Source organism: Natrix helvetica, assembly GCF_964273705.1.
Source record: "Natrix helvetica genome assembly, chromosome: 3".
Classification (NCBI taxonomy): domain Eukaryota; kingdom Metazoa; phylum Chordata; class Lepidosauria; order Squamata; family Natricidae; genus Natrix; species Natrix helvetica.
This window is the reverse complement of record NC_138549.1, coordinates 156,425,961-156,498,049: the sequence shown is the minus strand read 5'-3', so window position 1 is coordinate 156,498,049 and position 72,089 is coordinate 156,425,961. Positions and strand designations below refer to the sequence as shown.

The 72,089-nt window shown below is 42.8% G+C and overlaps 1 protein-coding gene and 1 long non-coding RNA gene across 6 annotated transcripts; both read right to left on the bottom strand.

Annotated features, from left to right (window-relative positions):
- Positions 1-21,092: 21,092 nt before the first annotated feature.
- Positions 21,093-55,002, bottom strand: LOC309389325 (uncharacterized protein). 5 transcript variants are annotated; one of them, XR_014174931.1, is made up of 7 exons: positions 54,304-55,002; positions 51,071-51,142; positions 49,021-49,254; positions 46,921-47,154; positions 44,821-45,054; positions 33,534-33,762; positions 21,093-21,919 (listed from the first exon to the last, which is right to left on the bottom strand). XR_014174931.1 is itself a non-coding variant. In XM_081947558.1 (6 exons), the coding sequence occupies exons 1-6, from the start codon at positions 54,359-54,361 to the stop codon at positions 21,906-21,908; spliced, it is 846 nt and encodes a 281-aa protein (XP_081803684.1). In that variant the 5' UTR covers positions 54,362-55,002; the 3' UTR covers positions 21,093-21,905. The 5 variants fall into 5 exon arrangements, 3 of the variants coding, with proteins under 3 accessions (XP_081803684.1, XP_081803683.1, XP_081803685.1); XR_014174932.1 differs by lacking the exon at positions 51,071-51,142; XM_081947558.1 differs by lacking the exon at positions 33,534-33,762.
- Positions 40,555-42,939, bottom strand: LOC309389326. The gene is made up of 2 exons (XR_014174933.1): positions 42,753-42,939; positions 40,555-40,734 (listed from the first exon to the last, which is right to left on the bottom strand). It is a non-coding gene; the product is annotated as an uncharacterized lncRNA (long non-coding RNA).
- Positions 55,003-72,089: the final 17,087 nt, after the last annotated feature.

Genomic DNA, 72,089 nt, shown 5'->3' with positions numbered 1-72,089 from the left:
TTGAGTCATTGTTGACAACTGGCAATTGCCTGGATTAGTCCATGCTGTTTACTTGGCAAGATTCTCAAAAAAAAAAAAATAGTTTGTCTTTGGCTTCTTGCAAGAGCTGAGAGACATTTATAGGCTCCAGGTTCTGAAAAACTGAAGAAGCTTCTTGGATGAGAAGCGAAACGTCTTCCAGGAAAAACAAAGAAAGTCCAGCTGCGTCTCGAAAAAGCACCTTTGGGAGAACCATGACCTGGATGACTGAGAATCTCCACAGATGTTTCTTGCCTAAGACAGGACTAGAACTCACTGTCTCCTAGTGTCTTGTCTAGTCTAGCTTTAATCTCTGCACCAAACTGGTTGTCTGTCTGTCTGTCTGTCTGTCTGTATGTATGTATGTATGTATGTATGTATGTATGTAGAGAGATAGAGAGAGAAAGAGAGAGAGAGAGGGAGGGAGGGAGAGAGAGGGGGAGGTGTGTTTGTGTGTGGTATTAAAAATACGAATTAAAACATCTTTTTATTGAAAAGGCAAGAAAAAATTGCAGATATAAACATTTGAATGCTAATTAAAAAAAAGGTTTACTGTATGAGATTGGAAAGTTTCAGCCATCCTTCCCCCCCCCCCATTATCAACAAAACAGATAACAAAATCTCATTACTCAGGTTCATTGCAAGAAAAAATGAGTTAGGTTAATTTTATGTTATCAGCAAGTACATTAAGGCAGCTCTGCCTTGACTTATCGATAGTAAGAGCCAAGATTGTATTTCTACAGGGCTTTATTATGTTTTGCCTGACATACCACACTTCTACTTTTTTATGAGTTGAGAAAACATCCTCTACTACAACAACAACAATAACCGGTGGATGGCTATTGGGTGCAGTCCCTGTGGTTATAGGATTGCCAGTCTGGATCGTCATTTGGAGCACAACACGCCAGTTATCACGGTTGTAGAGGGCCGAAGTGTACAGTTTATTGATATTGCTGTTCCTGGAGATGCCAGAGTCAAAGAAAAAGAATTAGAAAAAATCATGAAATATCGCGACCTGGCCATCGAAACTACACAGCTATGGATGAAGCATGTAACAGTGATACCCATTGTCATCGGGGCACTTGGCACCATGTCCAAGAATTTTACAAGATACATCAACAAATTGCAGCTTCCTGCAATAACACCAGCGGAACTGCAAAAAACTGCGCTACTCGGAACATCTTAGATGGTACTTGGCTGATACCTAGGATGCTGGCAGCAAACCGTATCAACCATTAGCACCAGTCACTGGTATTTGTAATGCATTTTTAAATGTTAAGTTGGCTGAGTTTCATGTTTAATGAATAAAGTATATAATAATAGCTTTATTATAAATGTACTATAAGTGCTAAGCAACTGACTTATATTTATGATGGTTTTAGTGTCCTGGGGTCATGTGATCACCTTTTGCGACTTTCTTCAAAGCAAAGTCGATGGGGAAGCCACATCCACTTAACAACTAGATTACTAAACTTAACAACTGCAGTGATTTAATTAAAAAATGTGGCAAGAAAGGTCGTAGAAGGGGGCAAAATTCACTTAACAACTGTCTCTCTTAGCAACAGGAATTTTGGTTAGTTGAGAATTGCTGTACATGCAACTGCTTTTCTTAATAGCTGCATATTCTTTGGTTGCTTACAATCAATAATAAAAAAATTATATTAAAAGCATTTTAATCCTTCATCTATTAATGAACATAATTGCTAATTTATTCATGATAGCAGTTGAAAAGAGTTAGAAGACTGCTGATCTATCTTTAGAGAAAGAGAGCCGTTCCTGGAATATTGTTGTTTCTGAAAAGACTTGTAAATCTGGTTCAGGAAGTAAGACAAGAATGTGAAATATTACTGGGGGGAAATTGTACTGGGAGAACAACCTTGGTCCTTATATTTAGTTGACATTTTTATGACTTAAACACTGCAAGGTTTTCTAAGTTTTATAGTGATGTCATTATGACCAAAATAACTGCCTTGAATTCAGCCCTATAGTGACCTGATGATTAATGAAGCATCTAGTGATGTGAGAGTCAGTAATAAAATTCATTTTTAACATGAATATTTAATTTTAATTATATTTAAGTTCCCTCCCATGGGAGGAAACAGAATTCCCAAGTTTGGTCAAAAGTATTTAGCAAGTAAGTTTTTCCCATGGACACAATCAAAGACTATCTCTAGAGCAATGTAATTTCAGGAGTAAGTTTTTAAATGCATCAAATAAGTAAACTAAATTAAATAAGTTGAAAGTAATTAACTGATTAAAAGACAATGCCTCCTACTTTTTCTGGATTTTAGAGATTTTACCTGCATAGACCCCTCCTGTTAATTCCTTCTAGGGATTACACATTAACATAGACATGTTTCCTTCTAGTGTTAGAGGATTTAATATCCTTTTTACATACAAAAATGAGCCTATTATTAAAGGGGGAAATACAGTGGTACCTTGGTACTCATCATTAATTGGAGGGATGATGAGTACCAAAAAGGATGAGTACCAAACACATTTTTCCTATAAGGGATAATATAGTGAGCCGCAAGACAGCCGACACCAACAAGTTGTAGCTTGTGTGTTTACCAAACAAATGATGCGTATTTGGACAAAATTTCGTATCAAGGTGCATTGGGTACCAAATTTGATGAGTTTCAAAGCATTTGAGTACCAAGGTACCACTGTATTGTACATAAGCTGAATTGAGCTGCTGGAGGAAAGGGGTGGGAATATAAATCAAACAAATAAAATTTACTATTATGCTTTATAAATTTTTAATATACACTACATTAGACATTCAAGACTATAGAAAGCATGGAGTAAGGAATCAAGTATCCATTGAAGGCTGGCTGTTTGATAAAAGTATAAAACTTTTCCTTTTCCCACCAGTTAGTTAGAACTGAAGAAACTTCTTGGTGAGAAGTGAAACATTTTCAAGATACATCATGAAAGTTCAGTTGTGGTTTGGAGAAAAACACATTTTGTCTGTCTTTCTTCTCATGAAATGGCCCACTGATGTTTCCCACAAAATCTCTCTTAATTCAACACTATGGGGCTGTGTCTACCCTTATCCCTCTTGGGATTGATTAGCCTTGCCCTTCATTCTTAGCCAAAGAGAAGTTTCTGTATCTCCAATTAATCTAATCAACCAGATCTGCGATTGAAATACATGTAGTCCTTGACTTATAACCATTCATTTAATAACTGAAGTTACAACAGTGCTGAAAAAAGTAACCTATAAACAGTCCTCACACATGATCAGTGTTTCCATGGTCACATGAACAAAATTTGGGGAGCTTGGCCTGTATTAAAGATGGTTGCAGTGTCCTGGGGTCATTTGTGATGTTTCTAGCCAGTTTCTGACAGGCAAAGTCAATGTTTAATAACTATGTCATCATCATGTTTTAACGACCCGATAATACCTTGCGGGCAGGGTTGGGTTCCAGCAGTCACTACTATTTTGCTCATGGCCACGCTGTGCGCGCTTGATGCAGGCTGTGTAGTACAATGAAAACTGCTCCGCGCATGTGCATAAGCAAAAAGCAAGATAGTAGCACCTATAGCGCTGCCCGGAGAACCAGTTCAGAGACATGGCAGGCCTGGGTCTCTGCTGGTTCCAGTGACCCAGGCAGCCAAAACATTACCAGTTCAGCCGAACAGGTAGGAACCCACCACTGCTTGCGGGATGGAGTCTGGGCAACAGAATAGAGCTAGAAGTGTGTTTAATGGCCAGATGCCCTTCCTGTTGCCGATGCAGAATTTTGTTCAGTACATATATTCTCATTGTGCTCAGAGAGAGAAATATCTGCCTTTACCTAGGATCGAACTCACAGCCTCCTGATTGTGAGGCTGATTGTGAGGCGAGAGCTCCACCTCTAGGCCACCGCACCACCCCAAATGTTTAATAAGTATGTGATTTGTTTCATTTGTTTAAAGTAAAAAAATGTTGTAAAATTATCTGTAACTGACCACCATCTTGCTTAGCAATGAACATTCTGGGTCCCAAATGTGATTCTATGTCAAAGACTACCTCTACTGATCAGCTAGATCTCTTAGGGGTCAGCCCTAGATAACCACCCATATATATCAATTCCTGGCTCATAGTAGAGCAGGGGTGTCCAAACTTGGGAACTTTAAGACTTGTGGACCTCAACTCCCAGAATTCCCCAGCCAGCCATGCTGGCTGGGGAATTCTGGGAGTTGAAGTCCACAAGTCTTAAAGTTCCCAAGTTTGGACACCCCTGTAGTAGAGGCTCTGACATCCCAACATTCACTAGTGTCTGGTTGGTGGGGGTCACCCTCCATCTTTCAATTGGCAGGGCCACCTAAATTCCCTGCCTTTATAAATCTTTTGCTCTCTAAAGGAAACTGGAGACACACAGATCTAAGTAATGTATGATTACCCTTTCATTCAATCTAATGCATGAATGAACTTTACAGAAGTCTTGGTAGAATTTACAAGGTTACTTCCTTGTCATAGTATTTAATTAATGGCAAGATAGGTTTTTAAGAAACCTGGTTTTAATGCCCTCTGGCTTTTATTATGCAGGGAAAATTGCAAAAAAGAAAAAGAAAAAAGGAGCAAACATATTCCTTGAGTCATACCATAAAACTTCCTGAAGTTGTTTTCTTTCTTTGTCCCCTGGGGCATATGCTGTTCATTTTACGTCCATCCTTTGCATTTTAATCAAATGCAAAAACGAGTAGTCCCCATCTTAAAAAAAAAATCACCAAATATTTTTTCATTCCATACTGCACATTTTATAAAAATTATATGGCACAAGAATAATTATACCTAAAGGCAAAGAGAAATTGAAAAATTGATTTTTTCCCCACCGATTATATCATATTTTATAGGAAGATTGCAAAAAGTAAACAGAGTACAAAAATGCAGGCGATAAACAATGAAACAAACAGCTTCTTAGAGATCTCCAGAGAAATGGACCCCTTCAAAAATCAGAAAACATACAGAACCTCTGAGTTAGGTCTACAACCTATGGAAGCTTCGGACTAGCTTATACAGGCTCATAATTAATCACACTTGCTTTTCAATAGTTTCATCTACCTGGATTTTACCAAGGAAAGCAAGTTTATCTTACCTTGGAATGCTTTGCCCTTCTGGCAAGAATATACCGTATTTTTCGGAGTATAAGACGCACTGGAGTATAAGACGCACCAAGGTTTTGAAGAAGCAAATTTTTTAAAAAAGGTTTTGTACTCCTCAGACCTCCCAAAAACGGCTCGTTTTTCATGAAAAGGGCTAGGTTTTTTTTCAAAGAAAGGCATGAATAGCCTGTAGGAGGCTTATAGAGTGCTCCTGGGGGGTGCACCCCCCCAAAAAATGAGCAAAAAATGGCCGGTTTTGTCGTGAAAACAGGCCCATTCTTTGTTTAAAAAATTGCATGCATAGCCTTTAGGAGGCTTATATGAAAGGCCCGTTTTTTTGCTCATTTCTGCCCTCTCCAGCCCCCAAGAGCACTCTGAAAAACTCCTAAAGGCTGCACAGCCATTTTGGTGAAGGGGGTGGGGTTTCGGGAGGCCAAAAATCCTGTATTCAATAATACAATAGTAGAGTTGGAAGGGACCTTGGAGGTCTTCTAGTCCAACCCCCTGCCTAGGCAGGAAACCCTATACCGTTTCAGACAGATGGCTATCCAACATCTTCTTAAAGACTTCCAGTGTTGGGCATTCACAACTTCTGGAGGCAAGCTGTTCCACTGATTAATTGTTCTGTCAGGAATTTTCTCCTCAGTTCTAAGTTGCTTCTCTCCTTGATTAGTTTCCACCCATTGCTTCTTGTTCTACCCTCAGGTGCCTTGGAGAATAGTTTGACTCCCTCTTCTTTGTGGCAACCCCTGAGATATTGGAACACTGCTATCATGTCTCCCCTAGTCCTTCTTTCTCTTAAGCTGAACATACCCAGTTCCTGCAACTGTTCTTCATATGTTTTAGTCTCCAGTCCCCTAATCATCTTTGTTGCTCTTCTCTGCACTCTTTCTAGAGTCTCCACATCTTTTCTACATCGTGGTGACCAAAACTGAATGCAGTATTCCAAGTGTGGCCTTACCAAGACATTATAAAGCGGCATCAACACTTCACATGATCTTGATTCTATCCCTCTGTTGATGCAGCCTAGAACTGTGTTGGCTTTTTTGGCAGCTGCTGCACACTGCTGGTTCATATTTAAATGTGTATAAGATGTACCCAGATTTTCATCCTCTTTTTTGAGGGAAAAAGGTGCATCTTATACTTCGAAAAATACAGTAATCATCGAGGTTCAAGACTTAAAAGCCCTGCCAAGAATCAGATCATCAGGGTTAAGGAGTTTTGCTTATAGCAGGCGATGATGAGGCCGCTTCAGCATTAAGACCTATTTCTTTCCAAAGCACATGAGGGCAGGACAAGAAGCAATGGATGGAAACTAATCAAGGAGAGAAACAACCTAGAATTGAGGAGAAATTTCCTGACAGTTAGGACAATTAATGGAATTAATTAGTGGAACAACTTGTCCCCAGAAGTTTTGAGTGCTCCAATATTGGAGGTTTTTAAGAAGAGTTTGAACAACCGTTTGTCCCGGGGTGTGATCCTACCGGTTTAACAACTGGTTCACTGAGCAAATGCGTGGACAGTTTAGAGAAAACTTACTTTCTGGATTACTGCTTAGGAAGGAAAACAGCTGAGGTGCAGCAATCTACTCTGCCATACGACTCAGCTGAGAAGCTAAAGGTAGGTAAAGTACAGAGGTGGGCGGCCGGGTCCACTTGCAAGTGGAAGCAAACCGATTTGCTCCCAGCTGATCTTTGGAGCTACCGGTTTGCCCGAACTGGTCTGAACTGGTAGAAGCCCACCCTTGCGTTTGTCTGAAATGCAAAGAGTTTGAGACGCCTGCAAAGTGCTCCTGGGGGGTGGGGGGTGGGCAAAAACGAGCAAAAAACGGCCTGGTTTTTGTCAAAAAAAGGGCATGCATAAACTTTAGGAGGCTTGTCGAGTGCTCCTGGGAGCTGGGGTGGGGGGGCAATAATAAGCAAAGAGCGGCCTGTTTTTCACAAAAATAGGCTCATTTTTTGCACCCCAAAAAGGCATGCATAGCCTTTAGCAGGCTTGTGGAGTGCTCCTGGGGGCTGGGGGGGGGGGCAAAACAGGCCTGTTTTTTGCCAAAAAAGGACATGCATAGTCTTTTGGAGGCTTGTAGAGTGCTCCTGGGGGTTGGGGGGCAAAAACAGGCAAAAAATGGCCCGTTTTTCCACTTGTTTTTGCCTTTCCCAGCCCCCAGGAGCACTTTGCAGGCCTCCCCAACCTTCTGCACATCCATTTTTGTGAAGGGGCGGGCCAAAAATGCTGTATTCAGTGTATCAGACACACATAGATTTTTCACCCTCTTTTGGGAGTGGGGAGAAGGTGTGTCTTATACTCCATAACATACAGTAATTGATTGGAGTTGAGAAAAATCATGCTTTACCACACAGGTGTCCTACCAAAGACAAAGCAGAACAATGAGTATCCCAAAGAGATACTTTTAGTGATTGAAATAGGTGCTTAATTCTGCCCTACAACCATTACTGCAGCTATAAAATCATACAGAGTTGTGTGTACCATGCATATGAAGGAAAGAAGGTACATCCCGGGATTTAGTTTCTCCTCATTCATCTTCCAATAACCGTGACCTTTATTCTGATAGAACTCTTTACTGAACTTTTTTCAGCATCAGAGGAAATACACAAAAACATTTTAAGAACTCCAGAGAAGCATTAATCAGTAATGCATTATGAAGAGTGATGGATAACTTCAGTGTGATAATACTGAGAGTTTTAAATCATATAACCTCTTGCTGTCTAATGATGGTATTAATTTTGAGTACAGGACAAAGCTGAAAGCTGATAAATGGAAAACACTGGCCTTCTAATGTGTGTGTGTGTGTGTGTGTGTGTGTGTGTGTGTGTATGTATGTATGTATGTATATTTACTAAGGTTCCTGTGAACTTTTTAAATAGCTCTTCTGTAGCTAAAGACAAGGTCGCAGTTAATGTGTGTGTGTGTGTGTGTGTGTGTGTGTGCGTGTATGTATATGTATGTAGGTTCGAATCCCAGTAAGGGTATGGCTAGCTGATGAGAGCTAAATAGCTTGAAATGGATCTATACTAGTCTCCCTTTATTTATTTATCAGCACAAATACAACACACACACACACACACACACACACATATATATATATATGACCTGACCTGATAGCAGTGTTCCAATATCTCAGAGGCTGCCACAAAGAAGGAGGAGTCAAACTATTCTCCAAAGCACCTGAGGGTAGAACAAGAAACAGTGGGTGGAAATTAATCAAGGAGAGAAGCCACCTAGAATTAAGGACAAATTTCCTGACTGTTAGAACAATTAATCAGTGGAACAACTTGCCTCCAGAAGTTGTGAATGCTCCACCACTGGAAGTTTTGGGGAAGAGATTGGATAACCATTTGTCTGAAGTGGTGTAGGGTTTTCTGCGTAGGCAGGGGGTTGGACTAGAAGACCTCTAAGTTCCCTTCCAACTCTGTTATTCTATTCTATTCTGATGCCAATTCAAATTGACCAGTCTGAAAGGGAACTTTGGAGCCATTTTTCCCATTATGCATGATAAGAAGCTCTTGTACCTGAGAGGAGATGAGAGGGGAATGGATGAGTTGAATCTGATCCTGAAACCCTTTAACTTGTGCTGACAATAGTGTTGAATCCTGGTTTCATATCCAATCCGATACGTTTCTGCTGCCTTAAAAATTTGCAGCAGCTTGTGTGGGCTCTTCTACAATTTATCCTTCCATTTGTCTCTCTATGCAGCATCTGGAACCAACTCTTATACCGCACAATGCCAGCAGTGTTATATAGCAAGCAGTGTTAAAATGCATTGATTTTCTGTCAGCACCAATGCATTAGGTCCATGATAAAATGTTCCAAGTGTAGCAATTCATTGGTCTCATAAATCAAACTCAACAAGAGATTTTTTTTTACAGGCCAAAATGAAAACTTCCATCAATTTAATTAGACGTAACTATTTCCACGTGTAGCGGAAAGCAAGAGGCTGCTGCACATTGTCCTACTCATAAATTCTTAACGCAATTTCTTTAAAATTTCCTGTAGTGAGAAGGATATGTTTTTCTGATAGTTACATTTTGGTCCCAGGTTTAGGTTTCATTTTAAGAATGTGTATAATATAAATGAATTTCAGAGCAATAAAATACAGCAAAAACATTCTAACTATATATAACTACATAACGTATAAAATTAGATATGGGTATATATTTACGTAAGGGATGTGGTGGCTCAGTGGCTAAGACACTGAGCTTGTTGATCAGAAAGGTTGGCAGTTCGGTGGTTCAAGTCCCTAGCGCTGCATAACGGAGTGCGCTCCCGTTACTTGTCCCAGCTCCTGCCAACCTAGCAGTTTGAAAGCACGTAAAAAATGCAAGTAGAAAAATAGGGACCACCTTTGGTGGGAAGGTAACAGTGTTGCGTGCACCTTCGGCATTTAGTTATGTTGGCCATATGACCACGGAGACTTCTTCAGACAGTGCTGGCTCTTTGTCTTAGAAATGGAGATGAGCACTGCCCCCTAGAGTTGGGAATGACTAGCATAATGTGCAAGGGGAACCTTTACCGTTACCATATATATGTATGTGTGTGCAATTCAGAGCAATAAAGTAGAACAAAAGTACTACAAGTACACAAACACACACCAACACAAATGCACAACATAAAATAAAGAAGCTGAAGCTCCTTTCATGTATTCCGTAATTTGATATTCATCAATATCAAATATAAGTATAGTGTAATATAATTATATTGCATTTATAATGTACATCTAAGAAATATTTATTTCTACATTAGTTTATTCACAGGACACATAGAGCATACCACTAAGGGCAAACTCAGTGTAAGCTGGGATAAAAACATAGTAACAGTAATTATCTACTATTTAGTCCAAGGAGAAGTCAAGGAATGTAATATTATGCTGTTGGAAAGTATGCTGATGTGATCCTTTATGCTACTTTTTCCACGTGAAAATTCTGATTGGTTTGAAAGCAGTTTGAGACCACAGTGCTTAATTTATTTCCAGTAAAGATGTAGAATAGCTGAAAGTACTGCAAAGACAAAGTGTATGTCTATTTGAGAATCAGTTTGCTTATCAGAGCTCTCCTCCCAGCTGTTGAGCTTCAGGTCCTTTAATGGAAATGTGAGTTTGAGGGTTTGGCAGCTACCCCTCACTAGAGGAAGGAACAGGTGCTAAACTGGTAAGAATTCAGTCCATATCCCTCTTTTCTTTTCTTCGTCCTGCTTTTAACACTACAGAAACTTGCTTGTGAAATTCAGTATTACTTGGTTTACTGTTGTAATTTTTTCCCCTTCTTTCCCTTTGGGATACAAGTAGGATGGGGATTTATTATTGCAAGGACCACAAATACTTTGTGGAGGGCTCTGATTCACTCCATTTAGCCTATCGAGTTGGTGGGGAAGACAATTAAGGATTGCCCTACATGGCTTCAGAAGATTAAGTTTATAAAAACAAGAGAAGTGGATAAGTGAAGACCATAGCAGAAATCTTTTTCTGTTGCATAAAACATTGATGCTTACCCTTGTAGGAAGTTAGCACTCACCCTTCTCCTAGAAAAATGAAATATTTTAGGAAATGTTAGAAAGAGCAGAATATTTCCCCTAAAAGGGAGGCAGAAACTCAGACCCCCCCCCTTCACCTTTGTCAATGGGCCATTAAGGCCTGAGCCAGTCTATTCCATATAACAAAGATCTACCTCCTTGAGGCAGAGCTATAGTAGGAATTCCCCAAAGCCCACATGGCATCTGGGAAGATTACATATCCAGCAAGGCTCAACCAAGCCTGAGACTACCTACAGCCTAGGACAGCCTAGAGAGTTGCCCCTGCATGACCCCATGGGAGTCTGACAACCAATCAGAATGCAAGCTCAAATTCAAAAGCCCAGAGAGGGTATAAAATCAAGGCACTGTCAACATCTCTTCTCTTTTCCCCCAGGATCTCAAACCATGTGGTCCTGTCCATTATCAATAAACCTTCTTTCCAAGCAATTTCCATGAATCCAGTGTCTTTTCCTTCACTTGGAACTGAACCCAGAAGGACATTTCTTCCAATACCCTAAAGGAAGCAGCAAATTAGCCTGAAGAATCCCAAGAATATTAAGATGATTTACACATACAAATATAAATACAATAGCAGAGTTGGAAGAGATCTTGGAGGTCTTCTAGTCCAACCCCCTGCCTAGACAGGAAACCCTATACCATTTCAGACAAATGGCTACCCAACATCATCTTAAAGACTTCCAGTGTTGGGACATTTACAACTTCTGGAGGCAAGCTGTTCCACTGATTAATTGTTCTAACTGTCAGGAAATTTCTCCTCAGTTCTAAGTTGCTTCTAAGTTGCTTCTCTCCTTGATTAGTTTCCACCCATTGCTTCTTGTTCTACCCTCAGGTGCCTTGGAAAATAGTTCGACTCCCTCTTCTTTGTGGCAACCCCTGAGATATTGGAACACTGCTATCATTTAAATTTCAATCTTTGATGGATTGGTGTTATTTTCTGTGCACAGTGATGAGAATAAATTCTTTAACACGGTCCTTCTTAAAGATAACTCTGAAGTGAAAAATACAGGGTTTTTTTTTAAAGAAAAAAAGATGGAAGCAGGAAGTGGCAGACCATTTCTAAACAAAGCAAAAGCAATTTATCTGGGGTGTTTTTTGTTTTTTTGCTAAAAATGTTCCCCTACTCCTTTCTCCTTAATACTCCAAAGCAGATCAGAAAGCAGCAATAAATGAACATTTCAACATGTCTAAGCTTGCCCTTTGTGCTAAGGGTTTATGGGGAATTGCAGCCAGGAAAATTATTTTGTTTTGGTGTAGATGTAAGGTTGAAAGATGTTTTGTGCTAATAAATAATTAAACTGCTATATGGTGCTTTACAATGAAACTTTGGATTTATTTGCTAGTATTATCAAAATGTTCCTTTGCAATACATTTTTTTACATCTGTCTGATAAAACAAGGAAAAATGTGATGCCTTTTATGAATAAAGCACCTCTTGTGGATCAAGGAAAAATTATAAGTATTGGTAAGAATTATAAAAAGAAAATTTGACATATCTTGACCGGAGGAAGCAAAATGTATGCATTTGATCCAGGCAAGTATGTTGGTGGAATGCCTATAATGTTATAAGTCGTTCTTTTTACCATTCAGATCACTTACATTTTGCTTTATGTTGCTACTGCATTGCACTTTCATTCACACTACATTTAGTAATAAAAGAAAATGGTTTCATAAATGAAGCTTGCATTTTGATTCAGTTTGTTGCCAGTTTGAATGACTACTTTAAAATAAACTGCTTTGCAGTATAATTCATTTTTCATAAAATGCCTTGGGGGGAATAATCTGTATATGTTCTGGTTTCTTGCTGCTTGTAAATATTTATTTCCTCGCAATTTAAGAGGGAGAGGCATGTAATGTAAGATGTGTTAGGAGGAGGAGATTAATTTCCTAACAGCAGGAAAAACACAAGAAGAACAGAACGAAACAAAAAATGCATGAAAAAATAACCAAAATAAGATTTTCATCGACAGCCTTCAAGATAGCAATGCATCTTTATGAATTTTCAAGAATGTCATGTTTTTTCCTCCGATTGTTTTCAAATAGATCTGGAGATCATTGTGAAGAAACACAAAAAGATTTTGGGAAAATATAGGAAAATATCTCCGTGTAAGCGTTTTACAAACTGCAGCATTGCAGTTTGCATAATACTGCAAAATGACTTTTCACTTGCTTTAGAAGTGAATTGAGTTTTCTGAAAATCAGTCAACCACATTACTGGCAATCAGGACCCAGCTTCTTCTGTCACAAAAGTGAGGTTTTGGGCAAGTAGGAAACATAAAACATCACCATTAAGGAGGAGGAAGTCAGGAACTGGTGTAATGGAAAGTTCCTAACCCCGTCATTAATAGATTATTAATGTCTAGCAATGTCCTATGATTTGATGCACATGTAACTCTTAAGCTGGTAATTATTTGCTATTGAACATAGAACATATAAACCCCAGTTGACTCGATTCACACAACATGCTAAACTATAAATCTTATCAGTCCTAAAGTACCAAAATGACATCTGGAGTTACTTCGGAATAGCTCTTTTCCGTTGTTCACCTATAAACAGAATCTTGCCAGACAAAAGCAACTATCTGCATAACTGTATATCCTGTGAACTGATAGGAAGTGGCCGTCTTAGCTCTCTTTCTACCTGCCAAATTTTCCAAGCTTTGTTGTCTCTCTTGCTCTCTGGGAAAAAGTTGCTCTCTCCATTCTGTTACCACCTTGGTTTATTTTAGGTTCACTCAAAATTCTGAGCAAAAATCAAATTGAACTGTGTTGAGGGCTCCCGTGATATGTAATGCTACAGATACACACATCTTTTGTCCTATGTGGGTTATGGAGATTGATTATAAGTAAAGAGAGAAAGAAATGGAATCAAGATAGCATTCCAGTGCAGGGCTCTTTGATACCAACGGTCGTGGGGAGGGGCAGGTGCGAGGACAGATCAAGAGCGCGTAGTCGGTTGGGAGACCAGGGTTTTTGGTCATACCCGGTCGTTTGTACCAACCCCTGCATACTAGGTGGTCAGGATCTACAGACCCAAGGCCTGAGACTGCTGTTATGCAATGCGAGGTCCGTTGTCAATAAGGCCCCCCTCATCCACGATCTAATTTTGGAGGGGGAGCCGGACCTCGCAGGAATAACTGAGACCTGGTTGGGCCACGAGGGAGGCCTACCCCTCGTGGAAATGTGCCCGCCAGGTTATCGAGCATTTCACCAGCCGCGGGCCCAGGGAAGGGGCGGTGGGGTAGCAGTGATTATCCGGGAAGACTTGGAGCTGAGAGAGTTCACTGTGCCGCAGACATCCGGGTGTGAGTCCCTTGTCGTGAGATGGGGCCCAGGGAGGCAGTTGGGCCTGCTGATAGTATACCTGGCTCCTCGCTATACATCAGCGGCCCTGCCTGAACTCCTCGAGCTGATCTCATCGGTGGCGGTTGAGACCCCCAAACTTTTAGTGATGGGGGATTTTAACCTGCCGTCGATGGGAGAAGCGTCTGAGGGGGTTCGGGAGTTCATGGCTTCCATGACAGCCATGGACCTGACCCAATTAATTCAGGGCCCTACCCACGAAGGGGGCCACACGCTGGATCTTGTTTTTGTCTCTGGCCAGTGGACGAGTGATCTGGGAATAGGGGATTCAACTATTATTCCCCTGTCATGGTCAGATCACTCACTTCTCCGACTTGACTTCCCTGGTGCTACCCCCCGCTGCGGGAGGCGGAACCGGAAGGTATTAGATGGTTCCGCCCCAAGCGCCTGATGGAACCAGATAAGTTCCAGACGGAGCTTGGGCCACCTCCTGTAGACCTGACCGGCCCCGGGTGGAGGACCTGGTAGACGCATGGAATAGTGCGACTGCCGGGGCCCTAGACCGAGTGGTGCCTTTGTGGCCTCTCCTGCGGCGACGAACCACCTTGGCCCCTTGGTTTACCGAGGAGCTAAGGGTGATGAAACGCCACAAGAGACGCCTAGAGAGTCGTTGGAGATCCTCCCGTTCCGAATTTGACCGAGCACAGGCACGAGCCTATTTGAGGACGTACCTTGTGGCATTAAGAGCGGCCAAACGTCAACATTGTGCCGCTCTTATTGCGTCCGCAGATAACCGCCCTGCTGCCCTGTTTCGGGTGACACGCTCCCTCTTGTTTGAGAGGCCGCGGGAAGCCCCTTTACAGGGCAGAGCAGAGGAGTTTGGGAAATATCTACAGGACAAAGTTGCTCAAATCCGGATGGGATGGGCCCCTTTCAGTGGTCCAGTGGAGGCGCCCGAGGCGAGTCTTGAGGGACCATTCTGGAAGGAGTTTGACTCGGTTGCCATCGAGGATTTGGACAGGTTGCGTGGACGCCTGCGACCTACCACATGTTTATTGGACCCGTGTCCCTCCTGGCTTGTACTGGCATCCTGGGAGGTTACGCGCGACTGGCTCCTGGGCCTAGTGAACGCTTCGTTGGGCGAGGGGTCTCTGCCGGCCGCCTTGAAAGAGGCGGTTGTGAGGCCCCTGCTCAAGAAGCCTTCCCTGGACCCAACGGAGCTAGTTAATTATCGTCCAGTCTCCAACCTTCCCTTTTTAGCGAAGGTTGTAGAGAGTGTGGTGGCACAACAGTTTCCACGTCACCTGGAGGAGAATGATTATCTAGACCCACGCCAGTCCGGCTTCCGACCCGGGCACAGCACGGAGACGGCCTTGGTCGCGTTGGTTGATGATCTCTGGAGGGCCAGAGATAGGGGGTGTTCCTCTATCCTGGTCCTATTAGATCTCTCGGCGGCGTTCGATACCATCGACCATGGTATCCTGTTGCACCGGCTAGAGGGGTTGGGAGTCAGGGGCACTGTTTTACGGTGGTTTGGCTCCTACCTCTCTGGCCGGACGCAACGTGTGTTGGCAGGGGAGCAGAGATCGACCCTGAGCCCCCTCACATGTGGGGTGCCACAGGGGTCGGTGCTCTCGCCTCTCCTGTTCAACACATACATGAAACCACTGGGCGAGATCATCCGTGGTTTTGTGGTGGGATATCATCTGTATGCTGATGATACTCGGCTATACATTTCCACCCCGAACGACCCCAACGAGGCCGTTGAAATGATGTCCTGGTGTTTGGAGGCCGTACGGGTCTGGATGGATGGCAACCGACTAAAACTCAACCCCTCCAAGACGGAGTGGCTGTGGCTTCCGGGCCCCAGGTTCAACCAGTTGCTTCCATCTCTGGCCATTGGGGGCGAGCAACTGGCCCCCGTGGAACGGGTGCGCAATTTGGGCATCCTCCTGGATGCCCGGCTGTCCATGGATGACCATGTAACAGCCATGGCAAGGGGGGCGTTCCATCAGGTTCGCCTGATGCGCCAATTGCGCCCCTTATTGGACCGGGATGCCCTACGCACAGTCACCCATGCGCTGGTGACGTCTCGCCTGGAGTACTGCAATGCTCTCTACATGTGGCTTCCCTTGAGATGCACTCGGAGACTGCAGTTGGTCCAGAATGCGGCCGCGCGGGTGATTATGGGGAGGACTAGATACTCCCCTGTAACAGCTCTCCTGCACGAGCTGCACTGGCTTCCTGTAGTCTGTCGAGTGCGTTTCAAGGTTTTGATTACGATCTTTAAAGCGCTTCATGGCACAGGACCTAGTTACATGCGGGATCGCATCCTGCCCCATACATCCCTACGACCAATCCGCTCACACAGAGAGGGACTTCTTCGGGTGCCGTCCACTAAACAGTGTTGGGGGGCGACACCCAGGAGCAGAGCCTTCTCTGTGATGGGCCCAGCCCTGTGGAATGACCTCCCCCGTGACATCAGGATTACTTCCGATCTCTGCTCCTTCCGTGTACAGCTGAAGACCCACCTCTTTCAATTATCTGGCCTGGCTCAACCGTAATTTTTTTTCTTATTCCTCCTGACAGTCCTTTTGAATTTTAAATTGTGTTATTATTAATGGGGTATTTTAATGGCTGATTTTTAACATTCTTAATGTGATGTAATTTGTTACCTCCTCCGTGCATGTATGTCTTTGTATATGTGTGTATTTGGATGTTTATGTGTTTGCACATATGTCTTTATGTTTTTATATGTTTTATTGTACGCCGCCCCGAGTCCTGTGTGGAGAGGGAGCGGCTAATAAATTCAAATTTATTTATTTATTATTATTTTATTATGTCTCCTTTATCTCACATTCTGAAAATAGCCAAGTGGATTAACTTCCAGATTTCTTTTTATATGAAACAAAATGTGATGGTATAATGGTGGTTCATAACTGGAATCTCCACTAGTTTTTTGGGGAGAGACAGAGAGAGACAGAGACAGAGACAGAGACAGAGACAGAGACAGAGACAGAGACAGAGACAGAGACAGAGAGAGAGAGAGAGAGAGAGAGAGAGAGAGAGAGTTGTGGCCTGCCAGAGTCGGACAGTGACGAGTTTGGGGAGGAAGATGGGCCAGTCCTGGAGGCAGGGGAAGGCTTGGACAAGGGCTCTGCATTGGAGACAGAGATGGAGCCAAGGCCATCTGGCAGTTCTCAGTTACCTACGGAACTAGACAGCAGTGAGGCAGAGGAACAGCTGGAGCCTGTTCCCAGTATGTGCATGCACAGAGCTGCCAGAAGAAAAGAACAGCTAAGAAATCAGAGTAAACTTGGGAGTAAAGCCATAGGTGGATGGTGAATGCTCCCTCCCACAGAGAAGTGAAAGGGGAGTTGGCTTTTGCAGGAAACAATTTGTTCATTTGTTTCAGGAATGTGAAGATCTGTCTGTGAATCTCAGAGACTCTGTGCCAAGTTTTTTCCTTGCACAGCACTGCATTTGGAAATATTTACATGGCAGCTTTCCAAGCTAGATAAGGTCTGTGCTCATAACTTCACCTTTGAAAGACTGTTTACCAGGCCTTTGCTGAATGGGAATGAGCAGTTTTTTGGGAAAGCCTAGGTCAGAACAGAGAGAGAGATTTTAGATAAAGCTTTCTAAATAACAACATCAATGAAAATAATAGGACCTTCTCAGAGAAGGATAAATCTTCATCTAACATTGAAGTTTAATGTGTTTTTTATTCATTTTTGTGCTCTGAGCAAAAATGAATATGCTCTTTGATCTTGATTTAGAAGAAGAGGAGTGTTGCTTTAATTCTTTTGCCTCCACCACATGACTATCTAATTTTAGGTATCTGTAATTTAAAGCATAACCACAACAATTTACTTTCAGGCTTCACAGAAAAAGCCAAAGCAGTTATTCAAGAACAAAAGGACTAGAATTATTCAGTGGGCTCTATAGAGGTAGTCCTCGCTTTATCAACTGCCTTGTTTTGTGACCATTTGACGTTAGGACGGTGTAAAACATTTTTCTAAGCAATCTTCACATTTATGACTGTCACAATGGCTCATGGTCATTTGATCACCATTTGGTCTCTTCACAACCAGACAACACTTACGACTATTGTGTCACTGCGTTAAATGTTTGCTAGCTGAACTGAAAGAGTTACTGCGCAGGTCATAAGGTCTTATCAGCAATGATGTACTGCGCCTGCTCATCACACATTCCAGAGACTTCTTTCCTTTTGATCTTTGTCCGTCTGCCAGGAAGCTGGTAGACAAACTGCTCTTGCCAAAATGTAACAATTAGATAGATTTGTTTATTTCTTTATTTTATTATTTTGTATTAAAAGTTTTGTTTCTCATTAGAATGTGTTTCCGGGATTTTATTTTATTTTTCGCACCTTAAAGAAAATGCTGTTTAGAAAAGCCGCGATCTAAGACCTCATCTAGTTCAGGGTGAAATATTTTTCCCCTGACATATTGTAGTGTCCCATGGTCACATGATTACCATTTATGTGCTTTACAACTGACTTGCAACAAGCAAAGACAATTGAGAAGGTAGAAGGAAAATTGTAAGTTGCAGCCACATGCAGCACAGTGCTTATCAACCAAAGAGGAAGTGAGGTCATAAACCCATTGCCACCTCATAATGTTTCTCTTTGAAATCACAGTGTTTAGTGACAGAGTTACCTGTCCCAATTGTGGTCATTAAACCACAGCTACCTGTACAGTATTCCATTAAACAGCTTGTTGTGGTGAGCCCAAATCATTTATGGATAATCAGGCATACCAATGTAGAGATAATCTTATTCCTAGTGAAAGGATTAGAGCATACACAGAGGGTACCTAACTCAACTTTTGATTCCCTGCTGAGCTGAGCTCCATTGTAACCTAATGTGCCAACTGCAAAGATAAAGGCAAATTGCCAAGTAGCCTAACTAAAGTAACTCGTTGTGAAATGCAAAATGTGAATTCTGCCGGTTTGTTGTTGTTGGAAGAAATGTCCATCTGGATTCACCTCCAAGTGGGGGGGAAAACCACTGGGAACATGGAGGCTGTTTGGAAAGATGATTTTAATGGTGGACAGGACCACATGGCTTGAGCTCCTGAACAGAAAAGGGGGATCGCATGCTTCCAAATGTTGGGTGAAGACAAAAAAAGAGACAGAGATGCTGAAAGTTCCTGGCTTTATGCCCTCTCTGGCCTTTGATCTTCATCTTGTATTCTGATTGGTTGTCAGACTCCCATGGGGCCATGCAGGGGCAACTCTCTAGGCTGTGTTTTGAGTCCACGTTTGGTTGAGCATTCCTTCTTCCCAGGTGCCCTGTGGTGAGATGGGTAAAGGGCTAATAGCATGCCTTAATCCCATCACCCTGGAGCTGAAAGCGGGAGATCTTTGTTATGTAGGATAGATTGACCCAGGCTTTTTAATGGCCCATTGACAAAGGTGGGGGCTATTAAGAGTGAATCTACTTCCTGCTTAAAAACATGTTTCTCCATTTGTGATCCAGGGAAATATAAAATTCTGCCTTTTCAATATTTCCCGGGATATTTCATTTCTCTAGGAGAGGGGTAGGTTTTAACTTCCTGCACTGTAACATAATGAGAGATAATAATGCTAACAAAGCTCTGGACTATATGCCAGAAAATGTATTCCTTTCCCCTTCTAAGGTCCTTTGTTTTCAGAGCGCTGAGACAATCATGAGGTTTGCATGAACCATGGATATGAAATAATGTTTCTAACACTATGACGATCTATGTCATAGTCTACATGTTTATAGTCTACAATAAGTGTAGACAATAAAAAGAAAAAAGTTTTAGTTAGTGCATGCACCTGCTTTTCTCTCTGCCGGCTCTGTTTAAGGTGGGTGATGAAAAGGTCGCCCACTTTTGCTTTCTGATCAGAAAAATAAACCTGATTATCTGTTGCCTCGTGTTCAGAGTTTCATTGGATTATGCTGCACTCAAAAACCTTACATTAGCAAATAGTTATTTCACACCTCCCAGAAAACCTCCAAATCACCAACCAAACTCCCTGAGTTCCAGACTTAAAACAAAGTACAAATACTGGAAGGGAATCCTGAACTTCTTCTGAAGCCTTAATGGAGGAAGCTTTGCAGAGATGCAGAGCGAAATATTTGCAAAAAGTCTGAGCTACAAAGATGTTGAAGATTTTGCTTGCATTACCGCTGTCGCTCAGAGGAGTTCTCTTCTGTGCATGAAGGGTTGCTGAATTTGGCAGGCAGCTCTTTCATTCCATCTCTTTAATGACCCAGGAGATTGCTTAAAACTGCAATCAGAAGTGCCAGTATTGTGGTCATTGAGTCAAGCAGTCATTGGGCATCTTGCTCAATAGACTTTGCTCAAGATTTTGCTCTCAGTTGTGGCTGTTGTTAAGGACTAGCCTGTGATTAATTCTCTCTGGCAAAGCTAAAGGATGGAAGCAAGTAAACCATACAGCCAAGGTTTCTGTTGGAAGCATGACAGGTGGAATACTTCTATCTTTTTACTTTTCAATATAGCTTAAAAAATTGAATCGTGGCGGGTTGTGGTTCCCAGACAAGTTCCTGTAGTTTTCTTGGAAAGGTTTATTGAAAGTGGTTTGCCCTTTCATCCTTCATAGGGCTGAGAGAGAATGACTGGCCCAAGGCCACCTATCTAGCTTTGTGCCTTTGGGATTGGGGCTAGAACTCACAGTCTCCTGGTTTCTACTAATCACTATACCAAACCAGCTCTGAGTTTGGTATCCAGGGGTGGGATTCTACCAGTTCGGACCGGTTCAGACAAACCGGTAGCTCTGACTATCAGCTGGGAGCAAACCGGTTCATTCCGACTTTGAAGTGCCTCCACCTACCTGCTCCTGAGCTATAATCACCTATATTTCCTTTTCTGAAGCTCAGCTGATCAGCACAGCAAAGTGGATTGCTGCACCTCAGTTGTTTTCCTTGCCAGCAGTAATGCGGATGGTGAGTTTTCAGTAAACTGTGCACGCACATGGATTGTGCATCAGGCGCATGTGTGAGCAAAGCAACAGCACTTGGGTAGAACATGCACTCAGCGAACTAGTGGTTAAACCAGTAGGATCCCAACCCTGTTGGTATCCCAACCAAGAAATTGTAGAATGAAGTCAAAGAAAACAGAGGAAGAGATTTTACAGCAGATCTTCACCCCTGAGAGAGCCTTTATTTTTCTTTTGGCCATCCAATTAAAGCTATTTCACAAGGAGAAAAAAATAAAAATCTCTTATTACTTATAATAAACTCATAGTATGAATGGTAACAATACAGATTTATTAAGAAATAAAAATAGCTTCCACGTCAACTTCTGAAATAATTTAGCCATATGGTCGTTTTTAATGGCTTGCAAGCAGTACACAATCTATTACGCTCATATCTTAATTGTATAAAGAAACAACCTCCAAAAGTCAATAATTATATACACACATTTCTTTGAGCAGTGTTAAAATCTGAGACAAATGGCTCATCTGAGCTTGTTTCTTCTTAGATAAAGAGACCACTGGAGACTTTTGGCAGGATCTTGAAGTCTGAATTTATCTATGGATTTATAGATCAAACACAGAAGAAAGCAGTTCTCTTAAACACTTGAAAAAACAAGTTCTCAGTTCTCAAGATGGTTGCTTTTTTCTCTGCACAATTCAGATGGTGAAAGTCTGTAGAGATTCTCAGTCATCCAGGTCATGGTTATCCCGAAGGTGCTTTTTCAGGAGACAACTGGATTTTCTTGTTTTTTCTTTTGAAGATGTTTCACTTCTCATCCAAAGATTCTTCAGCTCTGAGAGGATAGTGGGGAATTGAAGGATTTATATTCCTTGCAGGCAGCTGGTCATTTGCATCCTTTTAGAGGGTTGGTGAAGCACTTGGAGGTTTATCTGTGTCCTCAGGATCATCTGAGTAGTACTACTGCAATTTTTTTCTCTGGAAATCCATTGCAGAGATCAACTTTTACCATTGTCGACCTTTGAATAAATGACATTACATACAACCAGTTTAGTTTTAACATGTCTGCCTTCTCTGCTGTTCAGATAAATATCAGTATGTTCCCTCCACTTCAGTAAACAGATAAAGTTAATCATTTCTCTTTGTCACTTGTCCATTGGTCCTTCCATTGCCTCTGTGCGTGTGTTGTGTCCTAGAACTAATCACCCCATCCTTCCAGAAAGAAAAACCTTGTTAGCAGTTTGTTTCTTTACTTCAATTGAACCTTAAAGAGGGAGGGGTTGGTTGTCTGTGTGTTAACTCTTCAAGGTAGTCCAACAAAAAACACAACCAGGCATATTAGCATTGTCATAATTGTAAGTTTAGCAATAGCACTAAGACTTATACACCACTTTACAGTGCTTTTACAGCCCTCTCTAAGCCATTTACAGAATCAGCATATTGCCTCCAACAATCTGGGTCCTCACTTTACCCACCTTGGGAGGATGGAAGGCTGAGTCAACCTTGAGCTGGTGAGGCAGCTAACAATCAGCTGAAGTAGCCTGCAATACTGCACTCTAACCACTGCGCCGCCTTGGCTCATGAACAGAATCTTGCAAGACTAAAAGTATTTCTCCCCTCTTTTCCTTTTATTCTCCAATAACTAGGGAGGATGCCTTCTCACACCCTCCCTCCATATGTGAGCTGATTTATCTTTTGCATGCAAGTTGTCCTATCTGCAACTCTACCTTCTGTCTTCTAAGACAGGGGTCCCCAACCACTGGTCTCCAACCTGCAGCCAAGACATAGCCTATTGGGAACCAAGCTGTGCAAGCTGTACTTGTGCAAGCAGTGCACAGGTGTGCAAAATCATCCCCTCTCCCCCACCACCACTGCTGGTCCACAAAGTCAAAAAGATTGGGGACTGTTGTTCTAAGATAATTCTCATATATTTTAAGTGCATACACGTACATGAGAGAATATACTTCTTAAGAGTGAGAAACTAACCTGAACAATGATTATTGAAGCAGATTTGATAACTAGAACAGAAAATCATATATCTGATTTATTTGAAAGATATAGATGTAGGGATAAGCAAGGTCTAGCTTGTGGTGCGATGGCCTAGAGGTGGAGCTCTTCCCTCACAATCATAAGGTTGTGAGTTTGATCCTAAGTAGAGGCAGATATTTCACCCTCTAGGCCCGTGATGGTGAACCTGTGGCAGGCGTGCCACAGGTGGCAAGCAGAGCCATTTGTCAGGGCACGTGAGGTGTTGCCCTGTCAGCTGGCCAGCATGCACGTGCTGGCCAGCTGACTTCAGCCTTCTTTTGAGGCCATTTTTCACCCTCCGGAGGCTTCCCTGAAGACTCCAAAGCATGAAAAACCGGCCCTATGGGCAAACCGGAAGTTCAGGAACTGCCTTCCAGTTTGCTCGTAGGACCATTTTTCACCCTCCGGAGCCTTCAGGAAGCTTCCTTGGAGGCTCTGGAGGGCAAAAAATGGCACTACGGACAAACCAGAAGTCACCATTCCCAGCCTGGGGACGGTGAAAAAACCGTGGCAAAAGTGGGGGGGTCACTCATCGTACTCATGCGCGCGTGCTGGGGTGCGCATAGCATTATGGGTGTGACATGCTGGTGCATGACCCCCCCCTGTGCTCCCCCCACTTTCGGCACGGCAGCCAAAAAAGGTTTGCCATCACTGCTCTAGGCACACTGAGACTATATCTGCTGGAAAAAAAAACTCTGCATTGGCGACATGAAGGGCATCCGGCCAGTAAACACTCAGCTCCATTCAGTTGCCCTGCCTCCATCCCACAAGGGATTACGTGGTCATTAAAAGAGGATGATAAGCAAGATCCTTGCTAATTACTACAGGTAATCCTTGACTTACAACCGTCTATTTATGACATTTCTCTTTCTCCCTCTCTCTCTACACCCCCCCCCATCCCCCAGGTTATTTCTCTTATCAACTGCACATCACTTAGTTTAAAAAAATGATATATTCACCAATACTCTTCCACTCTAAAATTGAATATATGTTATTAGTGGAAGCTTGTGGCTTTGTTTTCTGCCCATATTCTACCACCTATGTCTCTAACCCCTTAATCACAGAGGGATGCCATTTTACTTGAAAACATTCTGAGAGCAATTGCTAATAGTTAACAAACAAAACATTTGTTGGGAAATTTGCATAGGACTAAACTCGGCAAAGGCGCACATGTAGAGCTGGTGGGCAGATCTTTCTAATTAATCAGTGCTATTATCCCCATCCATGTCATTATGAATAATGGCTGCTAAAGGATCCAACTCAACTTCCACAATGTCATATTGAGTTCTGATTCTGGATTTATATACGTCATTCAGTTCTGATCTCCTCCCACAGTCCCTTTTTTTCAGTATGCCTATTAGGAATCATTCTCATTAGCTTTAGTGGAATTTGTTTAGTCTTTGAACATTTTGTCCGTATTACAAAGGATTTATCATAACAGCCTAAGAACAGCTGTTCTGAATCAGACCAAAAGCCCATCTACTCCAACATTCAATGATCAACAGGATGCCAGCGAAAGTCCTATCACTGGGATAGCATCACTCATCCATCAGGTCTTTAACGATTTATTTGCCTTTATTACTAGAAATAAAGACAATTTTTTTCCTTTGTGGTGTTTTTCCTACCTGCTCTCATTCAATTTAGTGGCATTCTTTCAAAAGAGAATAAAACTTTAGAGAGATTTTCATGAGTAGAGCATGGCAATGAGATGGCCAAGAAATATATTTGGCTGGACATATTTCTGGAATTCACTGGACAAGTAAAACTTGTCACTGGGCAATTTTCTCTTCAGGAATTTTGGTTTGGTTCTGCAACCCAACAAGGCAGACACAGACTTCAGAGGATAATCAGAACTGCAGAAAAAAACAATTACTGCCAACCTGCCTTCCATTGAGGACCTGTACATTGCACAGGTCAAAAAGAGGGCTGTGAAAATATTTACAGACCTCTCGCATCCTGGACATAAATTGTTTCAACTCTTACTCTCAAAACGATGCTCTAGAGCACTGCACGCCAAGACAACTCGAGAACGCCATCACTCTGCTAAACAAATAATTCCCTCACTGCTGTCAAATTATTCACTAAGGCTGCATTACTATTAGTCTTCTCATCATTCCTATCACCCACCTCGTCCCACTTATGACTGCAGGAATGTAACTTTGTTGCTTGTATCCTTTATACATTTATATTGATATGGATTGTTTCCTGTTTGCTTATTTGTGCCCTATGGCTATCATTAAGTGTTGTACCTTATGATTCTTGATGAATGCATCTTGTCTTTTTACGTACACTGAGAGCATATGCACCAAAGACAAATTCCTTGTGTGTCCAATCACGCTTGGTCAATAAAGAATTCTATTCCATTCCATTCTGTTCTGTTCCATTCCGTTCTGTTCCATACCGTTCTATTCTATTCTATTCATTTTCAGTTTCCCTGTTTTCTCACCCAGGAAACAGAGAAAGTTTTCCCATGGATCCTTTAGGATGAAATTGCTCTTGTAACTGTTAGAGGAGTAGTCTTAGCCTTAAGAAAACATTACATTATTTTTTCTCTGGCTGGAAACATCAAGAGAAACAATCCATCCAATGTCTTTTGAATCTGGATGAGAATTTCTTACTAAGTGCATGGCTTCCATGTGATATAGCTTTTCTGAATCAACTTTTGAGGGCATATTTTCTGGCTTTGGTATTGTACATAAGTCAAAATGCTTTCCTAGCAAAACAGATGGCACGGCCTTCCACCCACAAATTCCATTTGCCCCATGGGGTCCTTTTCTAGCTGTGGGGGGGGGGAGACTATAATTGACGTTATAAAAAGTAAAGATGCTTTGCATCTCTGAGGTCAATTTCTTAATTTTTATTAAGTTGATTTTTTAAACAATTAAAAATTCATATAAGGGAGGAAGTCAAAGGGCACTAAAGACAGTAGTTTGCAGAAACATCTATTCACAGGGATGGACAGCAGTGCGTCTCCTCCTGTTCCTGCTCCATCTCCTGCTCCTTTTCCTCTTTCTGCTCCTCGTCCTCCTCCTTTTCCTCCTGCTCCTCTACCTCCTGCTCCTCCTCTTCCTCCAGCTCCTCCTTTTCCTGCTCCTCTTTCTCCTCCTTTTCCTCTTCCAGCTCCTCCTTCCCCTCATTTTCCTCCTCCTCCTCCTCCTCCTTTTCCTTCTCTTCTTCATCCTCCTCCTTCTACTCCTCCTCCTACTATCCTGCTACTCCTCCTCTTTTTCCTCTTCTTCTTCATCCTCCTCCTCCATCAGTCCTCTGCGGTAGACTAGATTTGAACACCAAAACTATCAATATTAAAAATTAATTTCATTATAGGGTTACAGTAATAGAATCTTGTGACTCTGAAGTTGCCTCCCTGCCTTTAAAGCAATTTAGGGAGGGTCAAGTTTGGGATATTTTCTCTGATTACAATCTGTTTTGGGCCCAGATTTCTTTTATCTGACCGTTTGTTTTGCCGTGGCTCTTCCTCCAATTCCTCGGAGTTATTCCTGCAGCCCATTACATTTTCTTCCTCCACACTGTGTTAGATTCACCAGCTAATAATGGATTCATAAAGTGTTGACTTCAATACTTGCCTTGGCCAAGGAACAATATATGTCCCTCATTTTTCCTCCACCTCTTTTCAGGGAAAAACAGCTCAACAAATTGATCCCCGATGGTTATTTAGTCTCTTGAATTCTATTAACATCTGACAACCAAATTGCCAAGAGGTTGCTTTCTAAAACACTTGTCAGAGATGCAATACATTTCAATGCATTTCTCCAACATTTGCTTTACCGCTTAACCTCTTATTAAGCTGCAGCAGATAGGAACAGACGGAGTATTTTGATGGGTAACCTGTCCCTTTTGCCACTGAAGGATGCCTGGATGTTTATGGACTTCCCCCACCACCACCACTTATTGAACAAAGTTTTGTTTTTAATGGCACTGAGGAGAAATACAGCCATTCTTCCTATCCCAAAGCTTACAATTACACAGCTGTGGAGTTTTTTTTTTTTTAAATCACCCATGTACTTTAATGACACCTCTGCCTTCCCACCACTTTGTGTGCGATATGTTATTTTAAAAGCTGTATGCCTGCTGGGCTTAGAACTTAATAACGGTGAGAGGCTGGCAAGGGTGTCAGAGAGGACAGCAGGAATTCTGCATAGTACTGACAAAAATTAGGCAAGCTTGCCAGGGACTTCCCCCCTCCTTAATTCCCTTTGCTTCTTGGTAGAAATTCTAATTTTCAAAAGATGGAACTGCAGGGGACCCATGAATCACACATGCTTTGCTACACCTAACAACTCTGTGTAAGGGGCCTGTTTAATTAAGCTCCAGAGCAGTATTGTCACTAGCTTAGTTCCATTGTATGCTTTGTTCTGCCTTTCAGGATGAAGAAAATGCCTGGTTCTTTGGCTTCCTTTGGTTGGAGCAGAAAATGTTATATATACTAATCTATAAAAAATGCAATGGCTCCCTAGGACACACCATCTACCGGAAAAAAACATACACCAATTGCTACTTAAATGCACAATCCCATGACCACCCTACACAGATCAACTCTGTAGCCAAGACCCTCATCTCCAGAAGCAAACGCCTAGCCGACAAAGACCACCTGAAAACTGAATTATACATTCTCACAAACGTATTCATCTCCAACGGATTCCAAAGAAAAACAATTACCAACCTAATCCAAAGGGAGACTCCTCCCCAAAACCAAGACACAGAACAGGACAATGGCATCGCCCTCCTCGCTTACATCAAAGGCACCACAGATAAAATCAGCAAAATTCTCCACAAACACAATATCAAGACAGCCTTCAACACTGACCAAAAAATGCACAACATCTTAAGAAATCCCAAAGACAAAATCCAGCTAGAAAACCAAGGAGTCTATGAAATACAATGCAAAATCTGCCCTGCAACATACATAGGACAAACGAACAGGAGAATAAATGCACACATCGCAGAACACAATAATGCAGTAAGAAAAAAAAGAAAAAACTTCCTCCCTTTTCCAGCACCTTAAAGCTACAGGACATGAAATTAATTTTGAAGGAACCAAATTAATCTCCAAAAACTGAACACTTCAACAAGAGAATAATTATGAAAACTATCGAAATAGAGAAACACCCCAACATGAATAAATGTGATGATACCTCCCGCTTACCAGACATCTGAAACCAGCCCTAGTCAACAAACGAGCACCACCCACCACCCAGGCCATTACAACACGAAACAATAATAGACACACAGCCAGCACCAATCAGCACCAATCTACCAATCATGATACAACCACACAACCAATCATTCCACTTACTGAAACAAAGCCAGCACTCCACACACCCCCACCAAGACTTATAGAAAGACAGCAACTCCGATCACACTTTAAGCTCAAAACCCAACCTGAAGATGGCGAGTGAGACCTTGCTGAAACGTTGCCAAGACAATCTCAATCTTACACAGGAAAAGACACGAATACAGGCTAAGAACTCACTAACATTCTATGCACCACAATGGTCAACTAAGTCAAAGCAGGACCAGAAAGTGGTGGACCCAGATGTTCTCTGGAGTCATTTCCCAGCAACTACTATTTAAAGTATGGTTCCCATCCAATGAAGGAAAACCAGGGGTGAAATCCTCCCAGTTTGGCTGAACCAGTAGGGATGATTGCCCTTGGTTCTGTGAACTGATAGTAAAAACAAAAAAAAAGCTTCCAAAAAAAGTGAACTGACAGGGAAAAAATGCTTTAAAAAGCAGGGGGTAAAGCTAGGCCAAAAATGGGGGGTAGAAGGTGCTGAGAAAGGAAGGAAGGAAGGAAGGAAGGAAGGAAGGAAGGAAGGAAGGAAGGAAGGAAGGAAGGAGAGGGAGAGAGGGAGGGAGGGAAAAAGGAGAGGGAGGAAGGACCACAAGCCTGGCACTAGATGCAGCTTCAGAGGATACATTGAAAGAGCACAGCAATCCAGGGCTGGAAGGGACCTGAAGGTCACCTAGTCCAACCCCCTGCTCCAGCAGGACATTATTAATGTGAATTTCTGTCTTTTGACCCCCCCCCCAGTCATATAACTACATAGCCACACCCACAGAACTGATAGGAAATTTTTTTAGATTTCACCACTGAGGAAAACCTATTGCTTTTCTTTGGCAGCGTTGCTTTTATTTTTAGGAAGATTTCTTAACATTTAACTGGCATCTCTCTTTAATTCAACAGTGTCCAATCTTGGCAACTTTAAGACATGTAGACTTCAGTTCCCATGCTGGCTGGAGAATTCTGGAAATTGAAGCCTGCAAGTCTTAAAGTTGCAAAGGTTGGACACCCCTGCTTTAATTATTTTGTTACATTATACATTACGGAAATGTTGTTGGGTCATACTGGGGTAGAAGTTTGATAAACATATAAATACATGTCTGCACAAGGGACAATATCTGCTTCTCAGGACTTAAATTGCTAGTCCTGCTTTTTGGCTCTTCTTCCTGAGAGACTTATTATCTGAAGGTAATAAAAATGCTTTTGCCATCACTGGCTGCTTTCCCTGCGGACGGGCACAGGGAAATATTGCTGTTAAATTGTTTTCGGTAATTGAGCATCACGACTCGAAATCCACCTTTATGGAAGGGCTTCATCAAAACATTGCGATGCTTTGCCCAATTATGCAAGGTATCTTTTTTAGAAACAATTTTCAACACTTGTTCTGAGATTAACGAGGTAAGCGTTACTGCAACATGCATTTTGAGCATCTGAATAATTAACTCAAAGGTAGTTTGTACTAAATTCAGGGATCTTAATCCCAAGTAAGAACATATTGCACCATAGCTCTCCCTTGAGTAAAAAGGAATGGATCAGCGTAATAGTCTTATCATCAGGCAAATGGGCCATCTGGCTCAATAATATCTAAACTGCCCCGCCTTAACTTGGTGCCCTTCAGAAGCAAATCCATATCCCCAGCTTCTTTTTATTCACAGTCCAAGCTGTATCCTCTGCCCTTGATGTTTCTGTGCAAATACACTTTACTTATTGGGAAGAAAAGCATTTTGTATGTTGTTAAGTAAGTAAGCTCCCTGTTAGGAAAGAGAGTGTGCAGAGAAGCGTAATGAGAGTGGTAGGCAAGAACACGCACAAACCAGCATACAGGGACACTGAATAGTATAAAATATAGTAGTTTACTATGTGGAAATATAGAGGTATTCAGAGTCCAGTTAACAGTCCAAGTCATACACGGTTCAGTCATTCAGTTATCAAATAGTCAGTCTAGCACACAAAACAGCTAACAGTAGCAAACCACAGTACCTCACAATACACCGATCAACTTCTAACAAACAGAGAGCTAACAGTCATTCTGGCTGCCTCTTATGGTTGCTTGAGGTAACAAACCAACTACATCCCTTTAGCATTTAAAGTAACAGATACATTTGTTACAATCATAGCTTATATACATTGCCAAGCCAAGCCTACGGTTATATCCCTAACATATGTGGGTACATAAAGGTAAAGGGTTCCCTTGTCCAGTCATGTCCAACTCTAAAGGTCAGTGCTCATCTCTGTCTCTTAGCTGAGGGAGCCAGCATTGTCCAACAACATTTCTAGGTTCATGTGGCTCGTATGTCTATCTGTCAAGGGACAAGGGGCGATGTTTCCTTCCCACTGATGTGGTACCTATTTATCTACTTGAGTTGACATGCTTTCGAACTGCTAGGTGGGCAGGAGCTGAAGCAAGTAATGAGAGCTCACTTTGCTACACAGCACTCAGGTCTTGAACCTGTGCTCAGCATCTTTAACCACTGAGCCATTGTGCCCCCACCATAGCACGTTAGTGCTTTGGTAATGCCTCAAGTTGCTAAACTCATTGCCTTCCAATCCAGCTTCTCAGAATATATATCCAACATATTAATTTAATAAATAAGGAGAGAAGATACATCCTTGTCTCCCTCCTTTACCAACCTGGAGTCAGTATTTTACCATGCTCTGTCTGTACTCTGATGTCCTGGCTTTCACATAGGCTTTGCATAAGGTCAATATGACATTCTGGGATTCCTATTGTTTTAAGCCTGTTCTACTGCTTTACCCAATCAAAGCCCTTTCTATATTCAGTGAAACACACCAACTTCTTTTTGATATTCCTAAATGGTCGCGTTTTCTGTGCCAGCACTGCTGATTTCAGGCCAACAAGATAGCAAGTTGGATACTTGCCGCTATCCAGAAATAGGCGTACGCAGGCAAAACTTTGAGAAGCAGAGAGTCCTTTCAAGCTATATCAACTGCAATGTAGTCAAGGCTTGGCATGGATCAAGACCAGGGATTTTGCAAGCAACAAATCCAAGGGAGAAGACGAGAGACACAGTGAGGTGGAATCCAGAGTTCCAGAGCTGTGCTTTAAAGATACAGTGGCAGAGCACTAATAGACCAGACAGAAAGATAAACATGACTAATCTATCCCAATGTTTTCTCTCAGGGAATGATCCCAATAAATAAGCCAAGCTGAGCCATGACCCCATTAAAGATCTGGAACACCTTACAGATTAGAGCCTGCTGGCCTGTTTTCTGGCCGGTCTATTAGTGCTCTGCCACTGTACCTTTAAAGCACAGCTCTGCTAAGGGCTGGGTGGCTGGACTTCAGAGCCCGAGGGCATGTCGGAGGGTGCAGGCAGGGTGTCCTCCTGAGGCCCTGCAGATCCACCTCAGTCATTGCTGGAATTCAACATTGCTGGAATTACTTCCTTCAGGATCATCATCCCTGGCTCCATGTCTGCACATTCTTTTGCTCATGGACAGATGCCTGCAATCAGATAACCACTTGTAGCAGGCAATCAAATATGTCAGAGCTCTGCACGTTTTCCTTTTCCTACCATCATCTTTGCATCAGATGAAAGTGCTTTGTGGCATGTTTTGTCTGTGCTTTGCTTCCCCATTGAAGAGACTAGATTCCCATCTGCCTCCAGAAAGAGGTCCACGAAGAACTTTGGATGAGATCCAATGAGTTATGTTAACTTTCCATGGGTAACAGATTGTAACATATTGCCAGTGCAATGCAAAATAGTGTAGCAGAGTTCAGTATGTGGCAGATGGATGGAGGGTCTTTGTTCAAAGGCAGTTTCCCTGATGCAGAAAGAAAAATGATATCATGAAAAACAGATTGTGTATTGGAAACAATTAAACTTAGATGGATTCGTAACTGGCTGACCAACCGCACTCAACATGCAGTCCTCAATGGAACTGCATCTACATAGAGGGAGGTATGCAGTGGAGTACCCCAAGGCTCTGTTTTGGGCCCAGTACTCTTCAACATCTTCATCAATGATTTGGATGAGGGAATAAATGGGGAACTCATCAAATTTGTAGATGACACCAAGCTGGCAGGAATAGCCAACACTCCAGAAGATAGGCTAAAAATACAGAAGGATCTTGACAAACTTAAACATTGGGCACTCTCTAATAAAATGAAATTCAATGGTGAAAAGAGTAAGGTTCTACATTTAGGCAACAAAAATGAAATGCACAGGTACAGTATAGGTGGCACCTTGCTCAACAGTAGTAACTGTGAAAGGGATCTTGGAGTCCTAGTAGACAACCATTTAAATATGAGCCAGCAGTGTGCAGCAGCTGCCAAAAAAGCCAACACAGTTCTAGGCTGCATCAACAGAGGGATAGAATCAAGATCATGTGAAGTGTTAATACCACTTTATAATGCCTTGGTAAGGCCACACTTGGAATACTACATTCAGTTTTGGTCACCACAATGTAGAAAAGATGTGGAGATTCTAGAAAGAGTGCAGAGAAGAGCAACAAAGATGATTAGGGGACTGGAGATTAAAACATATGAAGAACGGTTGCAGGAACTGGGTATGTCTAGTTTAAGAGAAAGAAGGACTAGGGGAGACATGATAGCAGTGTTCCAATATCTCAGGGGTTGCCACAAAGAAGAGGGAGTCAAACTATTTTCCAAAGCACCTGAGGGTAGAACAAGAAGCAATGGGTGGTAACTAATCAAGGAGAGAAGCAACTTAGAACTGAGGAGAAATTTCCTGACAGTTAGAACAATTAATCAGTGGAACAGCTTGCCTCCAGAAGTTGTGAATGCCCCAACACTGAAAGTCTTTAAAAAGATGTTGAATAGCCATTTGTCTGAAATGTTTTTTTGCCTAGGCAGGAGGTTGGACTAGAAGACCTCCAAGGTCCCTTCCGACTCTGCTACTGTATTGTATTGTATTGAATATCTGTCTTACTGATATTAACAATGCTGGTGATTCTGAAATTCTGCATATGAGAAGACTTTGTTCCTTTTGGAAACAGAAAAAAAAAAGATTTACTATGTTTTCCAAGTCATCTTAGATTCTCCTGCAACATAATTAGCAGCAAAGCTTAGCCTGCCTATCCAAAAACTAAGGCAGTCTCACTTACTGTATAGTGTATACCTTCACAATCTGCCGGTATGTTCATGGATTTTTAAATTATAAGCAGATGTCTCATGTTTGTTTCTTAATTGTTTCTTTGCTTGGTGAACTGGAACACTCTTGATGCTTCAACAATCAGCAGTAATTAGGAGAGGATAAGGGCAGAGAGTAAATACCAATAATTATATTTCATAGATCTTTGATGCATCCATGACTAATTACCTTTTAAAAGGATTGGGATGAAACCGCTATCATAAAAACAAAGGAAGCATAAATGGCTCTCCAGCTTCAAATAGGGAGAAAAGCTAGCTGATAAGTAATTTCCGTCTTCGCTATATTGTCTGAAGAATTCTGGAGTTGCTTCTGCTGTTTCGTTTTCTTCTTCTTTAATGGTCACATCATAGAGTCTAATACTCTTCAGCAAAGGAACTGATGCTATGCAGGATTTCTACTGTTGGTTTAATGAGCCAGAAATTAAAGTTATTACCAATGACTTCAAATGAGCACCCTAATTAATTGATGTTGTTACCGTGATTTTAATTAATATTTAATTACTTGCCTTTCAGCGGTTTTAAAAACATATATCTAAATTTTCTACATAATAAAATCTAGGCTGCTTGCTTTCAAAATTAATCTTTGGAATTGTTTCCAAAAAATATACAAACAATGGAATAGAAAACGTCAGAAGAAGAGAAAAACAAGGGGGGAGGAGGAGGAGGAGGAGGAGGAGGAGGAGGAGGAGGAGGAGGAGGAGGAGGAGGAGGAGGAGGAGGAGGAGGAGGAGGAAAGAAGAGGAAGAGGAAGGAGGAGGAGGAAAATTACTTTTTACCTCAAGATATCTAAAAAATCTAAGAGTCAACAATGAAGAAGAGACACATAAGACTAACAAATCATGGAAATATTTTATCTGGATTGAAAAAAAATGCAGACAAAAGTGGGGAGCAATATGCTGACATTGGATCCTTCCAGGAAGTGTTGTAAAGCACTATGGGGTGATATATATGTCTCAGTGCTATTGCTATTTTTGACAAGGGTTCATCTGGGACCTTTTTGGGCAGTTTCACCTATATAGTACCTGCCAAGACTGAGCAAAGGGAAGCAATCAGAAGATTTTCGAATTCAAAAGACTGGGCCAGATTCTATTTTCTTTCTGTACTGCAGCGTTTTCCAAAAGAAAGTATCAATTTGCTTTTAACACTCTCTTGTTAAATCCTCACATAGTGGAAAGTATTGAAACATTTAGTTTTATACTATATTTATTTAAAAGCACTATGGGTAGGATTTTGTATGAGGATGAGGTATTTTACATTCAGGTCCATCCACACAATTACTTTTGGATAGCAATCTCTCAACGCAACCTATTATTGTTATGAGAATGCAACTGGAGGAAAAGTACAGGATAGGCGACCTTGAACTTCGAGAGTCAAGGTAAAGTATTTTTCATCTTGAGTTCAAACATTGGGAACTTCTTGAATAGATCCATGCTGTTTTCTGGGCAAAAATGGGTTGCTGTTTCTTTCTTCCAGGATGTTCGTCTTCACAAACTAATCTACAGTTTTGCTGAAAAGGATAAATGGACTTATTTGATTAGAGAAAACATGTTATCTATGTCCTCGGGTACTGTGGCCGGGAAGTGTTTGAGTCAGCGATAGACCTCTCTGAGCCGACACCGCTACAATCAGTTGCCTGGTCCATGCTTCAGCAGATGCTGAGGACCCACTATGCTCCCAAGCCATCCAAGCACATTCGCCGGCATGAGTTTAACATCAGAAACCAGAAGGAGGGCAAGTCAATTAACGAGTATGTTGCAGCGCTCTGCAAGGCCGCAGCGTACAGTGAATTCCGAGACCTGGATGAGCTGATTCTGGACCGCATAATTTGCGGCATACGGGACATTAACCTACAGAGGAGGTTACTCGCTAAATCTAACCTCACTCTGCACATCGCCTTGGACGAAGCCAGGGCGTCTGAATCAGCCGTGAAATCTACTGAGACGCCTCAGCACCAAAGCGCTCCACAAGATGCGCAAAAGAGTACATGCATATATCGCAAGGCTGCAGAGCCTGAGAGCTCAGAAGGCAAGGAAGATGACAGCTGCCGCATGCACAGTAGCAGCACCCAGCCGGCACTCAAATTCAAACCGCATCTCCCGCCTTGTGCTAGCTGTGGAGGAAACCATGCCAAATTGGATTGCCGTTTCCGTGACGCAACCTGCCAGCGCTGCGAGCAAAAGGGGCACATCACCAAGGTGTGCTGGAGCCAATTCCCTGCCACTGCTTGGCAGCCTAGAAGCACACCAAACCACCAATAAGGGGCCTGGCAGAAGCCACCATGGCGCTCAGAGGGCAACAATAGAGTCACCTACCATACGTCAATCGGCCAAGTCCGCACCAGGCGGCCCAAAAAGCTGAAGGTGACAGTCCTCATTGAGAACTTTCCATGTGAGATGGAGATCAACACCGGATCATCATTGACCATCATGCCGTGGTCTACCCTAAAGCAGGCTATCCCTAGCCTAAAGAAGCAGCATTTTCACACCCCTGACATCCGCCTACGCGGTTACCAGGGAAACCGGGGCCCCATCATGGGCCAAGGCATCTTCCAGGTGAAGTTCAAGCAGTTCAGCGGAAAACTCCCAGGGACAGTGGTCAGCTGCATCCTGCAGAGCCTCCTAGGACAAGATTTGTTCCAAGCCCTGGGCCTAGAGGTGACCAGTATCAACGTCTGGAAAGACAACGGCGCTGAAGCCATCTTTAAGGAGTTCGAGGACGTTTTCACCACTGGTCTGGGTAAGTATGTGGGGACTCCAATTTCCTTTAGTTTGGACCCCAACATGGCCCCAATAAGGCTAAAACCCAGGAGAGTACCTTTTGCTCTCTGCCCCAAAATTGACAGGGAAATTGACAAGCTCGTAGGCCAGGGAATCCTAGAGCCGGTTGATCACGCACGCTGGGAGACCCCTATAGTCACACCTGTCAAATCTAATGGGTCTGTCCGCATCTGCGTGGACTACAAGTGCACAATAAATAAAATGCTACCCTGTACCCATTGTACAGCACCTTGTTCATTCATTAGGCCCTGGAAAAATTTTCGCTAAATTGGACATGGCGCAGGCATCCCAACAATTGCCTGTAGATGGCACTAGATTGGAGGCCCAAACCATTGTGACTCACAGGGGTGAATTCAAATGTCAGCGCCTGCAATTCGGCATTAGTATCGCCCCTGGACTGTTGAAAAGCATCATGGAATGGCTTTTGCAGGGGATTCCAGGAGTCGTCCCCTATTTTGACGACATCTTGGTATCGGCTGCAAACGAGGCACAACTTTTAAAACGTGTACGAACAGTTTTGGCTCAAATTAGAGACAAAGGCCTCCAGCTCAAAAAAAGAGAAATGCCAAATTAACATGCCAAGGGTTGAATTCTTAGGGTACCTAATCAATGGCTCTTGGATTCACCCAACCACACAAAAAATCAAAGCAATTCAGGATGCCCCCACACCTCGCAATCAAACCGAGCTGCAGGTATTCCTCAGGCTCCTTAATTTCTACAGCATCTTTCTTAAACAGAAAGCCACCATTGCTGAGCCCTTACACCATCTCCTGGATAATAATGTGAAATGGTCCTGGTGCAAAGCCGAGGTAGCCACATTTGCCGTGTAAAATGAGTCCTGTCGGTGGATTCCTTCCTGGTACAGTATAGCCAGACCCTGCAGTTGGTGCTGACCTGCGACGCTTCCCCATTCGGCGTCGGCGCCGTCCTCAGCTACCGCATGCCCAATGGAACCGAAGCCCCTATTGCATTTTACTCCAGGACCTTGTCTGCCGCAGAGCCAGCTGGACTGTGAGGCTTTGGCTGCAGTGGCCAGAGTAAAGAGGTTCCATGAGTATCTATATGGCCGGGACTTCGAACTGGTTATGGACCACAAGCCGTTGTTGGGCTTACTGGCTGAGGACCGACCTACCCCAGTGTTACTATCACCCCACATGACCAGATGGACCATCTTCCTAGCTGCCTACTCTTACCGTCTCATCCACTGACCAGGCTCCACTTTGAGGCATGCTGATGCTCTAAGCCGCTGCCTGCTGCCTGAACTTCTTGTTGAGCCTATCCTTGAGATGCCAAGTCCTCCACATCGACTGCCTTGAGACTGGGCCTGTCTCATCCAGTGACGTTGCCCGTCACTCTGCAAAGGACTCCACAATCAAGCAAATTTTGAACTGGGTGTGTAGGAGGTGACCCAAGGGGCCTGTTGAGGCTGATTTCAAAATCTATTATACCAAACGTGATGAGTTGTTGGTTGTTAATGGCTGTTTACTGTGGGGGGACCAGGTTGTTGTTCCACCCAAACTGCGCATTGCAATATTAGAGGCTTTACACGTAGGGCATCCTGGAATTGTCAGGATGAAGTCTTTGGCTAGGAGTTACGTATGGTGGCCTAACATGGACAGGGAGATCGAAGAATGAGTGGCTACCTGCACACCGTGCCAGGACTCCAGACCAGCTCCCCCAGAGGCACCCGCTAAAGAGTGGAAGGGACCTCAAGCACCATGGTCTAGGACAGTGGTGGGCAACCTTTTTTTTCAACTGAGCCAAATCTCGCCAAAACCACGATTGAAATTTACTTTGAGAGCCACATTTTTAAAACCGAAAATACATAGGATGGTACACTGTTTTTAGTTTCAATAAGTTTTTATTGAGAATATTCTGCATGCAAGTATCCACATAGGTCGGGAGGATACAAATAACACAACTAATAAAACAAAAACTTTAGAACGATATTATTTATCGATAACGTTAAATTCCGTAAAATTTGCCTTACAATGTAGAGAAAATTACATCCTGACATTGACTGACAAAGTCACAACCACTAATGTGAACATTGCCCTTGCATTTCCTTGGATAGTTTGAGTAAGTCAGGTTTGTATGTTGTTGTTTTTAATTTCATCTCTCTCTCCCACTTTCTTTTTTTCTTTTTCTTTCTCTCTCTCTCTCTGGCTCTTTGTCTCTCTCTCCCTCCCCCATCTCTGTCACTCTGTGTGTGTGTGTGTGTCTGTCTGTCTCTCACTCACTCTGTGTGTGTGTGTGTCTGTCTCTGTCTCTCCCTCTGTCTCTCTCCCCTCCCTTCCTCTCTCTCTGTCACTCTGTGTATGTGGGTGTGTCTGTCTCTCACTCATTCACTTAATCACTCACTCTGTGTGTGTCTCTCTGTCTGTCTATCTTTCTCTCCCTCCCTCCCCCTCTCTGTCTCTCTCTGTCTGTGTGTGTGTGTCTGTCTGTCTGTCTGTCAGTCTCTCTCTGATTCCCTCCCTCACTCCCTCTCTCTGTTCCTCTCTCTGTCTGTCTTTCTCACTCACACACACACACACACACACACACACTGTGGTCACCTTGTTGAGTGTTCCAATCACATTTGAAACACTCAACAACTGGCCTGCATTTATGGTATTTTGCAGCATTCTGCAGTCATAGGACCAAAATTGGTTGTCACTCGCCCGGGCTTTTGCAGAAGCTTCCCTCCGAAGCCCGAGAGGAGGGAGGGGAGCGGGCACCCGGCACACAGAAGAGGCACATTAAAGGGTGTAAAGAGCCGCATGTGGCTCCCGAGCCGCGGGTTGCCCACCACTGGTCTAGGATACACAGTGACTTTGCTGGGCCAGTTCAAGGCCTTACATTTCTCATAGTTGTGGATGCCTACTCGAAATGGTTAGAGGTAGTCCTGATGACCTCCACTATGGCAGAAGTGGTCATCAAGGTGCTACGGAGACTTTTCTCCATGCATGGCCTGCCCAATGTCTTGGTCTCTGACAATGGGCCTCAATTCATAGCCATGCAATTTGAGACCTTCCTAGCAGCTCAGGGAATCAGGCATGCCCTGGTCGCGCCATTCCATCCGGCCTCCAATGGTCAGGCGGAGAGAATAGTGAGATCTGCAAAAGATGCCCTCTCTAGGATGGGCCCAGGAGATTGGCAAACATGGGTTGACCACTATTCGCTAATTCAGCACATCACACCCAGTGCTACTACAGGGAGAAATCCCTCCGAGCTTCTCATGGATCACCGGCTAAGGTCCCACTTAGACTGGCTACACCCCAATTATTCTGCCTCATTGCCCCCAGACTCCACAAGCAAGATTTGGACATTTAGCGTAGGGGATTCGGTATATGCCCACAACTACGCCGTGGGAACTCTGTGGATTCCTGCCACAGTGATAGCCATCACTGGCCCTCGCTCTTACCTCCTAGAGCTCAAGGATGGTAGGAATTGGAGAAGGCATATTGACCAACTCCGTGGCCGCCTATCCAACTCCACTCGTAGACAACCAGAGGTAACTCCTGCATGAGTTAGCCAAAGCCCTACTCAAACGGAGCAAACACTCACTCCTCCCATGGCCAGCTCAAGCCCGAGGGTACCGGGAAACTCATCTGGTTATGTTGCAAGTCCACAATGAGCTCCGAGCAAACCGGTTCTAGAAGCTCCAGCCACGGCCTGTGAAAGGTTCTAGGAGCTTCCACCAAGCAGAGCTGCAGAGCAAACAGGTCTGTCCAACCTGTCCAAGGAAACCCCTCCTACTGAACTGCGCAGGTCAGGCAGAGCTACCCAAAAGCCCGCCTACCTGCATGACTACATAACAAGTAGGATTGTTCCATCCAAGAGGGGAAGGTTGTTAAATACTTGTTCTAATTACAGTGGTTTCGACCAAGGTCCTCTATTCCAGCGGGAACAGAGATTTAATCCTATTGGTCGAAGGGTCTGACAGCTCCCTATAAAAGGGCTGCTGTCAGACTCAACCTTCGCTGGATTGTTCTCACTTGTTGTACTTAATAAAGAGCTGTTGTTACCGTTAAGCCTGTGTGTGCCTATCCATTACCCAATCTAACACTAATGAACAGTTCTGATATGCCCTGGAGGTCTGGATAGCTATAACTCAACTCTGTATATCTTCAGGACCCAGAGAAAGTCAATCAAATATTACCATCTATTGAGGTTTTACAGCAAATCCAATGAATGAATAAATTAAATATGTAATTACTGAATTCAATTTGTATCTTGCCCTGAATTTATCTCCCTCCCCCCCCCCCCCCCCCCAGATAGTTAATTACTCCTATGGTAAGGTTTTTAGGCCAATATTTGGGTAGAGAAAAAGCTGTTTGTTGGTTCAGTAAAAAGAGATAGTAAGAGACAATTCTGCTGAAGTCAAAAAAATTAAACCTTCAACCCCTTGCTTGAATTGCTATAGTGAAATGTAAGAAAAATTATGAATGTATTTTATTTAATAGGAAATGTTCGTTATGTAAACATTGATGGAGATTCTCAGTTATCCAGGTCATGGTTATCCCAAAGGTGCTTTTCCAAAAGGCAACTGGACTTTCTTTGATTTTCTTTGAAGATGTTTCACTTCTCATTCAAGAAGCTTCTTCAGTTCTGAAGGAAAAACAAAGAAAGTCCAGTTGCCTCTTGAAAAAGCACCTTTGGGACATTGATTCACACTTTGGTTTCAGGATGATGAAACATATTAAGAAACATATTAATTTTCAGAGCAAGCCTCCTTTTTGAAACAAGAAGAATATGGACATATTCTTTTCTATACTGTTTTGAGATTATATGGACAGAAGGGCTTTTTAGACTGAAGAGAAATCTGATGACTAAATGTTTTTTTGGCTTTTGAAAGTGCAAAATAGAATTTTAAGTAGTTGCTTTGCAAGCCCTCTTGTAGTGCTATGAACTTACAGAGGTTACACTAAAATAAGATAAAGGAGAAAAAAAGAACAAAGCCATAACTCTCAATTAAAGAATGATCTCCAGATAAAACACAATGAAAATATAAAATCCCATTTGAGATGCTGAAGCATATTAAACGAAAAACATGAGCTGCATGAAGGCAGGTTGATTACGCATTTCCCTGCATGTGGATTAGAGACCTGTCAAGATGACAGATGAGACACACCCAGGAGGAAGGGACCCATTCTAAAGATTGACAACAATCTTAGCAAATAATCACCTTTTCGCTCTGTGTGTCTCTGTTTCTCTCTCTGTCTGTCTCTCTCTATCTCTCACTGTGTCTCTCTCTGTCTCTCTCTCTCTCTCACACACACACACACACACAGACACACACGCACACACGCACACCAGGGGTGGGTTCCTTCCAGTTCTAACCTCTTCTATAGAAGAGGTTCCACAAATCTACCGTGCCGTTTAGAACCGGTTCCAGCTCCCTCCCCCACTCATTCCGCACCATGCTTGCCCTGCCCGCCGCTCACTGATTCGCTGGCTCACCAATCGCCCCGCCCACCTCTAAGAGTCCTATCTAAACCTTAAAGTCTTAAAGCTGTCAAATTTGAACACCCCTGGGTTTTTTTTCTAAAGGGTTAAGGGTGCAAGGGTCTTGTAACTTGACAGCTTTAAGACTTGCACACTTCAATGCCAGAGTTTCTGAGCCAACATGACTGGAGGAGGAATTCTGGGAGTTGAAGTCCACAAGCTGTCAAGTTTGAACACCCCTGGTTAGGGGTGCAAGGGTCTTGTAACTTGACAGCTTTAAGACTTGCGTGCTTCAAATGCCAGAGTTTCTGAGCCAACATTTTGGTTGCTAAGCAAGAGCATTGTTAAATGAGTTTCATCACATTTTACAAGTTGGCCATGCCCACCCAGTTACATGGTTGGCAAGCCACTCCCACCCAGTCACATGGCTGGCAAGCCACTCCCACAAAGCAGGCCACACATAAAGAAGAGGTTCTAAAAAATTTTGAAACCCACCACTGATGCACACACATGCGCACACACATATGAAGGGAACCTTTCTTGAGCCAAGAAAGGCAAACTATGGGAAACAGAATAATTTAGAGCAAGGGTGTCAAACTCACAGCCCGTGGGCTGGATGTGTCCCACCTGGCCACATGCACCCCCGGTTCAGCAAAGGGGGGAAAAGTCACGATACATCATGTGATGACAATGTGATGCCACAAGTTTGACACCCATGATTTAGACCAATTCCTAGAATTCAACTAAAATTGCTGAGTTGAGAGAGAGAGAGAGAGAGAGACTGATTTAGAGCATGTGTAACAAAACAATTACAAAGGAGCAATACAAGAAAATAGCTATATTATATTGTAATCAGAGTCTCCTAGCAGAGGGCCTGGATTTCTCCAACTTAAAAACGAGAACAAATAGATATTTGCACCCTTTCCATTTCTGGGCAAAAAATCCACCTTGTTTGGAGGTACGTTGGAGTTTGATATTAACAGAATCACATTATTTGCCCTCTGCAAAAACTCCACCATCTAGGAATTATACCAAGGACTAGGACAGTGCAGCCAACATATATTTAAAGATCTTTTGGTTGGTCATGAGACGCAAGAAGCTGTGTGCATTTTGTTGAAAGGTCTGAAAAGAGGAGAGCAACTAATAGATCATCATCCAGATTCTAATGAAAGAGGACCCACCTCCAATGACAATCAGGGAAGATAGTTGTTATAATCAACTGCTGCTGCTGCTCCACTTCTTATCCTCATCCTCTTCCTCCTCTTCTTCTCCTCTTCTTCTTCTCCTTCTCCTCTTCTTCTCCTCCTCCTCTTCTTCTCTTTTTCTCTTCTTCTTCTTCCTCCATTTCTCCTCCTCCTCCTCCTCCTCCTCCTCCTCCTCCTCCTCCTCCTCTTCTTCTTCTTCTTCTCCTCCTCCTCCTCCTCCTCCTCCTTTATATGCAGTATAAAAAAAGGCTGTGTATGTGTGTGTGTTCCAACATAACTCTGAAATGCCTCAAGCAATTTCAACCAAACTTAATACACAGATGAAAAATACTGTGGGGGTACGACACCCCTAACACCCTTCAGGGTGTGTGTTCTGTTAAGATACAGCCTGTTGTGTTATACTGCCATACTGGCTTCTACTGTACAGTGCAGTGGAGTTGCCATGGTAATGGATTCACAGTACTCCACAAGGGGGCTCCCTCTGGTGAGGAGAAAAATTCAACATTATAAATTACGTTTGGTCCGGACATTTTCCCCTTATAAATAAATACCCAGGCAACACCGGGTTATCGGCTAGTTGCTTATAATACCATAGCAAACAATATCCAGATTCCAAGAACACATTATAATACTTACATTTGTCTCTGCTCTGTCTCACTAAATGTGTAAGGCAGATAATTAAGTTCTATCCTAAGGACAGAAAGATCAATAAAAATGTAAAACTTTGCCATTAAATAAAAGAATTAAACCAGAAGCTTGTTATTTAAAACCATCCACAAAACACTTTGTTTATTCCTTATCAGGAAGTCGGCTTTGCAATTTCTTCAAATATCTATGATCCTGTGCAGCCAGAAATGGAGACATCCCCATTGCAGAAAGTGCCTTCAGGGAAGACACTTGGTCTATGCACAGTAATGAGTCACAAATGCACATTTATTGAAATGGAATTGTTTTAGAAAAACATCCCAAGCTGGCACTTGAACTGACAAACTACTTTGCTATCCCCACATTACAATGCTTCATCTTGTTTCTTCTCTTCTTTCTATTATCTCCGCCAGCATCCCTTGACAGTTATACCTGGCAATAGTATTGATGGGCTACTTCCTAAATTGACAATGGGTGCTTTATGGACCAAGAAGCTAGCTTGGGTTAATATCAGCAACACAAATGTTGTTTAATTACTTGAAAAGGGTTTCATAGGAGCACAAAGCAGAAAGGATTGTTGTTCAGCAGTGATCGATCCCTTTTCAGCAAGTGAGAAACTCAGGAAGATTGAGCCCCATCACAGTTTTTATAAAAGGAAGATTTTATACTTCTACTAGCCAATAACCCGGCATTACCCAGGTATTATTTATAGGGGGGAAATGTCCAAACCAAACATAATTTCTAATGTTGGATTTTCTCCTTAACAGAGAGAGCACTATTGTGGAGTACCATGAAGCCATTACCATGGCAACTCCATTGTGCGGCACAATAGAAGCCATTTTAAGGCAGTACAGTAGAAGCCATTTTAAAGCAGTACAGTAGAAGCCATTTTAAGATACAACAGGCTGCATCTTAACAGAACACACACCCCGAGGAGTGTTAGGGGTGTCTTCTTACCCCCACAGTATTTGTTTCCAGAGAGTAAGTCATCTGTGTACCAAGTTTGATTGAAATTGCTCAAGGTGCTCCAGAGTTATGCTGGAACATACACACACAAGCACGCACACACACACAGCCATTTTTATATAGATAAATAGATTTATTTTACTCTTCCTACTGTAGCTTAAGAAGAAACCTCTTTTCTCGTTATCTTTTGTTTAATTCCTGGCCATCTTGGATTTCCCTTCCTGTTTTTCCATTGTTGTTTTAATGCATCATCAACTTTATTGGATCTTCCCTGCTCTCTCAGCCCATTACTTAAGAGAAACTGAAGAGAGAAAGTCTCTCAGATGGAGCTCCATTATGATTGATCATTACCTGGTCGCATGCATTGCTTGAGTTTCCTCCCATATATATTTCTCAAGATTTATTAAGATTAAGTGCCTCAATAATTACTGACCTTGGACTTCCGGTTCCGGCGGCTGACGGCAACGGGCAACTCGTTGCTCGCTCCGGCTCCCCGGTGGGCTTCCCGACTCCTTGGGGGGCACAGGACATCCCGTAGAGGCGTCCTGCCGGAGGGGCGGCATTGCGGGGGATCCCTGCATCGGCGGCGGCTGGCAGGAGGTCCCCTGCACGCTCAAGGCACCGGGGAGCAGATCGGAGGGCGCGTGGGCGTGTCTTCGCAGACAGGCTGTTCGGAGTGAAAAAAAGAAAGCTGAAGGATGCAGCGGCGGAGCGGTGAGGTGTAGACTCCCTTCATTCCTATTACCAACTATAAAATCTGTCTGCTGTGCTAACTTGAACTTTTGGCTCGAATTGGAGAGGTGCAGCTGGAGGGGAGGGGGATTCCCCCCCCCTTGGACAAACGGCTGGAAACAAGAGAGCTCTCAGCCCCAAGGGAAGGAGGAGGGGGAGAGCCAAACTAAAGATGTCACACCCCTATTGAATGGATTTATACATTTAAACTTTTAAGGTTTAGGACAATGAGATCTAGAAGCCTTGGGAACTTTGAACTTTGAAAACTTTATTTGTTGCCTCAATACCCGAAGCTGGCAGGGCAAGATGGCACACTTCCGTTGTCTTTATGAGATGTGAGACTTGGCTCCACCTTTTAACTTCAGGCTTCCGGTCTTTGTCTCCGTGCTACCTGGATAATTCTCTTGTGGATTGATTGCTTCTGAACCCCCTGGAGTGAAAAACGACTGCTCTTTTGCCAGGGTGATTAGAAAATTCCCCTGTGCCTGGACTCTCTGCCTCCTAGACTCTCTTGGCTGTTCTATCTCTCTGACTGATCCTTCTTTATACTGACTGGACTCTTTATTTTATAAACAATGGCATCTAAAAGACCACCTCCTGGAAAGTCAGGCTTTGCTGCCTCAGCCCCAACATCTGCAACCTCCAGTCCTAGCACACAATCAACGTTAATAGCCTTCAAGCAACCTTAATCTACGGACCTGGAGCTTCACCAAATGTTACAACAACTTTTGCAGGGACAAGAGGAAATAAAGAGACAATTGAAGGAGATGAAAGAAGAAATTAAAGAGAACCAGGATAAAATTAATAAGAACTTACAGAGACTGGATCTTTTGGAAGATGGGGCGGCTGAGATGAAGGGAGGGATAGAGGGCGTGCAGAGGGGAAACAAAGAACCTGACACCCAACAAGTGAAAATAGAGTTTGAGAGAATGTCTTTTTATCTTAGATTCCAGAACGTGATGGAGACAGATGATGAAAATATAAGGGACATCATGACAACCATTTTGGCTGAGTATATTCAGACGGAAAAACAGCAGATGGAATGGGAGATAGATCTGGTTTATAGAGTGAACTCAGCCTATGCCAGAACACACAATGTACCCAGGGAGGTACATATTAAATTTCTTAGAAAAAGCACAAGAGGCAAAATTCTGGGTGTACAAAGGGGGCAGGCACTGACATACCACGATAGGGAAATAACCATCTTGAAGCAGATCCCCAAGAAAATTAGGGAAAAAAGGAAAAATTATTCGCAATTGGCGAATAAATTATACCAGAAGGGGGTGTGGTTTAGATGGTTGATGCCTGAAGGTATGTTGATATTCTGGGAGGAGACAAGAATTAGAATTAACACACCCATAGAGGCACAGGCCTTTATGGGAAAAAATAAAATACACCTAGAAAAAACAGAAGATCCTCCAACGGATATGCAGGACACGGGAGGGGCCGGAGCTCTGCCAGCGGGGGGAGAAGGGGCAATACCAAGAAAGCTCAGATCACAAAAATGAATAAGAAAATCTCATTGATATAAACTGACCGAAAGGAGTAATGGAATTAACATGTGGATTATATATTACAATGTATAAACTGATTGAAAGTACCAATAGAATTAATATGCTGATTGTATATGACTATGCATTTAATGTTTTATATTCAGATGTATACTATGAGTTTGGAGGGAGGGGGCGCCTACCAAACTTTGCAACTGCCAAAATTTGTATACCTTTCCATTACCTTTTCCCTTATAAATGTTAAAAAAACCAATAAAACTTTTTTTAAAAAAATAATAATAATTACTGACCTTGGACTTCCGGTTCCGGCGGCTGATGGCGACGGGCAACTCGTTGCTCGCTCCGGCTCCCCGGTGGGCTTCCCGACTCCTTGGGGGGCACAGGATGCCCCGTAGAGGCGTCCTGCCGGAGGGGCGGCATCGCAGGGGATCCCCGCATCGGCGGTGGCTGGCGGGAGGTCCCCTGCGCGCTCAAGGCACTGGGGAGCAGATCGGAGGGCGCGTGGGCGCGTCTTCGCTGACAGGCTGTTCGGAGTGAAAAAAAGAAAGCTGAAGGATGCAGCGGCGGAGCGGTGAGGTGTAGAGTCCCTTCATTCCTATTACCAACTATAAAATCTGTCTGTTGTGCTAACTTGAACTTTTGGCTCGAATTGGAGAGGTGCGGCTGGAGGGGAGGGGGATTTCCCCCCCCTTTGGACAAGCGGCTGGAAACAAGAGAGCTCTCAGCCCCAAGGGAAGGAGGAGGGGGAGAGCCAAACTAAAGATGTCACACCCCTATTGAATGGATTTTCACATTTAAACTTTTAAGGTTTAGGACAATGAGATCTAGAAGCCTTGGGAACTTTGAACTTTGAAAACTTTATTTGTTGCCTCAATACCCGAAGCTGGCAGGGCAAGATGGCACACTTCCGTTGTCTTTATGAGATGTGAGACTTGGCTCCACCTTTTAACTTCAGGCTTCCGGTCTTTGTCTCCGTGCTACCTGGATAATTCTCTTGTGGATTGATTGCTTCTGAACCCCCTGGAGTGAAAAACGACTGCTCTTTTGCCAGGGTGATTAGAAAATTCCCCTGTGCCTGGACTCTCTGCCTCCTAGACTCTCTTGGCTGTTCTATCTCTCTGACTGATCCTTCTTTATACTGACTGGACTCTTTATTTTATAAACAATGGCATCTAAAAGACCACCTCCTGGAAAGTCAGGCTTTGCTGCCTCAGCCCCAACATCTGCAACCTCCAGTCCTAGCACACAATCAACGTTAATAGCCTTCAAGCAACCTTAATCTACGGACCTGGAGCTTCACCAAATGTTACAACAACTTTTGCAGGGACAAGAGGAAATAAAGAGACAATTGAAGGAGATGAAAGAAGAAATTAAAGAGAACCAGGATAAAATTAATAAGAACTTACAGAGACTGGATCTTTTGGAAGATGGGGCGGCTGAGATGAAGGGAGGGATAGAGGGCGTGCAGAGGGGAAACAAAGAACCTGACACCCAACAAGTGAAAATAGAGTTTGAGAGAATGTCTTTTTATCTTAGATTCCAGAACGTGATGGAGACAGATGATGAAAATATAAGGGACATCATGACAACCATTTTGGCTGAGTATATTCAGACGGAAAAACAGCAGATGGAATGGGAGATAGATCTGGTTTATAGAGTGAACTCAGCCTATGCCAGAACACACAATGTACCCAGGGAGGTACATATTAAATTTCTTAGAAAAAGCACAAGAGACGAAATTCTGGGTGTACAAAGGGGGCAGGCACTGACATACCACGATAGGGAAATAACCATCTTGAAGCAGATCCCCAAGAAAATTAGGGAAAAAAGGAAAAATTATTCGCAATTGGCGAATAAATTATACCAGAAGGGGGTGTGGTTTAGATGGTTGATGCCTGAAGGTATGTTGATATTCTGGGAGGAGACAAGAATTAGAATTAACACACCCATAGAGGCACAGGCCTTTATGGGAAAAAATAAAATACACCTAGAAAAAACAGAAGATCCTCCAACGGATATGCAGGACACGGGAGGGGCCGGAGCTCTGCCAGCGGGGGGAGAAGGGGCAATACCAAGAAAGCTCAGATCACAAAAATGAATAAGAAAATCTCATTGATATAAACTGACCGAAAGGAGTAATGGAATTAACATGTGGATTATATATTACAATGTATAAACTGATTGAAAGTACCAATAGAATTAATATGCTGATTGTATATGACTATGCATTTAATGTTTTATATTCAGATGTATACTATGAGTTTGGAGGGAGGGGGCGCCTACCACACTTTGCAACTGCCAAAATTTGTATACCTTTCCATTACCTTTTCCCTTATAAATGTTAAAAATCCAATAAAACTTTTTTTTTTAAAAAAATAATAATTACTGACCTTGGACTTCCGGTTCCGGCGGCTGATGGCGACAGGCAACTCGTTGCTCGCTCCCGCTCCCCGGTGGGCTTCCTGACTCCTTGGGGGGCACAGGACACCCCGTAGAGGCGTCCTGCCGGAGGGGCGGCATCGCAGGGGATCCCTGCATCGGCGGTGGCTGGCGGGAGGTCCCCTGTGCGCTCAAGGCACTGGGGAGCAGATCGGAGGGCGCGTGGGCGCGTCTTCGCTGACAGGCTGTTCGGAGTGAAAAAAAGAAAGCTGAAGGATGCAGCGGCGGAGCGGTGAGGTGTAGACTCCCTTCATTCCTATTACCAACTATAAAATCTGTCTGTTGTGCTAACTTGAACTTTTGGCTCGAATTGGAGAGGTGCGGCTGGAGGGGAGGGGGATTTCCCCCCCCCTTGGACAAGCGGCTGGAAACAAGAGAGCTCTCAGCCCCAAGGGAAGGAGGAGGGGGAGAGCCAAACTAAAGATGTCACACTCCTATTGAATGGATTTTCACATTTAAACTTTTAAGGTTTAGGACAATGAGATCTAGAAGCCTTGGGAACTTTGAACTTTGAAAACTTTATTTGTTGCCTCGATACCCGAAGCTGGCAGGGCAAGATGGCACACTTCCGTTGTCTTTATGAGATGTGAGACTTGGCTCCACCTTTTAACTTCAGGCTTCCGGTCTTTGTCTCCGTGCTACCTGGATAATTCTCTTGTGGATTGATTGCTTCTGAACCCCCTGGAGTGAAAAACGACTGCTCTTTTGCCAGGGTGATTAGAAAATTCCCCTGTGCCTGGACTCTCTGCCTCCTGGACTCTCTTGGCTGTTCTATCTCTCTGACTGATCCTTCTTTATACTGACTGGACTCTTTATTTTATAAACAATGGCATCTAAAAGACCACCTCCTGGAAAGTCAGGCTTTGCTGCCTCAGCCCCAACATCTGCAACCTCCAGTCCTAGCACACAATCAACGTTAATAGCCTTCAAGCAACCTTAATCTACGGACCTGGAGCTTCACCAAATGTTACAACAACTTTTGCAGGGACAAGAGGAAATAAAGAGACAATTGAAGGAGATGAAAGAAGAAATTAAAGAGAACCAGGATAAAATTAATAAGAACTTACAGAGACTGGATCTTTTGGAAGATGGGGCGGCTGAGATGAAGGGAGGGATAGAGGACGTGCAGAGGGGAAACAAAGAACTTGACACCCAACAAGTGAAAATAGAGTTTGAGAGAATGTCTTTTTATCTTAGATTCCAGAACGTGATGGAGACAGATGATGAAAATATAAGGGACATCATGACAACCATTTTGGCTGAGTATATTCAGAAGGAAAAACAACAGATGCGGTGGGAAATAGACCTGGCTTATAGAGTGAACTCAGCGTATGCTAGAACACACAATGTCCCCAGGGAGGTACACATTAAATTTCTTAGGAAAAGCACAAGAGATGAAATCCTGAATGCACAAAGGGGGCAAGCCTTGATATACAAAGATAAGGAGATAACCATTCTGAAACAGATGCCCAAGAAAGTGAGGGAGAAAAGAAAATCTTATTCGCAATTGGCGAATAAACTATACCAGAAGAGGGTGTGGTTTCGATGGTTATTGCCTGAAGGTATGCTAATATTCTGGGAGGAGACAAGAGTTAGAATTAATACACCCATAGAGGCGCAGGCCTTTATGGAAAAAAATAAATTACTCCTAGAAAAACCAGAAGATACTTCAGTAGATGTACAAGACACGGGAGGGGCCAGAGCACTGCCAGCTGGGGGAAATGGGGCGACATCAAGAAAGCTCAGATCACACAAATAAGTAAGAAAATCCATGTGATATAAACTGACCGAAATTACCAATTGAATTTACCACACTGACTATATGCTATTATGTAATATTTGAATTTTATGCAAATGTATACTATGAGTTTGGAGGGGGGGTGCACCTACCGCATTTCGCAGCTGCCAAAATTTGTAACCTTTCCCCTACCTTTTCCCTATGTAAAACATCAAAAAACCAATAAAAAACTTTGTTTAAAAAAAATAATAATAATTACTGACCTTGACTGTGGCTGATGACTGGACGTAATGGTATGTGGAAAAGACTTGAGGGATGAGGGGAAGAGATGTTGCCTAGGAATGATCAGACAAGAAGGGAAGGAGCTCACAGTTACTTAATGGTCAGAGAAAGAAACTCCAGAAGGACACACCCTAATTAATCAAGCGGTTAAGACTGACAGTGGGAGATTTGTACTTTCATACTTGCAAGATTATGTTAATGTAGCCTTACAATAAAGTTCCCAATTGCAATGTATGACTGAAAGTTGGACCATAAGAAAGGCTGAGCGCCAAAGAATTGAGACCTTTGAACTATGGTGCTGGAGCAGACTTCTCCGAGTCCCTTGGATTGCAAGGCAATAAAAACGGTCAGTCCTAGAGGGGATCAACCCTGACTGCTCTTTAGAAGGCCAGATCCTGAAGATGAAACTCAAATATTTGCCTAATGAGAAGGATGGACTCACTGTAGAAGAGCCTAATGCTGGGAAAGATTGAGGACAAAAGAAGGGGATGACAGAGAATGAGGTGGCTGGATGGAGTCATCAAAGTAGTAGGCGTGAGCTTAAATGGACTCCAGAGGATGATAGAGGACAGGAAGGCCTGGAGGAATGTTGTCCATGGGGTCGCGATAGGTCAGATACAACTTCGCAACTAACAACAACAGTAATTTTTTTAATACACTATATACTATATTTAATATTTATTATTCTATGTACAGTCTTGCAACCTCCTCCACCTACGTATTTAATTATTTAACTGTTTTGTATGTATTTTATAACGTATTTTAGTGACTGTACACCGCCCCGAGTCCCTTTCGGGAGAGGGGGCGGTCTATAAATATGAATAATAAAATAAAATAAAACAGTAATAAAATAGACTTCACTTCTCTGGCCATACTTCCTGTCTGATGTACCTGGAGGGCTAGCATCAATTTTGCAACAAGGGAGATGAAAGCAGGTTGGCTTAGTTTCATGTGGAGCACTTATCTTCTAGCTCATCCATGAAATACTACAATATGGTCTACAGCTACATGTTGATTGCGTCTGTAGGGATTCCTATGCATAATTAGGAGTCTGTTGTTTAAAATTTAAAGCAAAGGAATGCAATCAAGCTAACCGCAAATTTGTTTTGTTTTGTTTTTTGTTTTTTCATTGAGAGTGATGCATTCACCATGTCACAAAAATGATGATTAACAGCAGCATTAAACAAGTGTCTATGTTGACTGAATACAACTGCAGATGTGCTTTGAAACTCTTTAAACAGGGGCCAAACTAGATGAGATATATTCAAAATATATTGTTTTCCTTTTTTTAAAAAAATAATCAGACTATGTTGTACACACAAAGGGATGGGGAACCCACCACTGCTCTATTCCCTCCCTCCCTCCAGAGGACTCCATGACTATGAACATATTTATTTTTTAAAAAAATAATCAGACTATGTTGTACACACAAAGGGATGGGGAACCCACCACTGCTCTATTCCCTCCCTCCCTCCCTCCCTCCCTCCAGAGGACTCCATGACTATGAACATATTTAGGCTTGTAAGACAAATATCAGTAAAAGTGAATGTTTATAGCTCAGGGGTTGCACTGTGGGATCCGTGGTTCTTTCTGAGCTGGGTTGTTTTCTTGCAGATGTTTCATTACCCAGCTAGTAAACATCATCAGTGCAACTTAGTTGGGTAATGAAGCAGCTGCAAGAAAACAACCCAGCTCAGGAAGCACTGAAAATCTCATAATTTTCAATAGTTGGTACTTGTCCTTTCTAGGCAAAAGATAAACAGAGGGAACTAGCAATAAATCAATGTTTGTTACTATACTGTTGTACAAAAGGCACACTGATTAGGCCCCAAGATAGGGCCCCTCTGTAATTCCACTGCCAACAACTCGGTCTTCTTCTGCATCCTCACATCCTTCTCCCTCTTCTCAACCTTATCTCTATTCACAAACACCTTCCTTGCAATCTCCAATAATTCACTTGTATTTTTGCCCAAAGCTCCCTCCAGTCTCTGCAACTTCCTTCTAATGACCTCATAACTCTGAGCTATGAAACGTTCATTCAACATCCTCACATTGTCTTCAGCTCTAGGGTCCACTTGTGTATACAACTGATAAGCCTCAATCAGTCTTTGGAGAAAACTCTCTGGACTCTCATCTGCCTTTTGCATCACTAAAGACGGTTTAGACATATTTACAGGGGGTTTCCCTGCCATTCGGAGGGCCCTTACTGTTAAATTCTGATAATCCTTGAGTTTCTCCATATGAGCCCCCTTCCGGGTGGTCCATTTCATATCCTCCTCGGGTGCCTTTTCTGCCAACTCCTGCTATAAATTTGGCACTTTAGGTGATTGATCTTGAACACACTTCCTGACTGCCGTCTTCCACTTCTCCTGGCCCCCCTTCTTCCCCTCCACTCACAGGCGTGCCGTCTGCAGCTTCTGCTTTCGGCACAACAGTATCTACCAGACTCTTCTGTTTCCTGCGTACTACAGGCGCCCCCCCCCCCCGCTGCAGCTACAGCCTGAGGTTGCTGTGCTAAAAGGGGTGGGGGTGGCGCGGACGGCGGGGGCCTCACCACATTGTCTTCCTCCACACTCAAGATTTTCTTTCCACTGTCTGTCTTATCCTCCTTCTGCTTAACTTTTACAGACCTCCCATTACAACAACCTCCCCTTACTGGTTTATTCTTGATCCCTTTATGTCTAGCTATACACAGTCTCACCATCTCTGTCTGACATTGTAACAATTCATCAGCTCTCTCAGACACTGTGTTAAGCCACTGATCTATATAAGGATATTGGTTTGGATATTTCTCCTCATTTTGAGTAATCAAAAGCCACAGATCGTTTATGACTTGTTCTCTAAAAGTCCCCTGACGTGGCCACCCCACTCCCATATGGGGCCACTGCTGTTCACACAAAAACCTCAACCTTTCCTTAGTGACTTTAGGATAAGGCACTTTATATTGGACATGATTAAAATAATCCTCAAATCCTTTTAGCATGCATTCCAACAGTGTGCTGGGAATGCTTGATGAACCACCCATTGCTACCAACACAACCACCGACCCGTAGCCTCAGAAACCACGACCACTAACGGGAACTGCGGTGGCAACCACCCACACAACCTAACACGGAATACTTTAGGGTCGATGCCCCGACTCCAGGAGGGTGATCAGTCCCCCTCTTCTATCTTCAAATGAGATAGGTACTTCCCTTAATCAACGTATACTCGCCTGAAATGTCTTCACACATGTCCTGGCCAGGAAAAGGTTCAGACCTCCTTTCTTGCATTCAAGGGTTCTTGGGCTAGCTTACCAGCACCGTCAGCTCCACAGAGAGGTCGCTACCGTCTCCCAGAGGTGAAGCCCCTGTGGCACCTGGAGAAGGTTCGGGAGCGGCCTCCCACTGGATCTGAGGGGTGAAGCTGCCCTCAGCGAAACATCGCCTCGCCTAAGAGTCCCATCTGGAAGGTGCCATGTTGTTGTGGAAATCAAGGAGTCAAAGACCAGCTCTTTCCAATGCAAGAAAGTTTATTGCGCAGGTTCAAACACCCAAAGTAGGAAAAACAGTCTGAACCCCGAATGGGTCATTTCAGCAACCTTTTATACTCATTCTGACGTATACAATTACATTAACATACATGTTCCAAACATGGTAAAAGGATGGGTGCAAAGTTACAGAAAAGATAAGAATAAAAAGCCCTTAGTGGGCGGTTTATAAAGTGTAGACATCTGAAAGAAAATAGAGGAACCGTCCCCTGTCCTTGACCGATAAACAGGATACACCCCTCATGGTTTGTCTGTTCTTAGAGATAAAAATACCAATGTCTTATATCAGCAATTCAAACTGGCAACAGCTTGCACGTTTCTCCTTGACCAGAGTTTATACCTTTAATTATAAAGAACCAAAGTTTTAGGCCTAGTTTTTCTCCTTCCTCAATACTTTTCTAGTTGATCAATGTTGGAAGTAATGTCCTTCTGGGTTCAGTTCCAAGTGGGGGAAAAGACACTGGAAACATGGAGGGTGCTTGGAAAGATGGTTTAATGGTGGACAGGATCACATGGCTCGAGTTCCTGTACATCAAAGGGGGATCACATGTTTCCAGATGTTGGGTGAAGAAGAAAAGGAGAGTGAGATGCTGAAAGTCCCTGGTTTTATGCCCTCTCTGGTCTTTGATCTTGATCTTGTATTCTGATTGGTTGTCAGATCCCATGGGGCCATCCAGGGGCCACTCTCTATATTTTGAGCCCAAATTTGGTTGAGCATTGTTTCTTCCCAGGTGCCCTGTGGTGAGATGAGTAAAAGGCTAATACTATCAGGCCTCAATCCCGTCACCCTGGAGCTGAAGGGGGATCTTTGTTATGTGGAATAGACCGGCTCAGGCCTTTTAATGGTCCATTGACAAAGGTGGAGGCTATTAAGTCTGTTTCCTGCCTAAAAACATGTTTCTCCATTTCCTATCCAGAGAAATATAATATTCTGCCTTTTCAATATTTCCCAGGATATTTCATTTTTCTAGGAGAAGGGTAGGTGCTAACTTCCTACATCAACAACTGAATGTTTTGCCCTGACTCTCAGGTTTCAAAGCAAAGAAAATACCAGGAAGTTTTTCGTGGATAGTTTCTTACTCCACAGTAACTGGTGACATTTGATGGAAGGGGAAGGAAACCAAGGAAACCAACCCAATTCCTATTCTAAATATGTCCTAAATAATGAAGTATTATTTGGCAGCACTGTGCCTATGGGAAGACGGAGATCTCCAGTGGGGCAGCACAGTGGCAGTATAGTTTTGCAGCAGTTCAAGGACTGGAAAGTAATAGTTTAACTAAGCAGTCAGGAACAGTTCATTGTGCAAGTGACAAATGAACTCAGAAGTCAGTGGGAAATGAATGACACAAGGTAGACAAATCATTATCTGCAGGGAAATAAGTGCTACTTTTATGACTAAGTTAACTCAAGCTTAACAGATATGGAGACAAAAAAAAAATAGAACAAGGAGCCTATATAGAAGCAAGTTGAACAGATGCAGTACTTTCATGAAATCCCCTCTCTTTTTTTTTCTTGGCTCTTTGTCATTTTGAAAAGGTCAAACAGATGTATGTTTTATCTTCATATTATAGCTTCTCTGCAGTAACTATCAGGCTCGCATGCTGAACACTTAACCACTCCAAATACTTCCTAGTTCTAATCTCCCCTAGAGACAAAAAAAAAATACAATGATAACATGGGTTGTCTGTTCTTAAACATCTTGTTAAGCTTAACTGTTGCAGAAAATGACAGACTTAGACTTCTCAGGATACAGGAAGAGTTTATTTGGCAGCCAGGTTCAGAAAGCTAACACATGGCTAACATTGCAAATTCTGAACAACCTTCATTATCGAAGCACGCATTCTTATACATTCTCAAAGGCAGCGTAACACGGAAACACTTAACTCATTTCTTATTGGTTACCTTGAGGAAAAAGCCTTATAAGGAGATGGGGGTCTTACTTCTCCTTTTGTCTTGGGTCATAGGAACTGACTAGGTGTCTTTTGAACCTTGTGGTTTTGGACTTTTGACATAGGGCTGTTTGCTGGAACATGTGGTTGAAGGCTGATGACATTTCTCTGTCCCTTTAAGCAAGCTTCTAACTGTCCCTTTTATGCCACGTCTTTATTCTTATATTTTAATCCATATTTTATTCTACTTTATAACAATCACCCAGAGGGAATAGCCCAGCATTTAAAGGGCTTCTCTTCAGCCAAGCTGTTTCTCAGGAAAAGAGAAGTGAAACCATAAAGCAAAGTAGAAATGTTAGATATTAGCATATACCGAGATAAGTCTTCCCTCTGGTCCGCTACTACAGCGGGAAACAGGTATCCCTCTGATTGGTCGAGGGGCGTACCCGATCCCTATAAAAGAGGAACCCTCCGACCGCAGAGCAAGCTGGATCACTACTACTACTAATAAAGAGCTGTTAAGTCACTTCGTGTCCGCAGTCTGTCTCTCGTTGCCCAGATCTAACATTGGCGACGAAGGTGGGATTGAGAGACAGATAGGACGAAGAACGCTACCTCCAGAATCTCCGGATTTGATCCAGCCCAGGAATTCGGCAGTAATTCCGACAGCCATCTCAGATCACCGCAGCGCGGCAAATTCAAACTGAGAAGATGGCGATGCATGCTCCCCCCGCTACTTTCGACCCAGCAAACGACGAATGGGAAGCTTTCATGATTCGTTTCGAGTGCTTCCTCGAAGCGAACGAATACACGGGGATCACCGATGCGAGGAAGAAAAACATCTTCCTCGGCTACTGCGGAAAGGAAGTCTTCAATACGGCCAGAGACCTCACCGCGCCTACTCCAATACAGGCAGTATCGTGGACGACGTTGCAACAGACTCTGCAAACTCATTACGCGCCAAAACCTTCCCGCCATGTCTGCCGCAAGGAATTCAACATGAGGACCCAGAAGGCGGGAGAATCCATCAATCAATATGTTGCAGCCCTACGAAAAGCAGCAACTCACTGCGAATACAGAGATCTGGAAGAGCACATTTTAGAGCAGCTCATCTGTGGGTTAAGAGACATTTCTTTGCAAAAGAAGCTGTTGGCAAACCCGAATTTAACCCTACAGACAGCGTTAAACGAAGCAAGAGCGTCAGAGTCAGCGGAGAAATCATCAGTGACCATACAACGAGGGGCCAACGTAAACCAGCCAGTACCAAGACAAACCAGAGTTCACTATGAGGACACAAGCCCCGACTTCGAGAATCCCGAGTTCGAGGACAGTCACCTGATGCAGAGCAGTCACGTGAGGCCTGGGGGGAGACCCGGATCCCGTTTGCCGCCCTGCGGTTCAGGAACGTTGCTTGTTGGTTCAGGAACGTTGCTTGTTCACAATGCAACAAACTTGGGCACATCGCACGAGTGTGCCGGAGCGGAGTCCCTGCCTCACGGCAGCCACCCATGTACCGCCAACAGAAGCCCAACCCAGGGGCTTGGCGAAATCAAAAAGGGCGCCCAGAGAGAAATCCACAAGTGTTTACCCAGAGAGAGTATTTCCAAAGAGCTGAACGAGCGTATCCCCAGAGAGATTACTCACAAGGAGTTGAGCGAGCGTATCCCCAGAGAGAATACACACAAAGAGCTGAAAGAGCGTTCTATCAAGACGCTCAACGAGAGTATTTTCAGGATGTTGACGATGAGATAGAGTTGACCCAGAGAGAGGAGTTGCGAACGTATCTCACCACAATACATCAGGTCCGCCCTAAGCGGCCAAAAAGGCTGAGAGTCACAGTCCTCTTGGAGGGCTCACCCTGCGAGCTAGAAGTCGACACAGGATCGACCCTGACGATCATTTCATGGGCATCCATGAAACAGGCTATCCCTAGCCTCAGAAAGAGCCAACTACGCGCTCCAGACGTCCTGCTACGAGACTACCAGGGGAACCAAGTCCCCATCGTGGGCCAGGGCACATTCCACATCCGTTTTAAGGACATCGAAGCCCAGCTGCCCGTGACCATCGCCAGCGCGCCATTGCAGAACCTTCTGGGGCTTGATTGGTTTGAAGCCCTGGGGTTAGAAGTCACCGGAATCAACGCCGTGAGAAACAGCAGCGCTGAACAGATTTTTAAGGAGTTCGAGGATGTGTTCAGCCCCGGTCTTGGTAAGTATGTGGGTAAACCAATATCATTCAATTTAGACCCTAAAGTGGCGCCAATCCGACTTAAACCGAGACGAGTGCCTTTTGCACTCCGCCCAAAAATAGATAAAGAGATAGATAAGTTAGTGGAGCAAGGAATCCTTGAGCCGGTAGATCACGCGCGCTGGGAAACACCCATCGTGAACCCAGTCAAACCAGACGGATCAGTCCGCATCTGCGCGGACTATAAATGCACAATTAATGTCGCACTACAACAGAGCGCATATCCTGTGCCTGTAGTACAGCACTTATTGCACTCGTTGGGGCCAGGAAAAGTATTTGCAAAGTTAGACATGGCACAAGCTTACCAGCAACTGCCAGTTGATAGCGCCACAGCGGAGGCCCAAACTATAGTGACGCATAGAGGAGCATTCAAATGCAACCGGCTACAATTTGGCATGAGCATTGCCCCAGGATTGTTCCAGAGCGTCATGGAACGACTTTTGCAAGGGATACCAGGAGTCGTCCCCTATTTTGACGACATCTTGGTGTCCGCTGCAAATGAGGAGCAATTAAACAAAAGAGTCAGATCTGTTTTGGCCAGAATCAGAGAAAAGGGTCTCCGCCTTAAAAAAGAAAAATGCCAAATTAACGTGCCTAGCGTAGAATTCCTGGGTTATAGAATCGATGGTCAGGGAATACACCCCACTTCAAAGAAAATTAAGGCGATCCAGGACGCCCCCACACCACGAAATCAGACCGAGTTGCAGGCCTTCCTCGGATTACTTAACTTCTACAGCGTTTTTCTGAGGCAGAAGGCGACCGTTGCTGAGCCACTACACCGTCTACTCCAGAGGAACGCACCATGGAAATGGGGACGATCCGAAGCTGCAGCTTTCGCCGGGGTAAAGCGCCTGCTCACCACTGACTCACTGCTTGTTCAATACAGCCAGACCCTACCGCTGGTATTGACCTGCGACGCATCACCTTTCGGAGTTGGAGCAGTCCTCAGCCACAGGATGCCCGACAGAAAAGAAGCACCCATCGCGTTCTACTCCAGAACTCTTTCATCGGCCGAAAGAAATTACAGCCAAATGGACAGGGAAGCGCTGGCTGCCGTCGCGGGAGTAAAGCGTTTCCACGAATACCTCTACGGCCGCGATTTTGAACTGATCACAGATCACAAACCGCTGTTGGGACTTCTGGCGGGAAACCGCCCCACTCCGGTCTCCCTTTCTCCTCGCATGACCAGGTGGACTGTTTTCCTGGCTGCGTATTCATACAAATTGATTCATCGACCGGGCTCCACTCTTGGACACGCAGACGCACTCAGCCGTTGCCCATTACCTGACATTCTGCCAGACCCCACTCCAGAAGTACCGGTATTGCTCATTGACTGTTTGGATTCGGGACCGGTTTCTTCCTACGATGTTGCAAGGTTCTCCTCTAAAGACAATTTAATAAAACAAGTTCAAACTTGGGTTTGGAGGGGGTGGCTGAAGGGAAATGTGGGCCCGGAATTCAAAATGTTTTGGTCAAAACGGGACGAGCTCTCAGTGCTACAGGGATGTTTGTTGTGGGGGGATCGAGTTGTTATTCCATATGCTTTACGTAAAAATGTATTGAATGCTTTACATATGGGTCATCCGGGGATTGTTAGAATGAAGGCGTTAGCAAGAAGTTACGTGTGGTGGCCAAACATGGACAAAGAAATAGAGGAGTGGGTGGCCACTTGCGACCCCTGCCAGGAATCGAGACCAGCACCCCCGGAAGCGCCCGCCACAGAATGGGAGAAACCCAAAGCACCCTGGTCGCGAATACACATCGACTTCGCAGGGCCATTCCAAGGTCAGACTTTCCTTATAGTTGTGGATGCATACTCAAAATGGCTAGATGTAGTCCTAATGACTTCAACCACGGCAGAGGCAGTCATAAAGGTTCTACGGCGACTTTTCGCCACCCATGGCCTGCCAGATCTCCTAGTATCCGATAACGGGCCCCAATTCACGGCCATGCATTTTGAAACATTTTTAGCAGGTTTGGGGATTCGGCATGCCCTCGTCGCGCCATTCCATCCAGCATCAAACGGGCAGGCGGAGAGAATGGTGCGATTCGCTAAAGAGGCCCTCGCTAGGATGGGTCCGGGTGATTGGCAAACACGTATTGACCATTACCTCCTAATTCAGCACATTACCCCAGGCGCAACCACGGGGAGGAGCCCCGCTGAACTACTCATGGGTCACCGCCTACGGTCTCACCTGGACCGGCTGCACCCGAATTACTCTGCCACGGCTCCCCCAGACTCTACAAGCAAAATCCGGTCTTTCAGAGTAGGGGACTCAGTTTACGCCCACAACTACACAGGGGGAACATTATGGATGCCGGCAAAGGTCATTGGCATCACAGGGCCACGATCGTATCTACTGGAACTAGAAGATGGGCGGAACTGGAAAAGGCACATCGATCAACTTCGGGGTCGCCTAGCACACTCCGACCTGCGAAACGAAGACGAGAGTTTCCTGTCTACAGAAAGTCAGCCACACGAAAGCCCCATCATAGGAAACGACGACGCCGGCGAGCCAAGCGTGGGACAAGACAGCACGCACGAAGCAGAAACACCCCCAGACAACGCAGCCGAACAGACTCCTGAACGCCCGAGCAACGAAGGCACAAGACCTCCAGAACGGGAAATAGGAAAGGCACCCGATCCTGCAACTACTTCGAACCAACCTGCACCCGGTCCTGCAACCACTTCAAACCAACCCGAACTACGACGTTCCTCCCGAGCAAGACAAACACCCACATACCTAAAAGACTATGTAACATACCGCAACGTTCCATCTAGGAGGGGAGGGGTGTTAGATATTAGCATATACCGAGATAAGTCTTCCCTCTGGTCCGCTACTACAGCAGGAAACAGGTATCCCTCTGATTGGTCGAGGGGCGTACCCGATCCCTATAAAAGAGGAACCCTCCGACCGCAGAGCAAGCTGGATCACTACTACTACTAATAAAGAGCTGTTAAGTCACTTCGTGTCCGCAGTCTGTCTCTCGTTGCCCAGATCTAACAAGAAAAATACATATCTGCAGTGCCAGACTGTGGCATTTGAAGGTTGATTGAAATCATAACCTCTTACATACTGCCTATGTATTTCTTCACTCATTTCCTTATTTCCTTTCTGAATTTTTAAACTGGCTAGTTATATGTCATTCCTCTATCGTTTCCCCATTTAACATGGAGCCTGCTGGAGGAGATGGGAAAACCCCCGGGAATTATTAGTTATAGACAGTGCCATATGAATGGAACTACATTTGTTGATGGCTTTTTTTCAGTCCATTCTCCACACCTCCAAAAAGGATGCTGTGAATTACAGGGCTTCAGAGGAAGCTGAGACTCTGGAAAGGGTGCAGAGAAGAGCAACAAAGATGATTAGGGGGCTGAAGGCTGAAGTATATGATAAACAGTTCAGTGGTGGGATTCAAAAACTTTTATTACCAGTTCTTTGGGCATGGCTTGGTGGGCATGGCAGGGGAAGGACACTGCAAAATCCCCATTCCCTTCCCACCCCACTAACCTGCTTTCCAGCTCCGTTCTCCTGTTCAGGGCAACAAAAGAAGATCAGCTGGAAGGCTGGGAGGCAGAGGGGGCAAGGCCAGCCTATTTTCTGGTTCTTCAAACTAATCAAAATTTCCACTACCGGTTCTCTAGAACCGGTCAGAACTGGCTGAATACTAACTCTGAAACAGTTGCAGGAATTGGGTATGTCTATTATAACAAAGAGAGATGATGGAAGTCTTCCAATATTTAAGAGTCTATCCCAAAGACAGGGGCAACCTGTTTTCCAAAGCACCAGAAGGCAAGACAAGAAATACCAAATGGAAAGTTATTGAAGATGTAACCCAGAATTAAGCAGACATTTCCTGTCAGTGAAAACAATCAGCGGAACAGCTTGCCTTCAGGCATTGTGGGTGATCCAGCACTGGAGGTTTTTAAGAAGAGATTAGAGACACATTTTTCTGGAATGATATAGGGTTTCCTGCTTATATAGGTGGTTGGACTAGAAGACATCCAAGGTCCCTTCCAACTCTGTTATTATGTATTTTGTAAAATTGATTGGGAGAGTCTACAAGGGAGTCAGAGAAACTGTTACTGCTTGGGATGGTGCTGGTCAGGGATGTACCATTATTTTGGGCTCCATGGCTGAGCTTGTAAGTGGCAGGTTGAGAAGACATCTCCCAAAGAAGGCACAATCAGGACAAAAAGCAAGAGGATCAACCAAAATGTTAAATTAGTTATGCTTCTACTATTAATTGAAGGATATAGGGATGGGCAGTTTCTGGGCTAGAAGCAACATGCAACTTGAGGGTGAGTTCAATGTCACATGTGAATGAGACCATAATTTTCTTAAACTAGAGTTAGGATATATTTTGGAGGTTTCCTTTGTTTCTATATGAAGGCTAGACTAACTCATTAGGTAATAGCCTCTTATTTAGATTATTATATTCAGTTTCTGTGTTTTTAATAGTTTATTGTACACCGCCCAGAATCCTTCTGTGAGGGAGATGGGAAGTTTCTACATTATATTAAATAAATAAAATATCATTCATCTGACCGCGTGCCTCCAGCCACGGCACAAGAAGGTGAATCAGGAAGACTCCGCCCACTCCCCCATCACCGCCAGCCTCGCCCACTGGTGTGTGACGCCCCAGCGAGGCTCTCCCGCCTTTTCCAAGGCTGCCCGCCAAGTGGGGGAAGGGGGAAATCAATTGGCCGGTCGATCAATTGGCGGCACACGCAGCCCACACCCTGCCCTCCCCCTCCCTCCCTCTCCCTCCCTTTCCTGAAAGTTGACTCACCTCGGCCCCCTGCTCACCTTAGTGCTTCACGCAGATAAGCATGACGGTGATCATGAACAAATGGTAAAAGAAAGTCTAGGGTGATAGGCTAGCCTGGAAGGTTAATACAATGCCAAAAGTAATTTTAAAAATGAAATCTCATCACTACCATGTTGTTTGTTGGTAATAGCATAGAAATGGTTAATAAATTGAAAAGAAGGAAATGACAAACCTCTTCCACACTACCAAGAAGATGCACTAGGATCTTTTATAAGTCTACATTTGGAGAGATGCTTTGGTTTTTCTGTGATTCCTGCATCAAAATGTCAGGAAACTGATAATTTTCAATCATATAGGTCAGAAAGGGGACAAAAAAGAAGTCCAGAAGATACAAGTTGTCCATTTCTGGTTAGTGAGTTATTAATTGCTAGAGAGAGTTGCATGAAATGATTTCCTAAATGCTGCCATCTAGAGGTCATCTTGTTTATTGCAAATTGGACTCCATTCTTCATAGATTCCTAGATGGATTATCAGTGTCCTGGGAAATAAACAGTCCTGTTAAGGAAATAGATAGACTTAATTATCCTCCCACCCACTCCCCTCCCAGGAAGGAGATTTAAAATACAAAGCAGAGAGTGTTTGTTTGTGCTTGTTGTGTCTCGGGTGTTTTTTTCCCCCCTCTCTCCTTCCTGAAGTCAATTTTCCCTGCAAATTGTTTTTGGTTAGGCAAGAAGCCTTTGCTTTCTCCTAGTCCCATTCCACTTCCCTTTGTACATATGATGTGTGATGTACTTTGTTACTTTACAATCTCCCCAGTGCACACATGCGTGCACAACATACACACCAAAGAGAAGTATTCCTGCTGGACAGATCTATTGATTTCCTTGGAATTGGATATGCCAATATATAGAGAAAACACCAAGTCTCTCTCCCAGCCAAAGCAACAATGGCACAGAGGAAGGGGAGTTTCCAAAGCAGATGTGCCCAGCTAGTTATACAGGAATAAAGCACTGTCTCTAACAGTGCTTTCCTCACTTATGTATATGGATAGAGAGGATCATTGGTTCGAAAGAGGGGTAAAAGAATCCATCTATGTTAGAACTGAGCAAACTTCCCTCAACAGAGGGGGGGGATTAAGACACCACTTATCTTCAGTCTATATCACAGCCCTTGCAATTGATCCAAGAAGATTCCACAACAATTGCACCCTTATTCAAGAGGGCACAAATAAACCCCAAGTGATCTCAACACAGTGGTGGGTTCTGGATCCCGGTGCAACCAGTACGGTACAATGGGGCCCGGCGTCCCCCACATGCACCCGCACAGCATGCGCACACACACTTGCAGTGCACGCATGCGTGCTTACCTCCGTGACACCTCTGCGATACTCCAACTGCTCGGTGCATATATTATCTTGCTGGGGAGGTGGTGATTTTTTTTCTTCCTTGGCTCCTTGACTTCTTCTTTTATTATTTTTGAAGCTTTTGAAGTATTGATGCTTGATTTTTCTTTGCTCTCTTTTCCCTTTGAAGATATTGGAGATAAATGGGTGACTTTCTGTAAAATTTGAGTAAATTGGACTAAAGAATTTTCTCCCTCTCTCTCTTTCTTTTCTCTCTTTTACTTTTCTTTTTAAGTAAGAAATCTTCATTTTTTTTCTCTTTCTTCTCTCTTTTTTTTCTCCTTTCATTCTATCTATAACTTTGTACTTTTATAAGCTGATGCTTAAATCTTTGTGATACTAATTAGACTAATTGGACTAAAATACAAAACAAAAAACTTAGAAGATGAGTAGAAAGATAACACCTGTTGGTTCTACTACAACAACCCCTGCCTCCTCAACTGCAGGAGGACAAAGATCAATACAGTCGATGCTTCAACAAGAAAAAGAGAAGGGAGTAACCTTAGAGGCAATTATGCAAGCGATACAGAAATTACAAACAGGAGATGATTGCAAGAATGAAAAGTTAAATACCATTGTAAAGAAGACTGAGAGTATAGAAAAAAGAATTGAGACAATAGAGCAACGAACTGAAAGCATAGAACAAAAAACAGCTAAAACAGAAGGAAAAATAGAAGATACGCAACATTGGATGATGAAATATGAGGACAGAATCCAAAAAATTGAAGAAAAGGTTCAACAAGAAGAAGGTTGAGGAGTTTGACAGAAGATTGAGCGACGTGGAAAGGGAGAGTAATGGAATATTGGGATGGGAGATTGGATAGGTCTGAATTTTTCTTAAGATTTCAAAACATAGAAGAAGAAAGAGGAGAGAACCTAGTGCAAATAATATCTGAAATTTTGATAAATGTATTAGAGATATCCCAAGAGAAGATGATGGATAGCATAGATGAAGCGTTCCAAGTATATAAAAGATATGCAATGAGAAATGCCCTTCCAAGGGAAGTCCATGTAAGATTTACTAAGAAAGCAACTAAACTACAAATATTACAGAAAACGAGAGATAGAAAATTAGAATATAAAGGCAAGGAGATTGTAGTTCTGAAACAAATTCCAAGAAAAGTGAGAGAGAAGAGAAGAGAATATCAATTTTTGATCAAGGTTCTGATTAAAAAGGTGTTAATTATAGATGGCTCATACCAGAAGGTTTATTATTTGTATGGCAAGGACAAAGATACAGAATAGACACAATTGATAAGGCAGAAGCTTTCTATGCAGAACCCTTTAGAGAAATGGCTGAGAAAACTGGAAAAGAAGAACTATTGGTACAACTACTGGAGGCACCTATAACTGAGATTGAAAAAGTAGAAGGTGCTTTAGGCGGACTTTTTTGAAGATCTAAACAAAATAGTTTTGAAGTTTATCTGGCAAGGGAAAAAAACAAGAATAAAACTCAAATTGCTACAAGATGCTAGAACAAGAGGAGGATTGGTCTTACCTGACTGGGAGTTATATTATCAAGCAACAAACCTGATGTGGATTAAGGAGTGGATAACACTAAGAAACTCTAGATCATTGAATGTAGAGGGTCATGATTTACTGTTGGGATGGCATGCTTTTTATGGCATAAGGGAACTAAAGCACATGGTTATTTTAGAAGACATTATACAAGGGAGGCTTTGCTATTCAATTGGGAAAAGGTTAAAAGATTACACTACTTAAAAACTCCAATCTGGATATCAACCATTGAAGCATTTTCATATCCAATAATATATAAAAAGGAACAAACAGTTAGATATGTTGAAATATTGAACGCAGAGGGTGAACTCAAATCTATCCAAGAGTTGAAACAAGAAGGAATATAAATGAATTGGTATTCATATTTGCAAATTCACTCTGTATATAATGAAGATAGAAAATCAAAAGGTCTTTATAACAAAATGACTGAGTTAGACAAAATTTTAACAGGTACTGATGAAAAAGTAATTAAAAAACTATATGGATATTTATTAGATGTCAAACTACAAGAGGAACAAGTTAAAGAAACTATGATAGCTTGGGGGGAAAATTTTGGACATGGGATTGATTTACAGAAATGGCAGAAATTGTGGTCCCAAAATTATAAAATGACAATGTCAACTGCATATAGAGAAAATTTGTATAAGATGTTTTATAGGTGGCATCTACCCCCAACGAGAATTGCAAGAATGTCCAAGAATAAATCGGAAAAATGTTGGAAATGTCATCAGACACCAGATTCATATTACCACATGTGGTGGACTTGCATTGAAGCTAAAAGATACTGGACTAAGGTTCACATGTGGTTGGAGAAAATGATACACAAACACATAGACCTTTTTTTGATATTTTTTATTGGGAATCAAACCAGAAATTTACAATAAAGACTTGAAGTATTTGATTGTAAATGTTTTAACAGCAGCTAGAATCGTATTTGTAAAAAATTGGAAAAATGAAACAATACCAAAACAGGAGGAAGTTATTCGAAAGATAATGGAGTGTGCTGAAATGAGTAAATTGACATTTGAAACCAGAGAACAAGAAGATGAGCAATTTTACAAGATATGGGTTTTGTTTTATCAGTGGCTGGATAAAAACATGGAAATGAAAAATGTTTTATTTATGTTTTAATTGAAGGAGATGAGCGATAATACAATTATGTTGTTAAATAGATTAATAACGATACAATGAAAGACTGATATATATATATAAATTGAATATTTAGAATATTTAGAAGGAAGGAAGGAAGGAAAGTTAGCACCCACCCCTCTCCTAGAAGAATGAAATATTATAGGAAATATTTAAAAGGCAGAATATTTCCTCTAAAAAAGAAATAGAAATCTTAAAGGACACAGGAACTCCGCCCCAGCAGATATTTGGCACCAGCTTTTCTGCAAGACAAAAGACCTTCAGCTCCAGGGTGGTAGGATTAGCCCTCACTCAAGGTCCAAAGCAGGAACAAAGCCATTAAGCCATAAGAGGAATTGCCCAAAGCTCCTTCATTACATCATCCAGCAAGATTCAACCAAGCCTGGGACTCAAGACAACCTACAAAGTTACCCTTGCGTGGTCCCATGGGAGTCTGAAAACCAATCAGAATACATTTCTTTCACAGGAACAGGAAGCAAGTTCAAAGCCCAAGAGAGGGTATAAATCTCTCACCCATATGCTTGATTGCCCGGGACCTCAAACCCTGTGGTCCTGTCCACCATTAAACCAGCTTTCTAATCAGTTTCCATGTTTCCAGTGTCTTTCTTCCCACTTAGAACTGAACCCAGATGGACATTTCTTCCAATACAAGGAAGAAAAGCCACCTAATGGAGCAATGGGAATATTCTCTAAAAAGTCTTTCAGAAAGCACAACTGATATTCATCAAACAACTGAGCTTGTTTTATATGGTTTGATAAATTCAATATCTCCATATGGTAGGCTATATTCAACATCACTCCTGCAAAGCTCTCATCCCATAATGGAACTTCTCCCTTTCCTGCATAAGATTCCATGTACGTAACAGCTCCTACAATTCTGTACTATTTCCCCAATGTGCTGTTGTTCTGGCAAGCCATATTCCAGTGTGCAGTACCATAACTGCCATTGATCCCTGTGCAAGAGGTTGTCAGTGCCACCAAGAATCACCAGATGGAGCACTAAAACCTATTGTTCCTGTCAAAGGCCCACATGTGAATCTGGTGAATGGCATCTGATTGCTATGACAACCTGACGGGTGACCCATAAATAGAACAAGTTTATAATACTGTTTGCAACCACATACCTAAGTCAATAACAAAAGGTAGCTGGGTTTTCATATTATCCATAATACAGCTTCATGTAGGTTCTCACTCATTCCTATTCAAATGGATTGATAATTATCTTAGATTAGGTTAGGCAATTTGCAATGTATATCCTCAGTCTACTCTCAAGGTCTTTTATAAAAGCAATCTATCCTTTACTGCTTGGGGGATAGAAAGCAAGAGAGAAGGGTCAGAAAAAGAATGAGTGTTACTACATAACATACTACATAACTCTGGCCCCCACAAACACTCACTGCTGTTGCTTAAGCTTTAAGCAGCAAGAGCTGGAATTCAGCCAGAAAGACTTATTTTTAAGGTGACCAACTTTTTTACAATGAAAAGGAGGACAAATAAATTGGAAAAAATATATCGTAAATAAAAGAAATATTTTATTCATTGCAACAATACACTAAAATATGATATATGCATAATAAAAACATTTGCAACATTTTATATTGTAATTATGCTTACATGCCTGTTAATTATTATTTAAATGAGTACTTTTCCATTGAATTAATATTTTTTGTCAATGTATCATCTTCTAACAATATATTGGAAATATCTGAACAAGAAATATCCTTCATATTGAATTTTACGGCAAGTGCTGCAGCTAGAGTATCAACATTCAATCTCGATTTCTCACTTGTCAAAAAATCATTGGCCATTGAAAAAAACTCTTTCAACTGCTGCATTAGTTCCAGGGCAGCACAACGTAAATTGTACAAGTATAAATAAATGTTCACATGGAATATGTTCATTTTTGAAATGGCTGAAAATATCCACCCATCTTTTATCAATTTCAACATGTTGATTTTCCCATTGTATTAATTTTTCAGAATTTAAATATACATTCAGTCTTCTAATTTCTTCAAAGAGACAATTGTTGTCTATTTTAATGTCTAGCATTTCTTTAGATAAAAATTCTTGAGTCTTGACGAATTGTCATGTCAAATGCAAATACGTCACATAACGCGCAACAGATTAGTCTTCAAATATCAAAAAGGAGGACATGTAGGAGGACACTTTTCAAGGGAGGACAGAACTTACAAAAGAAGGACTGTCCTCCCTAAAGGAGGACGGTTGGTCACCTTATTATTTTCATGAGCTGAGATGAATGTTGATGGTTGATCGGTGTGAATTGGACCATTATTTCTTTTTTGTTTTAAATTTGTTTGCTTATTACATTTACATCCCACATTTTCTCTAAGGGAGCAGAATCACTGCTTATCTTTTAAATAACCTTGTGAGATAAACAGAACCAAAAGAAAATGACAGAAGGGAACTTGTCAGTAAGGTTTATGGTGGAATGGGATTTAATCTTGGTTCTCCCAATCCCAACACATACATACTAGCTTGAACATAACAATTTAGCATTTTTGTGAGATTTTATTGTAAATGTGGTACTGTTTTCCTTTAAAATGAGAACTGTAATATTTTAATTGGAAATTTTTTTAAAACCCAACAGATTGCTTTTAAGTTTTTTTTCCTTATTATTCATTTTTTAAGTTAAGCAGCTTCCTATACTCAGAACTTCAGTCTTTCATGGATATTCTTTTTTTAAAAAAAAAATTATTGGTTTTTTACAAATATTTTTAGGAAAAGGGTAAATAGGTATAGAAAATTTTGACAGCTACATCATGCGAAAGGTAGAAGTCCCCCCAAATCTTACAACTTTTACAAAAAGGAAAAAAAACCATCAAAATTTAAATAAACATTGGCAGCTTTTGGTTTTACATTGTATCATCAATATATTCAATCATCTTTTGTGTCACTTCCAACAATTACATTATAACAACAATTGCAGTAATGTTTCAACCTCATTTTTGTGACCTGAGTCTTTTCAGTGTTGCATCCTCCCCCCTGTCTGCTGGCAGAGCCACAGCCCCTCCCTCCTTCATATCTTGTGTACTGTCCCCTGTTTCGTCTAGGAGGGCACTGTGTTTTTTAATGAAGGGCTCCGCCTCCACAACTGTATTAATTCTAATTCTACTGCCCTCCCAGAAAATCAACGTTCCTTCTGGCAATAATCATCTGAACCAAATTCCTTTATTATATAATTTCTTTGCTAAAGAGGAATATTTCTTCCTCTTATCTCTTACTTTCTTCAGAATTTGTTTAAGAATGGTTATTTCTTTGTCTTTATATTTTAATGGTCCCACCCTTTGAGCTCCTAAGACCTCATCTCTTGTAGTCTTTCTAAGAAATTTAACATGCATTTCCCTTGGAACGTTGTGTGTTCTAGCGTATGCTGAATTGATCCTATAAATCAAATCAATATCCCACCAAAGCTGTTGTTTATCTCTTTTAATGTATTCTGCTAAAATTGTGGTCATGATCTCCTTGAGATCTTCATTCTCTGTTTCTGGCAAATTTTGAAATCTGAGAAAAAAAAGACATTCTTTCAAATTCCACCTTTATCATGTGATTTTCAAATTCTATGTTCCCCTTCTGAATTGTCTTAACCTCTTCTCTCAGCCCAGTCGTGCCCTCCTCCAGCACACCTATTCTCTGTTTATTTTGTGTTGCTTGTTATTGCGTTTTTCTGAGCTGGACATTTAAATCTGCCAGTTGTTTTTTCAGTTCATCCTGTCCCTTTATAATAGTTTGAAACATTTGAGCAACAGATAAATCCTTTGAACTCTCTTCAGTTGTTTTAGGTTGTAGAAATGAAGCCAATTGTGTCTGTTGAGTAATCGGGCTGGATGTAGAGGATGTCGGGGCCGAAGATGCCTTACCAGGTGGTAATTTTTTAGGACCCATAGTAAATTCAGAGATAGCTATAAGTCTGTACAAAGAAATAGCGTCTGTGGAAAAACACAACCGGGAGAGATTGTGAGGCAAGCAAGCCCAGAAGAGAACGTTAATCTTCGTATACAGCTCCAAGCCAAGTAATATGAATCAAATGTTCCAAATCCAAGGGAGATACATGAAAGGAGAGGCTTCTGGAAATCTCTAGGGTGTAGTATAATACGAAGCCAGAAATTCTTTCAAAGGGGAAACTTTATTCATAAGTGCAAAGAAGAAGGAGGAAGTTGGCCATCTTGGCTCCGCCTTCACAGGAGATCAGAAAGCAACATGTCCAAAGTTTCCATAAAATAGTTTAAAAGAATCAACTCAGCAATCATCTTTTGCAATTGCAGCAGAAAGTCATTCTCCCATTGCTTAGAGGAAGAGAAAGTAACTTTTAACTCTCTCTCTCTCCTCCGAGAGAGAGGGATTTTCCTAATGCTGCTTTTCCAGGGGGGGGGTGAAACCCCCCCCTCCAGTCTTAACACTTCGGAAGATTGAAACCACAATTTAAAGAAGCCGCTGTTCATCAATTCATTAGCTAAAAAGGAGATTGAGGGAA

Coding starts and splice junctions, on each gene's coding strand:
- LOC309389325 (XM_081947557.1), bottom strand. CDS start 54,361: ATGCAAGAAAGGAGGTCTGAACCTTTTCCTGGCCAGGACATGTGTGAA. Junction 47,155..49,020: donor GCCGGAACCGGAAGTCCAAG/GTCAGTAATTAT, acceptor CACTCCGAACAG/CCTGTCAGCGAAGACGCGCC. Junction 45,055..46,920: donor GCCGGAACCGGAAGTCCAAG/GTCAGTAATTAT, acceptor CACTCCGAACAG/CCTGTCTGCGAAGACACGCC.